This window comes from Acromyrmex echinatior, chromosome 11 (assembly GCF_024713525.1).
Source record: "Acromyrmex echinatior isolate Ae372 chromosome 11, ASM2471352v2, whole genome shotgun sequence".
Classification (NCBI taxonomy): domain Eukaryota; kingdom Metazoa; phylum Arthropoda; class Insecta; order Hymenoptera; family Formicidae; genus Acromyrmex; species Acromyrmex echinatior.
In genome coordinates, this window is record NC_141862.1 from 4,157,823 (window position 1) to 4,229,911 (window position 72,089).

The 72,089-nt window shown below is 38.7% G+C and overlaps 5 protein-coding genes and 1 long non-coding RNA gene across 6 annotated transcripts; 4 read left to right on the plus strand and 2 right to left on the minus strand.

Annotated features, from left to right (window-relative positions):
• The first annotated feature begins 4,745 nt into the window (after nt 1-4,745).
• On the plus strand, nt 4,746-7,190 carry LOC147908072 (uncharacterized). The gene is made up of 2 exons (XM_087411532.1): nt 4,746-5,022; nt 6,628-7,190. The coding sequence occupies exons 1-2, from the start codon at nt 4,746-4,748 to the stop codon at nt 7,188-7,190; spliced, it is 840 nt and encodes a 279-aa protein (XP_087267658.1).
• Nucleotides 7,191-16,133: 8,943 nt separating this feature from the next.
• On the minus strand, nt 16,134-17,037 carry LOC147908073 (uncharacterized). The gene is made up of 3 exons (XM_087411533.1): nt 16,516-17,037; nt 16,409-16,421; nt 16,134-16,319 (listed from the first exon to the last, which is right to left on the minus strand). The coding sequence occupies exons 1-3, from the start codon at nt 16,749-16,751 to the stop codon at nt 16,134-16,136; spliced, it is 435 nt and encodes a 144-aa protein (XP_087267659.1). The 5' UTR covers nt 16,752-17,037.
• Nucleotides 17,038-27,321: 10,284 nt separating this feature from the next.
• Nucleotides 27,322-28,342, plus strand: LOC105143755 (mariner Mos1 transposase). Its single transcript, XM_011052231.2, has 3 exons — nt 27,322-27,571; nt 27,703-27,898; nt 28,135-28,342. The coding sequence occupies exons 1-3, from the start codon at nt 27,322-27,324 to the stop codon at nt 28,340-28,342; spliced, it is 654 nt and encodes a 217-aa protein (XP_011050533.2).
• Nucleotides 28,343-32,621: 4,279 nt separating this feature from the next.
• Nucleotides 32,622-38,805, minus strand: LOC147908074 (uncharacterized). Its single transcript, XR_015546761.1, has 2 exons — nt 36,853-38,805; nt 32,622-36,783 (listed from the first exon to the last, which is right to left on the minus strand). It is a non-coding gene; the product is annotated as an uncharacterized LOC147908074 (long non-coding RNA).
• A 7,519-nt stretch (nt 38,806-46,324) lies between these two features.
• Nucleotides 46,325-48,106, plus strand: LOC147908075 (uncharacterized). Its single transcript, XM_087411534.1, has 3 exons — nt 46,325-46,648; nt 46,897-47,356; nt 47,427-48,106. The coding sequence occupies exons 1-3, from the start codon at nt 46,325-46,327 to the stop codon at nt 48,104-48,106; spliced, it is 1,464 nt and encodes a 487-aa protein (XP_087267660.1).
• A 45-nt stretch (nt 48,107-48,151) lies between these two features.
• Nucleotides 48,152-49,090, plus strand: LOC147908076 (uncharacterized). The gene has a single exon (XM_087411535.1). The coding sequence runs from the start codon at nt 48,152-48,154 to the stop codon at nt 49,088-49,090; it is 939 nt and encodes a 312-aa protein (XP_087267661.1).
• The last annotated feature ends 22,999 nt before the right edge of the window (nt 49,091-72,089 follow it).

Here is a 72,089-nt window from a genome sequence, read left to right on the forward strand (position 1 = left end):
ATCCTCGATTCGTGTGAATGAGTATCGGCTCGGCATAGTCGATGCTGGTTCTGAGGAATGGACGCAGGGATGATGCGTCCTTGAGGAAGATTACCCATTGGCGGTTGTGGCATGACTCCTCTCCACGTGACATACCGATGCAACCAGTATTTTGTCATAGCTCGAGGGATCCAATATCGTAGTCGCAACAGGCCCAGAATCAACTGCACTCCTCCATGAAGTGTTCGGTGATGACATGACGATATCAAGAGGCATGTGAGGTGTGAATGCGGCGGAATGATCGGATGCCGCTTGTCCGGAGAGAGAACTGCGTGCTTCAGGCGACCTCCGACTCTCAGCACTCCTTGTTCGTCGATGAATGGATTCAAGGTCCGTAACTGGCTGCGAGGTGGCATCGGGCACTGATCCTTTGCGGCAGTGACCTCGTGCGCATAGTGCAATGCCTGGTCTGCTCGGATCCATCGTCCAGTGCGACGTCGAGCTCGTCGGATGTCAATGTCGACTCCAGACTTCCTTCCGTCGTTGGTATCTCTCTTGAGCGCAGCCAACGTAGACACCACGTTGTGACCTTCAGGAGCCGATGAAGTGAGGAGAATCGAAGGAGGAGCTCCGGTTCCATGATAATCTTTGACGTGATAGTGCGAGAGTGAACACGTTGCTCGAGCAATTCCTCTAGTGGAGCTTCAGGTTGTGCACTAGGCCAGGTGGAGTTATCATTGAGTAATCAAGAGAAGCCTGACCACCAGAGTGGATGATCAATAAGCTCGCCTGATGTTATCCCCCGAGAGGCGCAGTCGGCCGGGTTGTCCCTTCCGGGAACATGACGCCATTGTTCTTCTGGAAGCGCCTCTTGTATCATGGATACGCGATTGGCCACATAAGTCTTCCATCGTGAGATGTGATCCTGAATCCAGTATAGAATGGCCTTGAAGTCGGATCAGAGACTGGAGCTGTGGATAGGCTTAGAATAGTGTGCGTGTGTGCGACTAATTTTGTTAGCAAGGCGGCGGCGCACAATTCTAATCGCGGCAAGGACACTGGCTTGATTGGAGCGACCTTGCTCTTTGCCGCTAACAAGAGAACGTTGACACTGTTAGCGCTGCTAGCGCACGAAGATACACCACGGCTGCGTACCCTCGTTCGGACGCGTCGGCGAATCCGTGCAGCTCTACTCTCGCGTCCTCGGCGCCCGTGTTTAATCAGTGGTTGATTCGAAGCTGTTTAAGCTTTGGGAGTTCCTTTAGGAAGCGATTCCAATGGCAGGCGTTTGCTTGAGGGAGCGGGGCGTCCCAGTCCAGCTTTTGCAACCACGCTGACTGAAGCAGGATTTTAGCGCAGATCACTACCGATGTCAATCATCCGAGCGGATTATTAAACACGCGATTTCCGAGAGAACCTTCCTTTTGGTGAAATTTTCAACGGTGCGGTTTCGAATTAAGAATGTGAAAATGTCATTGATCGGGTGCCACTGCAAGCCGAGCGTTTGTCTCGTATCTCCACGACCATGAATCCGCGAGACAGTGACCCGCAGGAGTACTGAAGAAAATTTCAGGATGGTTGGCGGCCCATTTTTTCAGCGGGAACTCTCCCACCACAGCTGACAGAGTTCGGATTGTATCGCGATTGCCTCGTCTTTAGTGTATGCTCCGGTCACGATGTCGTCGACGTAGCAGTCGTGTCTTAATACGGCGGAACCTCGCGGAAATCTTGCGTTTTCGTCGGCGAGCTGATAAAGTGTGCGGATGGCGAGAAATGGCGCGCACGACAGACCGTATGTCACTGTATTTAACCGATACTCGCGAACCGGATCGCTGATTGAGTGACGCCAGAAAATACGTTGATAATCTCTATCCTCAGGCGCCACAAGAATTTGACGATACATTTTTTCGATGTCCGTCACGATTGCGAATCGGTGCCACCGCCATCGGATCAACGGCAAACGATGACAACAGCTTAGCGCCGACTAATGGCTGAGTGTTCAGTGACTTACTGGACCTTGTACTCTGAGATCCATTGAATACTACCCTGAGTTTGGTCGACATGCTTGATTCTAGGAGCACTCCGTGGTGAGGTATTCAGCATCTAGCTTGTGACTCCGATGATCTTAGCACTAATTCCATGTGATCCAACTCTTCGTACTCTTTTAGAAAGGCGTGGTACAGACGTCCGAACCGAACGTTACATTCACACCGTCGCTTCATGACAGTAAGCAATCGTTCGGCTGATTGGCAGGTGTCACCGAGTACTGTTGGTGACGCGGCAAATAGCAGTCGCACAATGTACAATACTTTCCTATAGCTGTGAATTCGAGCAAAGATCTTCTCGCATCGTTGTTCGTCTGGCGTGATGGACACTGAAGCGGAAGATTCCTTTTCTTGCTCCCAAAAACGTTGCACGAGCGTGGTCAGCTCGTGGTCGGCAGTGCACTGGAAGGAGCGATGTGAAGTCACTCAGAGATTCTCGCCGCAGCCTCCCGAGAAAATTCATTCGAGTAGAGTGCACTGAGCGACGAGAGTGTGCGGATCGAAGGCCCTCTTGTAATATGATATAGCACACTTCCGCGCCGAGTAACAACTCGATGGGATAGGCGGCCGTGAATTGCGGATCAGCCAGCTGGAAACCTTCAATGTGAGGCCATGTAGTCGTGCATGTCGTAGCTGTGCCTTGATATAGCTAAAGTCGTGGTAGGATGAAAGCAACAGCGATAACTCGAGCTCCATTGATCCTGGATGTGAGACTGAGAGACACTTTCCCGTAACAGGAATCCGAGGGTGAGTCGCCGATTCCGAAAATTGAGATTGCCGCGCGAGATCGCGGCAGGCGTAAGCGCTGGACTAACGCCTCGGAGATCAAGGATACTTCCGATCCTTGATCAATTAAGACTCTAAACCGGGTATGGATCTCCGTGGCGATCAGCGACAGTAATTCTCGCAGTAGCGAGCAGAATGGCTTTGCATTCTTCTTGGCCTACAGCGGCCAACGCGTTTACGTCGGCGAGCTTCGGAGTGACGTACGCTTCATGAAGGAGCGTGTGATGTCTCGCCTTACACATAAAGCACGTCTTTGTTGACTAGCACTTTGTGATTGGATGCAAACCGAGACAGTTGTGTATACAACTGATGTGTTCCTGCGACGGACTTTTGTTCGGATGCGGATTTCGCCTTGAATTGTTCGCACATCATTACATTATACCTACCCTTGCACAGAACAGTCGGGAGCATCGGCTGCACGTTTAGCAACGTGCGATTTCGCGATTCGCGGTGGATCTCCGAAGACCTTGGTAGCCTTTGGTTTTGCGATCTTGAGAATCAGAGTTCGCTTGATAATAAAGTCCATCAAGATATCATGATCTGGCAAGTTCGTGGAATCGCTCGTGTGAGATTCCCACTCGAGACGAGTCTTCGGATCGAAGAACTCGATGATGAAGTGATTAAAGAAGTCGAAGCCATGCGAATTAATTGGTCTTCCTATGCTTTCTTGACCGTTCACGGCACTGATCGCGATAATGTAAATGCGGCTAAGCTTCTCGGCGGTATTACTTTTCATCTTCTGCACTGCGGTAAACGTGCAAAAATTGGAGCGCGACAACTCTTTTTTGTTCTCGTAATGCTTGCACAACAGCGCCCACGCACGAGAATAATTATCTCCGGTTACTGCTAATAGTATTAATGCTTCAGCGGACTCTTCCGAGCAATGCTTAAAGTGATGGAACTTCTCTACGTTTGAGATTATTACCGACAATGGACAAGAATATGTCTCTAAACGATGGCCAGTCTTCAAACGCGCCCGAAAATGATCAGATTTCAGACGCGGCAACGCCGATTTAGTGGAAAAATCGTTTCCCGATTCATTCGGAGATGCTGTATTTGACTTCTCAGAAAAACTCCTTCTCCTTAAACTTTGTCAGGTAATCATTCAACAGACTACGCTGATGCACGTAAGTAATTTCAGCGGAATTGGCGAATTGAGACATACTGTACTCACTTTCATCGAAGGCTTCCTTATAATGTGCTCGTATAAACTCATGCTGTCTTTCGAACTTCGTCCACAGTTGATCATTGAAGCGTTAAGCGGGTTTCGACGACGTAGAGAGTGATGTTGGTCATCCCCATCTTTTTTAAATTTACCACTGATCTGGCCATGCGACCGTGGATGTCACTTTGAGCGGTCAGCAATGTATTTATTTCCTCACTCATGATTTGCTCACTTACATTCTCTCTTTGTTCTTTTAGATATTACGCGCACTGAACGCGACGACGGCACTCCCGAACGAGCAATAATCGGCGAAGACGAATCCAGCTCGAAGAATCGATAATGTTCGAGAGCGAGACAAAGCGAGAGCGATATAGAGAGAGTTTGAGCGAGAAGGCGATTTTGAGCGAAAGTTCGATCTACGCGAATCTTCACGTAACTAATCACAAGTGGAACGCAGCGGTTTTCTTGCGGCGGAATGTCTCAAAGGCGATTGTACTGAATTGCGACTGTGACTGGAAAATCTAAGAAGAAGGATCACTGCTCGATTCGGCCTTTTATCTATTTTGTAGAATAAAGGCTTCTTTTTCAATCGCCTATAAGATTCTCGAAAAATTATAAAATTTGAGGTGACCCCATGATTCGGACAACGATTGGCAATTTTCGATTACGATGGCCAAGCGGTACGCTATTGCCACTTAAGCATTTGGCTGAGCAACACGCTCATCAGTTCACTCGCGGTTTAACATGCGTTCTTCGGGATTTTTATGTCGATGACATGGGCGGATATAGTCGACGAATTAAAACTAATTTGCGATGAAATTATTCAACTGTTAAAATTAGGAGCATTCGAGTTAAGCAAATGGGTCTCGAACTGCCCTGAACTATTGGAAATAGACAATCGTGATTGTGTGCTAGTCATTATCAGAGATAATACTGCGGATTCGTGGATTGTGGGCATGCAGTGGAATCAGTATCAGGATTCCAATTTCTCTGCAAATTTGAAACAGAAGCCCACGTTGTGTGTCAAAACGAATCATACTTTCCGAGGTCGCTAAATTATTCGATCCTCTGGGCCTTCTGGATCCGGTCATTGTGATTGCAAAATTCATCTTGCAAGATTTGTGGCAATTGGCCATCCAATGGGACGAGTCTGTTCTTCAGAACATCCACACTCGCTGGATTGCTTTCAGATCTGAATCAACTAAAAATCAATGCGTTAAATTCAATTGCCCACCAATTAATCATGGAAGTGCACGGATTTTGTGACGCCAGCCAGCGCGCGTTCGGAGCTTGCATATATTTTCGCACCTCTGTCTCAACGACCATCACTCTGAGTTACTATGCTCAACATCTCGCGTCGCGCCGCTCAAGACCGTCTCGTTACCGTGATTAGAGCTATCAGCCGCCTTGTTGCTGGCGCGCTTAATCAACAAGGTCAGAGAGTCATTGGAACTTTCGAAATGCCCGACTTATCTTTGGTCGAACTCGACGATCGCGTTAAACTGGATAACCTCCCCCTCGCGGCAGTAGTCAGTTTTTATGGCAAGTAGGGCGACATTTAGCGCTTAACAGAAATCAAACACTGGCGTTATGTCACATCTTCCGATAACCCTGCCGATATATTGTCGCGAGGGTTAAATCCGTGCGACGTGATCAATGCTGAGAGGTGGTAGAATGGTCCCGAATTTCTAAAATGGGATGAAAAACACTGGCCGCCCAGTGTCTTCACGCGTTTGGACAACGATCTTCCCGAACAAAAGAAAATCCGCGTAGCCGTTTCCATTTCCCATCCTTGTATCATCGATGACTTGCTAAATATGTATTCCAATTTAAATAAAATATGTCGCATCATAGCGTATTGTTTGCGATTATCCAAGGCGCATCGGGAACACGCAGTATCTGATTTCGTGTCCCCCGTTAAAACATCTATCGCTTTAAATTGTATATATTTGCAGAACGGTATAACAGCGAGCGTTCTATTGCGAATATCAAGTGCTAGTCAAAAACGAAATTGTAAACGCTTCTAGTGATATCTTATCGCTATCTCCTTTCTTAGATGAAAGCGGACTAATGCGAATTGGCGGGAGATTGAAAAATTCAAATCTCGCGTTCAATGCGTGCCATCCAATTCTCCTGCCATGCAAACTCATATTAACTCAGCATTATAGAGCGCGAACACATATGAAACTTGCACGCGGGTCTGCAAGCCACGATGGCTTTCGTGCGCCAGCGCTTTTGGCCGTTATCATTGCGCTCTACCGTGCGTGGAATAATACAAAAATGTATTACCTGTTTTAGGGCTAAATCTAATCAATCAGAAGCCTTAATGGGCTCATTATCAGCCAGTCGAGTTAGCGTCTCTAGACTTTTCTCTCGCTGCGGTGTAGACAATGCCGGGTCGCTCTTGTTACGTGAGGGAAAGCATCGAAACGCGCGGAGTCACAAGTCATATGTTTCGCTTTTTTGTGCTTCGCCACGAAGGCGGTCCATCTGGATTTAGTAAGTGACCTTACGTCTGAAGCATTTATTGCCTCCTTTAAGCGATTCATTTCTCGTAGGGGTAGACCCACGCACATGTATTTGGATAACGGGACCACCTTCGCGCTCATAAGCAAATTCAAGTATTATACTATATATATAATGATCAACAAGTCCAATTCGAGATTAAGGATTTTCTGCGCGAGTTGGAGATTTCATGGAGCTTCATCCCGCCTAATGCATCTCATTTCGGAGGTTTGTGGGAAGCAGCCGTGAAATCTGCCAAATACCATATGACTCGGATCGTTGGCAAGGCTCATTTGACCTTTGAGGAAATGCAAACGACCCTCTGTGAAATAGAGGCGATCTTCAATTCGCATCCCCTCTTACCGTTAAGCGCCGACCCTAACGACCTAGCGTACCTAAGTCCGGGATATTTCTTGGTTGGCACGACTTTAAATAGTCTTCCTTGCGTTGACTTGAGCGACGTCAACGAAAATAGGCTGTTGCAGTGGCAACGCGTAGAGCAAACCCGGCAGCATTTTTGGCGCAGATGGAGTAATGAGTATCTTCACTCTCTACAAGCACGAACCAAATGGATGGCTAACAAGGGAATTCAGTTGTCAACTAATCAACTTGTGCTCATAAAGCAGTCGAATTTAGCTCCACTTCAGTGGGCAATGGGGTTCAGGAGGTTCATCTCGGTCCCGACGGCATCGCGCGCACCACAACTGTGAAGACTGTCAAGGGTTCCTACGTGAGGCCACTGTCTAAGCTATCAATATTATCAATCGAAACTAGTCTATACGTTATTAAGCATTTAGATTTAAGTGCTTCAACTGTTAGCTTCTAACTATATCAAGCTTCGCCCAAGCTTCTCTTTATCGTTGAATAAGAATAATTTATTATATTGTTTTCAGTTTGTATATTTAGACGTCAAGTTTTGTTGAGTTTCAGTGCAATGACTAGATGCGATTTTGTTGAGTCGCAATTGTTGAGTCGGAGCAATTCGTATTTTATGTTACGTTAAAGAGTTCATGCTTGTATGTCACATTGAAAGTTAACCCTTTCAAGGCGGGCGGCGTGTTCGATACCCTTATCGTTTATGGCGTCTAATCACATCGCTCAATAAAGAATCGATCAATCCTCGAGATATCGATTGTTAAGCGAGGCATGCGTCGCGCATAATCGATCCGGTACACTCAGATCATAATGGCCGCTCTGATTGTCTCGTCGACAGCACGTGTCTCGCCTCGTGCTGAATAGCTTTTTATTGCGCTACCGCATCGTTGAGATCCTTTCCACATCTATTGTGAAACACGTTCGCCTGTATTTGAGGTCTGTTTAAATAAAGTTTGGAAAGCAGAGAAAATCTCATTTTTCTCGACCAAGTGCCCTCGAAGCAATTATACCGCGGGAAAGCTTGGAACGGTGATCGCATGGCCGTGCCACCACAAATTTATCCTGCATGCAGCAAGATCGCCAACATTTCTTTGGTTCTTCGAGCCGATACTATCAAGTATTTGGCCTCAGTGAAATGGCGAGCAGCAATTTAGCAGTCAGCTAAGGTTATCTCATCGAGACGAGACAAGCGTCGCACCAACAGCAGCATGCAACTCAACAAAAACAGCCGCAAGGCCCGCATCTAAGCATCAGAGACCCAGCCCGGCTAATATTACGTCATATCCTGATGAGTATCAACGTTTCGCGAGCGGAATCCTGTCGATAGTGGAAAACGAGGCCTGATCCGGACGACGTGCAACGGAAGCCATCCCTCAATGGCGCAACGTCTGCGAGAGGAACGTTTCCGTCCAACAACTCGACTGGAAGGCATCCAGCATCCGTCGCATTCTTTTTTAGCATTAATTGCGTGCGTAACAAGGTGAGGAAGACCATTGTCTCCATTACCGACCAAGTTCCCTTCGCCGCGTTCGTTGCGTACGCGCGTTCGTAGTTGCATTCAAGACGGTCGACCATCAGAAGCGACGACACTTAAGCGACAGCGCGCGATCATAAAGGCATCATGTACGCGTATCAGGACTTATGTAGAGTCAATAGTCGCCATTAATCCGTCAATAGTGGCTCATCTCGAAGAGCGGAAGGCGAAACTCGAGCACTATTGTGCGGAGTATAACGAGGTGCAATCGCGTCTAGAATTATTAGACGAGTCCGAAGGCTGCGATCGAGACGGTTTCGAGGAAGTGTTCTATGCGTTATCTGCCAAGATCCGCGAGCTCATTTCCCCTTCGTCGACATTGCGAACGTCCATCTTTTCTGTCCTCTTCAAGTGTTCGTGATTCAGATCGTAGTACGCATATTCGGTTGCCTAAATTAAATTTACCAACATTTTCCGGCAAATATGATGAATGGTTCCCGTTTTTCGATACATTCAACTCGGTTATCCATTCCAATACCTCGCTCTCAAATATGCAAAGATTTCAGTACCTACAGGCGTCACTCACGGCGATGCAAACGCTGTAATCAGTTCATTAGAATTGTCGGACGCTAATTGTCGGACGTCAATTGACGTGGTCAATTCTCAGGGACCAATATGATAACAAGCGCGTGATTGTTCAAACTCACATCAAGGCTATAATAGATTTGCCGGCTATGGCAAAGGAAAATTCAATCGATCTCAGAAGGCGATAAGGGTATCGAACAATTGTAAATAATTTTGGTTTTCAACAACTTCTATACAGACTTAAACCTGATTATAAAATACACAGTGACATCTATTTTAGAACTACTATTTTGCTAGCAACATATGAATTTCTTCGAAATAAGCTGATAAATTGCCTTGAATCAATTCAGTTTGTTCCTCTAACAATGGATATTTGAACAAGTCAGTCTAAGGATGCATACTTGACTGTAATATGCCATTTTGTATACGAACATGATTGAGGACTGCGTCGTTAAATACAGAATTATTAAAAGGTAGTCATACCGGCGAAGCAATAAAAAAACCGTTAAAAAAATATAAAAATCGTTGAAATATAACGAACAAAGTGGCAATAGTTACAGACAATGCAAGTGCAATAATAAGAGCTTATAATTTATTTGACAAGAAACATGTTCCATGTTTTGCTCACACGTTACAGTTAGTTATTACTGATTCGCTCAAAAAAATGCGGAGCTATCAACTATAATTCGAAAATGTAAAAAAATTGTTGAACATTTTCATCGTAATGCTTTGGCGACATCCACTCTAGAAAATGAATTTAAAAATGCTGGGATACCATATATCAAGTTGAAGCAAGAGCGCCCACGTCGTGGTGAGGGGGCTCCCACGAATCGCTTTGCGGCTCGTGGGGGTCTAAGAGCAACCTGTACGAACTCCTCCGCGACAGGAGGCACCTGGGTCCGGCATCCCAAGGGAGTCTCTCTCTCTCTTCATGGGAGGAACTCCTGGAGGTCTCATCCTCTCGGGACGGGTCCCCAATGTGCCGGTAGGGGTTGAAGGCCCTGACTTCAATCGCCCGGTGGCAGGGCACCGTTAGAGGGAATTTCTATTCCCTGCCCGTGCGAGTGTGGGCATCGACGCCCACCGCTCCCATGGGGCCCTCCCTTCCCCTCCTGGGGGGGGGTGGTTCCTTCAAGGCCGCGGAACGCGTCGAGCGGGTGCTCCCTCAAGGCGGATCGGCCCATGCCGCTGGGGAAAGAAGGGATCTCCGAGAGCTTCGGCTCATTGCACTGGGGGCCTCTCCCGCCTCGGGAGGTGCGGACTTTGTCCGTAGGGGAGGACGGGGCCGCGCGGACTTCTCAGTCCGTCGCGGAACCCCTGTCTCTCTCCGAGTAGAGGGGTCGCGCGGCCGCTCGGACATATTCCGAGGCAGGGGCCGGGGGAGGCGCCGAGTAGTTGTAGCCCGATATTTCCGCGACGGCGTCCCTTCCGAAGCGGGGCACCGGGCGACGGAACTTATCGCTGCCGCGGTGATTAGGGTCCGGAAGGAGCGCCACTTCCGTGACCCGACCCGTCCGCGGGGCCTCCCGGGTGACGCAACCCGCAGCGATGTCCTCGTAGTCGGAGGCGAAGGACTCCCGAAACTTGTGAGTGGACTTGCACCACATCCGCTCATGGGGAGTAAGGGGCTGGAAGTCAGTGTCCCCGATGATATATTCCGGGGATCCAAGCCATATGTCAGCTCCCTAGGGGAACTTGAGGCCTCTTCTACTGGACAGGTTCCGGGGGAAGGATAAGGATACACCCTGGCTGACGGAGCCACTGCAGGGAGTGGAATAATCTTAAATGGATATGAACAACACACAAACTAACAACAGGGACGGTAGACACCCATCCAAACAGGGCGATGAGACGAGCCGACCGGGAGAGCCGCGTCGGCAACACCTAGGCCCGGCATGCAGTAAGGCTGGGATGAGCGCCAGCTCCGCCAGTGCGATCTTTGGCGCCGGTGTCGAGACGGCGATCTCCAGGGTGGGATCGACTGTCTCAATGGATTCGGTCACCATCAGCGATAGGAGAGAGGGAAGGATGGCCTCCGCGCTACTGTCCTCCTCCTCTAGAACGAGCGAGAGCGAAAAGAGGCCGCGGGGTAGACCAGCTCTAAACTCTGAGAACGTCGGCAAATTTACCGCTGAAGCTAGGGAGAGGAGGGCAGAAAAAGTCGTCCAGCTAAAGAGAGATTACAAGATCATTTGCGACCCCACGGCAAAAGCATCGTCGAACTCCGCCAGGAAGGCCAACCTGAGGATCCAGGAACTGGCGGAGGAATGTGACGAGCAGTCAGTTGGAGCGGTCGCGACGGTAGCCACCCGCGAATTGGATGTTCTCGCGAAATCGATGTAGCGGTCAAAAAACATCCGCGGGGACATTGTCCGCGATTTATGGACGGCCTGCAGTAAAATTATTGGGACACTGGAGTCGATCGTCCATAGAGCGGACCAAAATTGCGACGGAGTAACAGTCGCCCCCCCCCCGATCGACTAAAGAGAGGGAGAGGTGGGAGGAGGAAAGAAATAGGCTGAACCGGGAGATAGCCTACCTCTGATCCCGCAATGCCCAACTTGAGGGAGGGCTAGAGAAGGAGAACGCGCGCTCCCGTGGAACCGCGACTACCGCGGACGGAGACGCGATCCCTTTCCTCAGCTGGGACGGCGCGATAGAGTGGTCTGGCAGAGAAATCCAGGCACACAAGCCTACCGCCAGCCAGGCCACACGCAGCAAGAAGGCACGCCTTGAAGTTGTACCGCGGGGGGACGTAGATGATGGGGAAGAGACCCAGGTTCCCGTCGTCATCACGGAGGAGGACATGAGGCTCCCTACTTCAGGAGACTGCTAAATGGAGAGGCTCCTCGAGGAAAAAATCGAGGGCATCCTGGTCAGGCTCCTGCCTCCTTTGCTGAAGGGCATGGGCCTTGCTGCTGTGACGCAGCAGGCGCCTACCAAGAGACCAAGGCAGATGGAGAGGAGTCAGCCCCCGATCGAGGGAGCGAAAGGCAATACGACGGACAACGCGGCGACTGCTGCTCCTAAAGTAAAGGCCCGCTTCCGGGACTCGACGGACGCCAGCCGCCGCTGCCAGTGGTCCTCCTCCTGCGGACAACAGGGAAACGGGTACGAGCGCCGCCAGCAACGATCTTATGTGGGTTACGCAGGTCGTCTCAAAGGCGGCAAAAAGGGCGGCCAACAAAGTTGCCCGTGGGCGCGCAGCCAATACACAGGCCGGCCCGAGTCGGCCCCTTCTGAAAAAGAAGGGGGGCACCAGGCAGCCGTCGCAGCAACAACAGCAGCAGCGAAGGCGTAAGGGAACGGAGCCCGGCCACGAGCATCCCTCTTCTGTCAACTCGAGGGTCCCTGGGACGCAGCTGTCTAAGATTAGACAGCTGTCCACCGCGATCACGCTTACCTGCGCCGACTCTCAGGCGTACGCGGAGGTGGTAGGTCTCCCGAGGACCAAAATCAGCTTGCGGGACCTCGGGGTGGATGACCTAAGATCCAGAAGGGCCATAACAGGGGCCCTCATATGGGAAATACACGACCAGGGCAATCGCGAAAAGGCGGACGCCTGGCCGATAAGTTGCGGGAAATATACCGCGACAGAGATGACGTCAGAGTCATCAGGCCCGTGAAATCAGTAAAAATACAAATAACAGGCCTGGACGACTCCGTAACATCCAAGGACGTGAAAGAACTTGTGAGGAAGTGCGAGAGGTCGCCCACCGATTTCAAGGTGAGCGACGTGAGGAGGATGCTCAGCGGACTGGGGTCCTACAGGGCCAGATGCCCCGTGGACTCTGGGAAGAGGTTGATGGCGGTACGGCGGATCACTATGGTGGTCCAGCTGCAAGGTGGCGTTGCTGCCCGCGCGTGGCCTTCAGTGCTACAAATGCTTGGAGGCCGGCCACGTGCAGTCGAAATGCACGAGCTTGATGGACCGCTCCGGTTGCTGCTACCGATGCGAAGCGGTAGGCCACCAGGCCAAAGAGTGCGGCAACGCCAGGCTGGACTGCTTCGCGTGTGGGACCCTCGGCCGGCCGTCCAACCATCGTATCGGCGGACCGGAGTGCACGGAAGTGCGCCGGGAAGAAGATACGTAAAAAGGGGGCCAAGCCCAGCGGCCCCCCGCTAAAGCCGCCAACCGGCCGACGACGGAAGCGGCTGGAGAAGAAAAAACGGAGCCGTCGCCGTCGCGCTGCCGGAACAGCCACGGCAGCAACAACAACAGCAGCAGCTGATGACGGAGAGGTCGCTCGAGGCGATGGAGGTGGAGACGGTCGCGGGGGGGGGGGGAGGCACTGGCGCCGCTAATTGATGGTGGCCGGTCTCCTCCAGATCAATCTCAACCACTCGACCGGGGCACAAAGCATGCTCATGCAATGCCTCGCCGAGTGGGGGGGAGGGCTGGCCATCGCCGCTGATCCACACCGCATCCCGGAGAGTCATTCCAACTGGACAAGGGATTCTCTGGGTCGGGTGGCGGTGGTCTGCCAACACGCGCGCGATATCCCGCCGATGATCCCCATATTGGCAGGGGAGGGGTTCACTTGTGGAGTAGGGGCCCATCGACGTTGCAGGGTGCTACTTTTACTACACGATGGAGGAGAGGGCCGAGTGGCTCAGGAGCTTTATGTCGCGCGCGTGCGACGCATCGATGCTCCGCTGCCGCCCGATGGCGAGGAGGGCAGCCTATTGATGGTCCGAGGAACTATCTGTGCTACGTCGGGCCGCCGTGGCTGCCAGAAGATCGTACACTCGCCGCAGGCAGCGGGGCACCGACGAAGAGAGGGAAGCGGCCGCCGGGTCGCTCCGAGACGCAAGGAGCGCCCTCAGGGCGGCCATAAGAAAGGCGAAGGCCTTTGGCTGCGCGGGGGGGCCTGGCGGGAGCTCGTCTCCTCCCTGGACAGAGACCCGTAGGGGAGGCCCTACAAGATAGTGACGAAGAAGCTTCGTCCGTGGCGGAAATCCTGGATGCTCGGTTTCTCGAAAACGTGATGGGCGCCCTCTTTCCCACCAAGGAAAGAGACATTCCAAAGAGGGCTGGCCCCCCGTCGGGATGGACGGAGGAGCTGAGCGTCATCGGGGAGGAGATGAGGAAGACCTTCGCCCGGCTGAGGAGTAGGTCGCGGGCGCCGGGACCCAACGGCGTCCACGGAAGAGTGGCTCACCGCGGCCCCCTTCATCGGAGAACACTTGAGGCAGCTCTACACGAGCTGCCTCAGAGAGGGAAGCTTTCCCAGGTGGAAGAGGGCCCGGCTTGTCCTTCTGCGTAAGGAGGACAAGTCGGCGGAGAGTCTCTCCGCGTACAGGCCAATTTGCCTGCTGGACGATGCGGGCAAACTGCTAGAGCGTATCTCTGTCCGCATCGTCCGGCACCTGTCCCGCGATGGTCCTGACTTGTCCCGCGGTCAATACGACTTCCGAGAGGGGCTATTCACGGTAGATTAGGTAGGTCCGTACCCTCTCGGAGCAGGTCCGCGGGCGGGGGGGTGGCGGTGTCACTTGACATCGCCAACGCCTTCCACAGTGTGCCGTGGAGCCAGGTGTGCAGTGGAGACGATGAGAGAACATCACTTCCTGCCCCCCTACCTGGTGGCCATTGTAAAGGACTATTTCCGACACAAGCAGCTGGAGTTCCATAACAAACAGGGACTCCAGCAGCGGAGGAACACATCGTGCGGCGTTCCGCAAGGGTCCGTGCTGGGTCTCTTACTCTGGAATGTCGCATACGACTCAGTTCTCCGCGCAGTCCTCTCCCTCCCCCTGTTGCCACGTCGTCTGCTATGCAGATGATACATTGGTGGTAGCCGGGGGTACGACTTGGAAAAGAGCCGTATGCATGGCGAACGTCGCAGTGGCGTGCGTGGTCGGCTCCATAAGGTAGTTGGGCCTGAGGGTAGCCCCCGCAAAAACGGAGGCGATTTTTTTCCATGACGGGAGGAGTGGGGTGCCCCCTCAGGAACACATCGTGGTAGATGCGCGTCCCGGTGGGGCCCATCATCAAGTATCTGAGCTTCATCTTGGATGGTCGCTGAGGCTTTGTCGAGCATTTCGACAAGCTAGCCCCGCGATTGGGTGGCCGGGCGGATGTTCTGCTCGGCCTCATGCCCAATCTTCGCGGTCCGAATGCGTTGGTCAGGCGGGCGTATATGCACGCCGTCCTGTCCGGGACCTATTATGAGGCTCCGGTATGGAGCGGGCAAGCCCTGGCCAGTTACCGTATCCAAGACAGATTGCACAGCGTTCAACTGGCTTTAAGAATCTATAGGGCCTAGAGGACGGTGTCTTATACGCGGTCCTCGCGAGGATCCCTCCTGCCGAGTACGTGGCTGACGCCTTGGCGGAAACGCCAGGATGAAGGCCATCCGGCTGCGCGAGGAGGGGGGGTCGTTACCCCAGGAATTGTTGTCGGGATCGGTCCGGGGACCGACTGAGCGGGAAGGCCCGTCGGCGAGTGTTTCGAAAGTGGCGCGCCGCTCTCGAGAGCAACCCGCCGACAATGAGCGTTCGGACCGTGAAGGCCATCCTCCCCTGCCTAGAGGAATGGGTTGGCAGGGAATGGGGCGGACTCTCATACCACATGACGCAGGTGCTCACCGGACACGGCTGTTTCGGGGAGTACCTGCGTCGAATAGGAAAGGAGCCGAATAGGAAACCGCGTGCTGTTTCCACTGCGACGGGGACACCGCGCAACATACGCTAGAGGCTTGCCTGATCTGGGCAAGCGAGCGCGGTGTCCTGGTCCGTGAAATAAGGGGCGATTTCTTCCTGCAGGCCGTCGTTAGAGTGATAGTCGGCGGGGAGAGCGCCTGGACGGCATTCTCCTCCTTCTGCGAACAAGTCATGTCGCAGAAGGAGAAGGTCGAGAAAGAGAGAGAGAGAGAGAGAGAGAGAGAGAGAGAGAGAGAGAGAGAGAGCGGGCTCTGGGTGGCCGTGGCCCTCCTCCGCTGCCGGGTGGCGGCAGCGGCGACGTAGGTGGCGGAGGGGAGGGAGATTGGCGGAGCTGGGGAGGCACACGGGCGCTGGCCACAACCGGGTCGCTCGTGCCCCGGGCCCCCTTCCACGCGCTCACGCCGCCGGGATCATCCCACTGCAAGATAAATGTAATATAAATGGTCAAGCGCGCTTTCTTATCTACTAACTTGGAGTTGAAAAAAAAAATAATAGAATGAAACGGTAGGAATGAATCATTTTGAAGACTGAGTAATATGTTTAATACATACATTTATTTTTCATGTAACGCAGCATATACAATATTATCTAACGCATAAGCTATTAGTTCACATTCTATAATAGAATTTTTATCAAAAATTTTGTGTAAAGTATTTGTAGCATCGCATTGATTAGTAATACAATTTTGGTGTAAAAAAGTCACAAAATATTTGAATTTCTCATTAACACCGTGAGTATACTGACACAGTTCAAAGTATACATGTTCGATACAAAGTCCGAGTTCAAACATGAAAAGAATAGTTTTTGGATTTATGTACAAACACATACCATGCAATGATATCTTTATATTCATTACCAATTTTAACAAGTTTCATTTAAATCTTGAATCGTTAGAAAGGAGAAAACAGTTGACTGCTCAACGTCTCTCAATGAACGCTTTCCATGTCGTATGAGACAAGATTATGCGATTGTCTCGATTATCATCAATCATAATTTTTACATAGGACATAAGTCCCACGCTGATTCCAATGTTCAGATATTTATAAGCTGTAGGTGTCAATGCGAATTTCCTTCTCAAAATATAAGGTGTATGACAAAATGTCGGAGGTGTATAAGAAGATGTGCTGTTAAAGAAAGAAGAATACAGGTAAGTAGAAAAAAGGTATAACATATACCAAAAAGCGTGTAAACAAAATTTTATATAATTGAACACAACTTACTGTCCCTCGCATGTTTCACTTTCCGTTTGAATTGGAACATAGTTCACCTTTTTGCTGTATATTTTCAAGAACTTTTTACTATTCTTCAAGAGCTATTTACTAAGAGTTATTCGATTTCTTTTGAGATTGATGCGATAATGTTAGCTCTTCTTAAACAGTGTTCCCTTCTACTTTTTTTTACATATCCCAAAAATGGAGGGGATTTTTTTCATTTTCAATCCTACGTCAAATTATGCAGTGATACATGACATAAGAATGCACTTTGACCATATCGAACCTTTTTTATCTATGGAATCGGCTCCGACAACACAATAAAATCTGTCTGTTCCCGTTCTCTTTTCAAAAATGCATTTTGGATAGTGTATCCAATGTGGAATTTCACTTATCTTCATGAATATGCGAGTTATTTTTTTCTTTTTAAATGTAACTGCCATTAAGCATACTTTGAACTGTGCAATGACATATATCATAAGAATGCACTTTAACCATATCAAACCTTTTTTACTTATGAGATCGGCGTCAACAATAACAATAAAGTCTGTCTGTTCCCATTCTTTTTTTCAAAAATATTTTAACTTATCGATTTACGACCGCAATAAAATCGCCCCTTCGGAAATATGTTCAAACACAGCAGCATACCAAAGAAATGATTCATCTCCATAAGGTATAAAACGAAAAGATTTTTTTTTTTGAGGACATATTTTGTCAGCAATCAAACGACAGTTCAGAATGACAATATGGATCAAACGGAGCGTGATTTGGTGGCATGAGCCGCTCAATTGAATACGCGAGAAGAGTACATCGCGTGAGAACAGCGTTGCGATAATTTCATCGAATCACTGGAGGAACAGAGTCGTGTTAAAAGTCCATGATTATTAATTGAGATCAAACAATCATTGATCGCTCGTATCGCGCGACTAGAAAGTTTAAAGAATTCGGTGCGTGGATGTTTCGTGCAAGTAGGTGTCAGGTACAGCGCGGGAGTTCAATGGCGTGAAATCGAAACAGCGTTTGAAAGCCGTACTAACCGGTGGAGTGATAAATGCTAGGCACATCGAACCTCGCCAGTTGCGAGAGATATAGTGCTCGAACATGTGCAGAGTGTAATGCAAAGACATGATAACATTAAAATAAACACTGCTTTTAATGGCGAATTCATAGCAAGTGATAAACGCGCGAATAAAAATGTCAGTATGAGAAACTATGAACTCTTCCATTCCTCTAATTTAGAAGAGTGGTACGCGTTGCGCGTCATTGAGCCTATCCTGATATCACTGGAGGAATTTCAGAAGCGCGATAGCGGATGGACGCTGTCGCGTATCCTGAATTTAACCGTAAACATAAACAATTACAATCGTTGCACGCGGGATGCTATATCGAATTACCGCGAGAAATTAAGATAAAGAAAGCAGTAATCAACGTGCAATCCATAGGCAACGCGTGCTTCGCGTGGTCAATAGTAGCCGCTCTACATCCGGCTAAAAGTCATACAAATCGGGAATTCTCATATCCGCATTATACTGTGTTGAATCTTCAAAGCATTCAGTTTCCGATGACACTGACCAAATAATAAAATGCGAAAATCTCAACATCTCAATCAACGTGTACAGCATCGAGAAGCAAAAAGAAATTCTTCCATTACGACTCACCAACTGCAAGAAGAACAAGCATCTTAATTTGCTGTATTTGCAGGATTTGTAGGACGATAATTTGCGGGGCATTTTGTCTTGATTAAAGACCTATTCCGCCTCGTGAGCTCGCAACTCAAGAAAAAAAAAGAGCAAGACATACTTTTGTGATAGGTATGTACATACATTTAATAATACAAAAAAATTATAAACATTTTCAGCAACATTTTTTTGTATAAATAATAATAATAATAATTTTTATGTATTTTTCCAGATGCCTGCATTATTTTGGATTTTAACGCAAAGCTGGAGATCCATACTGAGGATTATGGAAAATTGAATGACTGCGCGATTAGGCTGCCCAGTGAGGACAACAAGTGATTGAGCTTCAGCAATCACTGCAGGAAGGAGCGCGTCCTGTGGTCTACGCTGACTTGGAGTGCACATTGAAAAAGATGGAGAGAGATCCGAATAAGTCTACGCACACGTATCAGCAACACAAAGTATTTAGTATCGGATACTACGCGCATTGTTCGTATGATGATTCGCTGTCGAAACATCATTTTCACTGCGGTAACGATTGTATTGCGTGGTTTTCGAGGAACTCTAAAATCTAGCGCATAAAGTAAATACTATCTTATCTACTAATGTTCCCATGGCAGATTTCACGCGAGACGATTAGCAAAAATTTGACAGTATCACGCACTGCCATGTGTGCAAAAAATCATTCGCGCCTGACGACACACGGGTACGCGATCATTACTACTTGACCGGGTGATTTAGGCCCCGCGCCTCTCGAATTGTAACTTGAATTACAAAGATTCACACTGCATACTGCATACACTCGTAGTTTTCCATAATTTATCGAGATACGACTCGCATTTTATCATCAAAGAAATAGCGTACGAAGGACGTGTAGACATACTTCCTATAACTAAAGAAAAATATATTTCCTTTACAAAAACAACACAGTTTTGACAGTAGGGAAGATCGGGGCTAATAGACTCATTTTTCAGTTTCGAATTTTTACAGACAAAATTAAAAGACTTATCGAAAAAATGAATTCACAAGTTACATACATTTGACTACCTAATAATATTTTAATAATAAGGGGAAACTGATAACTATAATAATATGAAAAAAAAAATGCATTTTTCTGATGCATTCCATCTGATTCAATTAGCCATGGGACCGGGATAATTCGATTAAGATTATTAAAATAAAGATTAATGTATTTTAAGCTACATCTTTGGCTACATATTAATAAAACTTTTATAAAAATATATTTTAAACACAAACATTCGTTTCGTAGGGCAAACAATATTTCTTTTTGCAAAATTTGTTCATTTCATGCAAAAACGTCGAATAAGCCTAGTTTTCGAGATTGGACATGAGGGAACTAAACTTATAACATTTATCACTGAGGAAAATCTCTTTAAAGGAATAAAATTTTGAGTAAATATTATAAGAGTCGTCACTAAATGAATCATACATGTATTAAATGAGTACATACAGTTCCATGCTGTGGTCAGTCTACTATTCCCATCCGTTCATTTTTTAAAAACATTAACAATATACGATAACAAAGACACATAAATAAAAAAAAATCTGTTGGACTTTATTAAGTAAGAACTATACTTACTATAAGTAGAAATCAAATATCTCAGACAACCATATACGATAATAAACCAAAAACTTTAAGAATAAAAATATTTACTTAGGTGTGCGATTTTTTTAAATTGTGGCATAACTGCTATCATAAATGTGTTTGCAACAAGATATTACAGCAGACTTAGCGGCAGCCGCTGCTGCGTGCTCAGACACGTTTACGCGTGTCTCGCGTGTTCTGTTTTTTAATGTAGCCTCGATTATTCTACTTACCTCTATATTCAACTGATCCCGGTCTCCCCTACTTTCTAATAATAAAACAACATCTGAAAATCTTTTAGCAAAATTTTTCCAAATTCTAAATCCGTAAACATCTAGTGGTTGTATTTTTCCTGTAGTGCCTTCGGTACAAGGGCAAGTCAATAAATTTTTAGAAAAACATAGTAAAATACATTTTTTTTGATCGATTCTTTTGATCGATTTTTATTTCTCAACATAGTCTCCTTTCAGCTCAATACACTTGATCCAATGATTCTCTAACTTTTTCAAGTCATCCGAATAATATGATTTGTTCAACCCTTCAAAATAAGCCTCTGTTTCAGCGATGAGCTGCTCTCTGGTGGTGAATCTCTTTTCTCTGAACCATTTCTTCAGGTTTGAAAACAGGTAATAGTGCAGGGGGCGAATATGCTGGATGAGGAAGCAATTCGTAGCGGAATTCGTTGAATTTGACCATCGATACCGGGCACGTGTAAATCCATGCATTGTCTTGATGGAAGAGTACTTTCTTCTTCGCCAATGAGGACGTTTTTTCTTTAAAATGTTGTTGAAACGGTCCAATAAGGCTGCGTAGTAATCGCCATTGATCGTTTGCTTCAACGAAAGGTAATCGATATGAATTATATCGCGTGCATCCCAAAAAACTGTGGCCATCACTTTCCCGGCCGACTTCACGGTCTTCGCCTTCTTCGGAGCTAGTACTCAATGAAATCCATTGTTTTGACTGTTCCTTCGTCTCGGGTATGAAGTAATGGATCCATGTTTCGTCCACAGTAATGAATCGACGCAGAAATTCATCTGGATTACGTTGAAACATCTTCAAATATTGTTTTGAAATCGTCACATGGTCGCGCTTATGGTCCACAGTCCGCGCAAACGCGGCATCCATCTTGCCAGTAGCTTTTTCATACCCAATTGTTCGTGCAAAATTGAAACCACTGTACCATGTGATATGCCTGTGACCTCAACAAGTTCACTTTCACTCGATCAGTCAAAACAATATCGTGTACTTTATCGATGATTTCTGGCGTAGCAGCCACAATTGGACGTATCCCGCATCACAAATGAATGTACGACTACGTTTAAATTCATTCACCCAATTGTATACAGTCGCAAACGCTGGTGCAGGTGTGCTATGAACATTATTCAACTCGGCTTTGATTTCTTTCGGCGTTAAACCTTTTATATGAAGATGTTTGATTACTGCACGAAACTTATTTTTTTCTATTTTGCAAAAAATACAAAGGTTGTTCGCTTTAATCATCTACAGAAATGAAACGACGCGATGAATTCCTCTTAAAATTTGACAGTAATCAGCTGAAAGATGCTACTTGTCAAAAAGTAATGTGACACTGCGAGTGCTCTCTGACAGATTTTTCTAAGAACTTATTGACTTGCCCTCGTATAATCATAATAATACGTGATAGTAGTAGCGCTTCGTATTTAAAGTAAATAAAATTATTTTTAATTTTTATTTATAGAAGAAATTAATAAGTCAATTCTAAGATTAAGCAGAATCGTAAGACTCGTATCTTATTCTCGTAAAACTCATAAAAACTTATAACCAGTACTCTCTAATTTTATGCATACGTATCATAAGACGTAAGATTATTCGTATTTACGTATTTAAATATTTACGATTTCTTGTAAATCTTATGACTAATAAAAAGCTGTCTATAAAAATATTGTATAAAGCTATGAACACTTCAAAATTCTTATAAATCTTACGAGAATATGTTATGAACCTTACAATTTTGTTTATAATTTAGACATAATAAATGTCAAAGAAATAATAACAAGGTTAATATGTACATATATTTAAAAAATGTTATATATTTAGAAAATCTAAATACATATATGTACACATATATATATATATATATATATATATATATATTGTATATAAAATTTAAATACATATATAATAAAGCATATAGAAAACTATACAAATTTTACTTAAAATCTTCATCTTTTCAAGTTTTTATATTGGGAGTACAAATTAGTTCGGTCCGTTTTTTTGTGTTCAAAATATCAAAACAAATGAATGAACATATTAATTATTATTGTCCACCGCTGGCTACTACTTTTTCCCATCTCTCAGCCAATTTTCGAATTCCATCTCGAAAAAATGACTCGTCTTTGGAGGCGATCCAATTTTGGAGCCAATTTTCGATTTCTGCGAAAGAAGTGAACCGGTACCAAATCCTTCGGAACAACTAATAATTAGAAGGAGCAATGTCCGCAAAATACGGCGGGTGCGGTAAAACATCCCATTTGAGCCATTGCGTTTCCAAATATTTTTTTACGATTTTTGCGACATGAGGCCGAGCGTTATCATGAAGAAAAATAACTTTATCATGTCTTTGCTCATATTCCGGCCGTTTTTCTCGCAATGCTCAAACGAATCAATTGTAACCGATACCAATATCGCCTGTAATGGAATCGCCAAGTTTCAGTAGCTCATAGTAAACAACCCTTTTAATCCCATCAGATACAGAGCATGATCTTCGAATCATGAATGTTCAGCTTTGGTGTTGAAGTTGAGGTCGATGGCAACGATTGACCGGGCTTAGCGTAGTATTTTTTCTTCTTGGGGTTGTCGTAGAATATCCACTTCTTATCTCTAGTCACAATCCGATGCAAAAAACCTTTTCTTTGTTGTCTTTGAATTAGCTGTTCGCAAGTGAAAAATCGCCTTTCAACGTCTCTCGGTTTCAGTTCATAAGGCACCCAATTTCCTTGTTTTTGAATTATTCCCATGGCTCTCAATCGTGCAGAAATGGCTTGTTGAGTTGCTCCCAATGATTCTGCAAGCTCCTCTTGCATTTGACTCTGATCTTCTTCGAGTAATGCCTCTAATTTTTTGTCTTCGAATTTTTTTGGCTGTCCAGAGCGAGGTTGTCTTCAACGCTGAAATCTCCATCCTTCAAACGTCGAAATCATTCCCTACATGATTTATCAGTTGGAGCAGTGTTACCATAAACTTCGACAAGCATTCGATGGGCTTCAGCTGCACTTTTCTTCCAATTAAAGCAGAAAATTAGAACCTCCCGCAAATGCTGCTTGGTTAACACAAAATTTGACATTTCAAATACAATAAAAATCAAGGTTTTTGTATGAAATTCAAAGATATAAACTGAATATTATTAGCAGATATCTAATCTCTCTGAAAACGCCAAAATCAGCTGTCACTATGAATCATTCACAACAGCCGGAGCCATCTTTTGGAAAACTGAACTAATTTGTACTCCCAATATATTGTACTTTACCGACGACAATTACTTATGCATATTAGCATGGATTACGTATACACGGAAGCGTTAATAATTAATTCTCGAAAATGATATGTTGTAATACAACTTTATTACACATGATTGAATTCGTAAAAAAATATTAGGTGTACAAAAAAGTTCTGAGCTTTTTTTTGTAAAATTCAATCTTTATTCAAAAACAAACGAAAAAATATTAATCAGCGAAATATTCTCCGTTTGCATCAACGACCTTTTGCCATATTTCGGGGAGCTTGCGAATTCCTTGACGATAGAAACTCACCGGCTTCGAAGCGATAAAGTCATCAATGCATTTTCGTATCTCTTCTAATCTCACGAAATGTGTATCAGCCAAATGATGCTGCAGCGACCGGAATAGGTAGTAATCGGAAGGCGCCATGTCTGGACTATACGCCGCGTGCGGAAGAAGTTCCCAGCCTAACGCAAAGATATGGTCCTGAGTCGCTTTCGCAACATGAGGTCGAGCATTGTCATGAAGCAAGATCATTTTACAACGTCCTTAGCCAGTAAATGGCCTCTTTTCTTCTAATGCATCGCTCAAATTGGTCAATTGTTGTTGGGAGCGGTCTGCCGTGACTGTTTCACCCGGTTGTAACAACTCGTAATACAACACACCCTTCCAATCCCACCAGATACAGAGCAAAACCTTCTTGGCGTGGATATTGGGCTTTGGCGTCGATGTCGAAGGTTGACCCAGGATCAACCCATGATTTTCTACGTTTAAGGTTATCATAAAGAATCCACTTTTCATCGCCTGTAATGATTTTGTGCAGAAAATCTTTTTTCCGGAACTTTGAAAATAAAGTGAGTGCAGTGTCACGCCGTCGATTTTTGTTGTCTTCGGACAATTCATGCGGAACCCATCTGCCTTCCTTCTGAACCTTTCCCATCGTATGTAATCGTACGGAAATGGCTTGCTGCATAACGCCAAACTGTTCTGCAAGCTCCTTTTCAGTTTGCGCAGAGTTTATATCCAGCAGTGCTTGCAATTCGTCCGTTTCAATCTTTTCAGGGCGTCCAGCACGCGATTCATCTTTAAGACTGAAATCTCCTTGGCGAAACTTTTGATACCGTCTTTTACATGTAGCATGACTTACAGCATTCTCTCCATATGCAGCACAAATCATTGCAGTGGCTTCAGCAGCATTTTTCTTCAGATGAAACGCGAAGTGGATGGAAAATCGAATATGCTCTTTTGTTATTGCCATCGTGAACACTACTAATTTTTGAGGTTATGTGCATCAAACGCCAAACCGTATGGCATTTTAGAAGGCCAAATGTTAACGCTTTAAAACCGCAAAAGGGCGGAAAGATATATAAAATTTAAATTGTTATTTCGGTTGTATCAAATCTAAAGCTCAGAACTTTTTTGTACACCTAATAATCTATAATTTGGTAAAAAAATTTGAAAATTTAAAAAATTATGGGGATATTTTGTTAAACAAAAAAATAAACAAAATTTTTTTTATCCATAACTTTAAAGTATTCTTGAAACTGTATAACTTTTGTTAAAAAAATTTTGTTCTATCTTTTATACTTCCAACGATATTCGCCTTGAATGAAAATACCGTTTTTTTTAAGAGTTTCGCTTCTTAAACATAAGTTAGCGCACATATAAAAAAATACATATCTTTTAGGTTTTCATATTTCACAACATATCTCATGAAAAATCGGTTGCGGACAGTTGTGAACTTTCCCTTGTTAGTTCTCATCAGCAAAATGCATAAATACCCAAATATCTAATTATATTAATATATTATGAGGATCATCTCATGTTCGATAATAGATAATATAACAGATTTCTAAGAATTATCTCACCTTCGTGTTACAAAGGATATTGCAACCATATCATACGTAGTCAAACTTGATAATTAATAAACGATGCAATGAAGAGTCATGATTCCAAATCAATTCATCGGTTAATAGCGAGAAAGGGCAGTCAGTATAAATAAATGAATAAATTCTAGTCATATTAATAATGTAGTTTGATGTCAGATCATATAAATAGTTGTACATACGTCCTTAATACAATAATATTGATAGATAACTAAACATTATAAATTATCGTCGAAATTGAAACTATAAAAAAATTAACAGTTTGTAATTTAAAAACTATTTTTAACAATTAAAAATACATGGTAAACCGATAATAAATTATAATTTTATGTACGTGTATATATATAAATTTTTTCAATTGAACAAAAGCACGACGCGAAGTATAAATAATGACGCTTTAATAATTTAATTAACAAAATTGAATAATTATCAAGGAATAAAGAATAAAGATTATGCAACACTTACATTAATATGAAGACAAATATAAATTATATGTAATGGTAAGTTAGCAGCAGTCTATTAAAAATGTAAGATAGAATTTAGAATCGGTTATATTCACTAATGCCCAACCAATCTTAACTGTAAGAGAGTATAAACGCAAATGTTACCATACATATGTTAAAAAGTCAAAAGACAAAAGAACTAAGCGCTGTCGTTTTTGTTATTATTAAAAATTAACAGATAATAATAATAATTTAACAGATAAACATATATGTCTTCTAGAGATTCGGTGTCTTTTTTTAAATTTATACCATTTAACTGTTTTTTTATATGTAGTGTTTCCGAAATGAGTCTTTTATTATAATTTGGTTCCGTATCCATTATTCTGACATTCTTCCAATCAAAATTATGATTGTATTATATGTTCTGTTATAATCGAATGTCTAGATGAGTCAAACTTTATATTTTTAATATGCTCATTTATTCTGGTATTGAGTTTCCTCTTCGTCTGTCCCATATAAGATACGTCACAATTGTTACATTGGATCTTATAAATTACATTATTATTCTCAGAAATTACTTTTTGTCTTTATGCGCTTTTATGAATTTGTTCAATTTGTTAATACATTTGTAACCTATACTATATACTTTTACATACATATGGTATCATTTGCGTTTATCTCTCTCATAGTCAAGATCAGTCGGGCATTAGTGAATATAACTGATTCTAAATTCAACATTTTTAATAGACTGTTGCTAACTTATAATTTGCCTTCATATTAATGTAAATGTTGTAACCTTTCTTCTTTATTCCTTGATGATTATTTAATTTTGTTAATTGACATTATAAATTTAAAGCGTCGTTATTTGTATTTCGCGTTGTGCTTTTGTTCAATTGAAAAAAATTTGTATATATTCACGTACATAAAATTATAATTTATTATCGGTTTATCATATATTTTTAATTGTTAAAGATAGTTTTTAAATTACAAACTGTTAATTTCTTTATAGTTTCAATTTCGACGATAATTTATTCTGTTTAGTTTATCTACCAATATTATTGTATTAAGGACGTACATATAATTATTTATATGATCTGATATCAAACTACAGCATTAATATGACTGGAATTTATTCATTTATTCATACTGCCCTTTCTCGCTATTAACCGATGAATTGATTCAGAATCATGACTCTTCACTACATCGTTTATTAATTATCAAGTTTGACTACATATGATATGATTACGATATAAAAGGTGTAGTAAAAAGAAATCCATTATTTTTCCAATAGATGACTTTAGTAATCTGTATCTCGCGTTGTATAAGTGCGATCGGGTTACGCTAGATGGCGTTAGAAAGATAAGATTTCGTACTAAAAAAACTTCTGAGACAGTTTTGTGATTGTTTGACTCAGTATTGTTTGAGCGCGCGTCAAAAATGGACACCAGCAAAAAGAAAATACGACATATTTTACAGTTTTTCTTCGATAAAGGCGAAAACGCAAGCCAGGCGGCTGAAAATGTGAATAGTGTTTATGGTCCTGATACTGTAACAACCAATCACGCGCAATTTTGGTTTCGTCGATTCCGTTCCGGTAATTTTGATGTCAAAGATGCACTACGCTCTGGAAGCCCAATTGTCGAAAATGTCGATAAAATAAATGGAAATCGTCGAGTCCGACCGTCATGTAAGCACTGTTTCGATTTCCCAGGAGCTAAACATTGCACAAAAAACCGTTTGGAACCACTTGAATAAGGCTGGATATAAAAAGAAGCTCGATGTATGGGTGCCACGAGTTAACGCAAAAAAACCTCATAGACCGAATTTCCATCTGCGAATTGCTGCTGAATCGTAACAAAATCAACCCATTTCTGAAGCGGATGGTGACTGATGATGAAAAGTGGGTCACTTATGACAACATTAAGCGAAAAAAGTCGTGGTCGAATCGCGGTGAGCCGGCGCAAATGGTGGCCAAGCCAGGATTGACGGTCAGGAAGGTTTTGCTGTGTGTTCAGTGAGATTGGCAGGGAATCATCTACTATGAGCTGCTCCCCTACGGCCAAACTGTTAATTCGGATCTGTACTGTCAACAATTGGACCGAAAGAAGTAATCGCCCAGAAGCGGCCAGCGTTGGCCAATAGGAGAGGAATTGTGTTCCATCAGGACAACGCCAGGCCACACACATCAATAGTGACTCGCCAGAAGCTCCGGGAGCTTGGTTAGGAGGTTCTTATGCATCCACCTTATAGTGCGAACCTGGCTCCAAGTGATTACCACCTGTTCCTGTCTATGGCGAATGATTTTGCTAGTGAAAAATTCGCCTCAAGAGAAGCTTGTGAAAATCGACTGTCCCAGTTTTTTGCTAATAGGGACGAGGGTTTCTATGAGAGAGGCATAATGGAATTACCTTTAAAATGGCAACAAGTTATCGAACAAAACGGTGCATATTTGACCTAAATCGGATCATTCTAATTATACTAAATAAAGCCTTCAATTTCATGCAAAAATAATGGATATCTTGTTACTACACCTTATACTATTCTTTGTAACACGAAGGTGAGATGATTCTTAGAAATCTGTTATATTATCTATTGTAACTCGAACGTGAGATGATCCTCACAATATGTTAATATAATTAGATATTTGGTATTTTGCGATTGATGAGGACTAAGTATAATCTAAACGTACCGTTGAAACCTATCATCGAAAAATTTGTGATTAATAAATATTATTTAGTACACCTAACTATAGCTCGTTTAATGTATTGACCTGGGTTTTACTATTTATTAACTTGTTAAAAAATGCATTTATTTTTATCATAAGATACATGATTCTGGGGCAGTTTCACCATTTAATAACATTAATTTAAAAAATAAAACATTTTTTTAATAAAATGTCATGCACTTTTAATTGGCAATCTTATGACGATACGATGGATTTTTTCAATCATTTCTGTAGTGATTTCAACTGGATGTCCGGGGCCTTCATCTTTGGTTGATATCCCCGTGAACTCTATTCAACTCGGCTTTGATCTGCGCAGCCGTCCACTTCTTTAAATAAAAATATTTAATTACTGCATGGAGTTCATATTTCTCTATTTTTACGACAACTGCTGCCATACTCACTTCCAACGTCTGCCACACGTAAACTAAGCGTCGCTTTTCGCTGAAACTTGATATGAGGCAATTTGAATAGTGTTACTTCCTGGCTATATACTACATAGTTCATTATGGCGCCATCTCGTAAAAATTTACCTGTCTTATGACGTACTTTAAAACGCCTTATATTTGGCGATAATGTATGAGACTATTGCCAACGAATCATGATAATATCTAAGGTAAATGTACCAGTTAGTGGACATGATTTAATTATCGGATGAAGTCAGAGGCGGACCAGGCGAACGAGTAAGTACCTGGTGAGACCTTAAGAAAAGGGCAAGAACAAAAATTGTAAACGCTTTTTTTTGAAGCCCATCACATATGAGTGATTTTGTTAAAAGAAATTTTTGATTAGTTTTGGTTAATTTTATTAACACTATTGAATTTTAATTGTTGAAGATGTGTCGTAATGTTTGTATTCTTTAAAAAAAGCTGCTATTTTTAATTATTTATGTAAGTAGCAATACTGTAAAGATTTTGGATTAAAAAACTATAGGCGCGTAGGGCGCGGGCGCGGAGAGTATTCGTAGGCGCGGGTACTCGTGGACATGGGTATGTCACGGGGGAAGGGAGGTGACAGCGCAGAAAAGGCCTCTTGTCGAAGACATTGACTGTTTACATAAACATCAAATATTAATGATATGTGCCGCGAACTCTCTCCCCAAAAATGCATCGCGGACAAAATATTTTAAACAAAATATATAATAAAAATTCTTACTTTCTCCGCGTCCTCCTTCCCCTTCTCCTCTTCCCCCTCTCCATCTTCCTCTTCGCTTTAATGGTCATCCTCCTCTTCCTCTTCCTGCTCAATCAGGGCACTAAGAAGATAAACTCCTAAGTTGAGTTCATTTATTGTATCAAATAATTGCGATATTTCTTCCGCAGGGTATTTCAGGGAAGGAGGAGAATTCTCCACTTCTCTGGTGGAGATCTTGGACTCCCGGTGGACACTCTCTTTTTCTTCTTCTTCTTCCTCTTCCTCCTCTTCATCTTCTTCTTCCTCCTCTTCCTCTTCAGCTTCAGTCACGTGAAAGTTCAAGAGTTCAAATTCGCTCGATAGATAGAGGCTCATCATGAAATCCGCAAATTCTTGAGGACTTATGTTGTTAAAATTTATAGGCAGGTCACCCATGTATAATTCTTCTTCCTCTTGGTCTTTCTCTTCTTTCTCTTCAATCTTTTCTTCTTCCATTCTTTTCTTCTTCCTCATCCTCTTGCTCTTCCTCCTCTTCTTCCACTACCTCATCAACCTCCACAATCTCGCCAATCTTGAGAAGGTGATGGAATAACTCAATTTCGCCGACATGTAACTGAGTGATATCAATTGCAATAGTCTTATTATTCAGTCGGACGAAGGGACCTGAGGAAGAAGAAGCAGTCGCCACAACTTTTTGTTGTTGTTTATCATTCATTGTTTACAGATAATAAAACTACACTGTAAAAATCACTTTTACTTAATTACGTACACGTGCAAAAATAATCTACCATTATGGATAAATGATGGAATATTCTTGCACGTTTTATAAAAAATCACTCGTATAAAGAAAAATGAACTTCGCGCAAACGAAGTTTGACAAAGCTGATGCTGAGAATCATCCTTCGCTGCGGCGAAGCTACCGGGATATTAGTTATGAGCGACCGTTGTATATTAAACGCTTTAAATTATAAGTATAGCTGGCTGTAGAATTCTAGAAACGTTAAGAGAAACGCTGACAGGTGTTTATATAAACTAAATGCGACGGCGCATCGAGGTATAGGATATGATGAATGGATGGGAAGTAAAGACAGTACATATATATAGTAACGTGAACGAAAAAAATTTTTAATCATATTATTGATTTCGTACGTATTAAAAACTAAAATTAATAACTCAATCGACAAGCTGATGCTTGTCGAATATATTGCTGTCGCGTTCTTGTATACGCGATATTGGAGAATCGCATATACTTATATATATTGATCATATCTAGTCTAGGTAATCGTTCAAATGTTACATTGATACATCCGTCAAACTTGGAGAACGTTCTTGGAGACGCGATATTGGAGAATAGCATATACTTATATATATTGACCATATCTAGTCTAGCTAATCATTCAAATATTACATTGATATATCGGTCAAACTCAAACAACGTCACAGCGTTGTTTCAATCATAATCATGTTTACGGATGAAGAACCGAAACGTATGAGCATAGCATCGCTCAGCATGCAAACTCTAGCGGCCCAACGCTTATAATTGTCTTTGTATTCGTTTCAAATCTTGTAAATATTCCGCTGCTCGTAGAGGCCCTTCCATGTTTTGAGAGAGAGTTTTTGTCCGTAATGATCTCCCAAAGCGATCTCCACATAACTCGGTGGACCAATATTGATTCCAATTTCTAAAAACTTGTAGCCTATAGCCGTCAAGTCTAATAATAACATTTACTAAGTAAACGCACCGCGCGATGCTCCATACATGCTGTATACATACATAATATTTGAAAACATGTTTTTTTATTTTTGATGTAGCATTGAAACTTACATGTTACTATAGTTCTTCTTCGTACGATGCGCTGCTCTCTTTAGCGAAGTACATTCTGAACCGTTCGTAAAAGCAGATATCGCAAAATTGATTGTACCGCATAAATTGTGACGTATGGTAATACTTCTATAATAGAATCGAAGAACTCCCTCCCCCTCTTTCCAAGAATTCCAAACGTACCGCAATACATTTTATCGCAACTTTTTACGTTTTTTTGTTCGCGAGTATATCAATGTTATATATATACAAGTATATATATATATATATATATATATATATATATATATATGTATATATATATATATACACACACACACACACACACAAAAAGCTAGATACTGAGAATGCCTTGGGGAAAAAACATCAAAGTTGTCAACGTGTTTATCATCATCAAAATATAAGACATAAAGTATATATACAATATATATATATATATATATATATATATATATATATATATATATATATACTTTATGTCTTATATTTTGATGATGATAAACACGTTGACGACTTTGATGTTTTTTCCCCAAAGCATTCCCAGTATCTAGTTTTTTCCTTCGATAGGGGACTTGGTGGACCTGATGGCACGAGACAGTACCTCTTTTGCTCGACTTTCGACGGTGTATGTATTCTTTTACTCGGTCCATGCTTAACGCACGTAACTGAAGCTTACGATTGAATAAAAAAAAGTCTTATATACTGCTTATACACTGTCAGATCGGTGAGTATATCGCGACGCGCGTAAGAGAAGCATTGATGTTTTTCAGACATATATGTACATACATGTACATACATAAGTACATATGTATATACATGTACATACATACGTACATACATACATTCACACATGCTTACATACATACATACATATATATTAGGTGTTGGAATTAATTCGTAGCGTTTTACAAGTGATGGGAAGTACTTTCATTAATGTATTTTTTAATGCTCATGTGAAATAAATAACATTCTTTCATTAAAAACGCTACGAATTAATTCCAACACCTAATACATATACGTATTACAAAGAAAGGGAAAAGAAATACATAATAAATAACGTATTTTTAACGTAACGTTAACGTATTTTTATTTAAAAAATTTTTTTGCAACCATCAGTTACATATTTTCAATACTTTGTAACGTGCAATTCTTAACATGTCCACATCGCACAGTATTAGTAACATCCATATTAGTTAAAGATTCTATATCTTCGTAAACTGCATCTAAAGTCTCGATGTATATACATTCTCGCTCATCATCCAGAAACAAGATAGCATCATCTTCAAAGATAGCCATCATGATCAAGTGTTTTGTCTCGCTGTATAGGATCCTTCCGTCCTCCCATCGCAATACAAGATGATAAGCAATCAATCAAGAAATGCAAGATCTGTCGGATCTTGTCAAAAATTTCCATGACACGGGATTCGTAAAAATGTAAAGCGTGAGACCGGTCCTCTATTTCAGCATTGCCTTCCTTCACGATAAATTTTTTGTTACTAATGAATCCCCCCCCCTTGAAGATCCACGAATATTAGTAGGGACATATTGTCGAAAAGAAGAAGAAGAAGACTGCGATCGATTGCGACGTATCGCAGATTTTATATCGTGTCGAATGCACTTAGATACTTTTGCGCCCAACGTTGATAAACGAATTATACTGATCTACGCGATCGTATACGATGAGACAATAGGCTGTCGTATTTACAGGCACGTTCTGTTTATATTCAAAGTCCACGGTGCCAATCTTGACTAATTCGTTCGAGAGCAATTGATGCACGAACCATTACGTAGAAAAGTCGTAAAGGTGTATCTCGAGATACTCGTATCCGTAGTAGCCCTTGCAGAAAATTTTTATCAAAATCCAGATTCAAGTCATCATACGGATAACATTCCTAGTTCAGGTAGAGTTTTGCATTGGTTAATTTGCAGTCGAATCAACTTAGATCCTCGGACATGATGTTTTTTCAGCTTGTATGTATAGCGAAGATGATATAGCATAGCTTCTCGAGCTGAATAGCCGTCTTGATGATCCACAAATGCTTGGTTGTGCTTTGCAAAAGTGGAAACTCGTACAGATCCCACGAGCGAAAAGCCATGCTCAGATATTGTCCGCTTTCCAAAGCGCGCAGCATCGACAGCTTATTTACCTCGCTCAATAACACGTACAGCGGCATTCGCCACTGTACTTTGAATAATTCAAGCGTTGGCTCTATCGGATTTCACGTCCGATAATTATTAACGTTGCGGTCGTATCAAAATCAACTTGTGACGAGCGTTGATCACCACACGTTTGTAATCCTCGCAAAATATGGCCCCATATGGCGAAGAAAAAAGTTCTGTACCATCACGATAACGCACCGTCACATATGTCCTTGAAAGCGATGGTCAAATACGATTCAAATTGGTTGCTCACCCACCGTATTCTCCAGACTTGGCCCCGACTATTATCTGTTCTCAAACCTCAAGCGGTGGCTCCAGGGAAAGAGATTCACATCGAATGAGGAAGTCATCGCGGAAACCGAGGCGTATTTCGAAGGCTTGGACGTTTCGTACTACAGAAAGGGCATCGAAATGTTGGAAAATCGCTATACCAAGTGTATCGCCCTCGAAGGGCAACTATGTTGAGGAATAAATATAACTTTGCACAAAAAACGCTTGTTTTCATGAAAAATCCCGGGACTTTTCAGCCCATGTAGTATATTACAAAGATATCCTCATGGTAACGTCTCTGTCGAGTCTGGTACAACGTATCGTTTGTCGTCATATGGATTCAGAGCGATTTTTGATTCGAATATCGTGTACACCTCGTGTAATTTAAATCGTATACACAATTGACAAGTCAACAAGTTTCAATCTCTTCAAACATCGCGTATAATCGTCGAATGTTATCGTTCGCGTTACGACGTCTTTACGTCTTTCATCTCTTTAATGTCCTTCTTGTCATCTATCCTCACCGCGTACATCTTCGCTCTGAGTCCCACGAATTCATTATCGTACAATTATTCATTCTTCATCAGGTCGGGTACTTATTCGCGAGAGGCATACCGTACACGTTGTCCATCGGATAATCGCTCGTGTTAAATCTAGCGATATCGCCTTTCATCATCTCGTAAATGTTCTTGCACTCGACGCGGTATATAAGACTGTCCGATATACATGATCTTGCATTTGTCGCGATACATCGGTGACATGTACTCGTGGTGAAATTCGTATAAGCAGACTTTCGATATGTCGAGTATACACATACCCACGTAAATCGGCTTGTTGAACTTCATCTCAAGTTTGTGCTGTTCGACGGCGATTAAATTTTCCGCAAAGACGCTACGGCTGTGAAAATTCGGTTTTGCGATCATTGCCTCCGTACCGTACCATCCGTCCCATTTTGTCAATAATTTTACGTCGATGTTGCGCACATTCTCCATGGTTTTGCCGAAAATCGTGTTGTTCATTAATTTATACAAATTTTTTTCGAAATCGTTTTTCGCGCGAGTTCTGAAATTTGTATTGAGTTGGATATAGGATTACTCGCGAATCCATGGAGATTGCACGAATTGTAGCACCCGATGGATCTTTGTTATTCGAGAACCGTGACATTGCTGCAGATTATAGTAATGGATGATGTAACGCTGTTTATCGTATAGCATCGCTAGAAGTTTATTTCGCGCTTGCCAGGCGGTTTATCGCACGTTGGGCAGAAAGGTAGATCAGTGTGTCGGTCATGCAGATATTATAGATATTCGAAATCAACCTCGAGAATATAACCTGTGAGTGAATTCGGAGTGATCGCGCTTGCGTTCAAAATTCGCAGCGTCTTTGATCTATCGAAATTTGGCATGTGGCAGCGATTGACACGTCGCCCATTCGTACAGATTATTCATGTCATAATACATAAGGTACGATGATGGTTTCGGCGAATCATATGAAAGTTATTTACTTGTTATTAGCCTGCGCGTATCTATCTGAATATGACTGAGGCCACCGCGTATACCGTGCTCGAATAGAACCATATCGATGTCGGTGAGCAACTCAAATCTTATGCGCGTATGTTTCAACATGGTGTCCCACGTGAAATCCGGCAAGATGTAGTAATGCACGGGATCGAGACTGTAACTCGCGACAATTTTCGCGAAAATTTTCGAAAATATCGGCTAATAACAAGAAATCGGTTTTCAAGTAAAGACCGCTGTACTCGCCGAGCGTTTGAATAGAGAATCGCTGTTAAATGTTCGCGACGTGAGCGTAATCGCTCTCGGATACAGTGTTAACGAACTGAAAAATGATTTACGCGATAAATGTGTAAATGTGGTAAATGCGTGTCTTCTAATTTTTCGACGCAATTAACGTACTCGTATTCGTAGGAAAGACGCCTTTACGTGTGAGAAAATCAAATTCCTCGGCGCTGAGTTTGCAAAATTCTGATTGTGTAATTTTTAGTTTTTCTTTATCGAGATACGACACCAATCAAAGCTCGTATTTAGAAAGAAACAATGAACCTCATTTTTATACAATTTTTCTGAAAATTATTTTCATCTTTGGTGCTGTCGACATGTTTAGTGAATGAAATGTATTTTTCCTTCGTTATGGGAAAGAGATCTACATATCCATCGTATGCGGTTGCAATTTCTTTAATTATAAAATGTGCGTCATAGCCCGATAAATTATGAAATACGACCGGAATATATAGTGAATTTTTACAATTTAGATTGTAGTTTGCATACTGGATCGCGATATCTACTGGTGAGATAACAATGATCGCGTACCCGCGTGTCGTCTGGCGCAAACGATTTCTCGCAGATGTGACAAGGCGTCGCACTATGGTATATCTTCCATTGTTCTTTCGACAACGCTACCATGGGCACGTTAGTGAATACGATTTTTCAATACGCTAAGTCTTGGAGTTATCGTGCGAACCACGCTAGACAGTCTTTATCGCGACGGAAATGATATGATGATAACGCATCATCATATGAACATCGCATGTAATATCCTATATTGAATATCTCATGCTGTTGACATGCGTCTTCCTTGTTGAGTTCCATTTTACGTAGAACGCACTCCAGATCGGCATAGACGATGAACGGCACTTGTTCTTTATTGCAGTGGTTTGATTTATTGCAAACTCGAACCATTTGTCGTCCTCGCTCGGCAGTCGGATAGCGCAGTCGTTCATTTTGCCACGTGTGACTGTAATTTTTCATTCGTACTGAAGTAATGAAGACATCTGAAAAACAGAAATTATTACTATTATTATTATTTCGAGAAAATTATATTTTTTTCATGTGTACTTAACGATTACAGAAAAATTTCTTTTTCTTGTCTCTAGTAATTTGCGATCTCACAAGACGGGATTCTTGATTCACATAAAGAGAGCGACACCATCTTGCAAATACAGCATGTTGATGTGCTTCTCCTTCTTGTCACAAGTGAGGCAAGAGGAAGGACTTGTTTATTCTCGATGTCGTACACCATGTTCAAACGTTCGAATTTTGGAATGACTTGTAAAGTCATTGGAAACTCGATGCCGCAAGATTTAACACTATAACAGTATAATGTGGATACGATGAATTACGAGTCACATTTTTTTCTGCGAGATATAGAAACGACTACCGACCACGCGAAGCATTGTCCATGGATTTCACATTAATTACCGCTTTCTTCAGCATAATTTCTCGCAACACTTCGATGTGGCATCCTGCATGCATGGGATTTAGTTTGTTCACGTTGACAATCAAGTTGACAATCAATTCGCTATCGCGTTCCTGAAACTTTTCGAGTGATGTCAACGTAGGCAACACTCTGTTCGTATCATTTGCGCAAATCGATGCATCGATATATCTCATTGTTCTTTATGTTTATGTTCTTGATGGCACATTCGTTCGCCGCAAACTCATTGTTGAACGCGGTATTCACTTTCACACTATTATGTATTTCTACAGCGTCTCACACTCGTTCGAGCATTGCCCGCGTCTTCCAAAAACTCGAGATGTAGTTGATTACAACACCAGTCAGAATACGGTTCTCGAATACAGCGTTGATCTCTTGCCAGACGAGAGATCTTTCGTCGCCACTCGCGTACTCGCCACCAATGTGCACGAATGTTCCAATTTCACCCGCGAGTCGCGTGATCTTCGCCACCACGGATTGTCTATGTCTAACGGCGAGGCGCGGAAGCTTGGCACAACAAAGTTCTTCGAGCCGTTCGATGCATTCGTCGCATCGTTGCAACCATGTGAAACATTCCATTAGAGTAGCGACCTGGCCGCTCTGCTCCAATAGTTCGCGTTTCACTTGCTCGATTTTTCATGTCTTTTTTTCACAGTCTTTAGATCACGTCGCACTCTTCCACGGAGCACTTGCGCGTGACTCGTTCACAGTCCGCATTCTCTTTGCACTGGCCGCACTACTTTATATCTATAATTTTATAATAATTTAGCATCGTGCTATTATGATTCATAAAGACGGAGTGACAGTTCACATTCATAGCATTCATCATCACACATGTCATGAAAATATTTTTTTTTTACAGCAGGATCCTTCTCGCGATAGTAACTCAGCGTATGTGCTTCGCCAACAGTTCAATTATTTTGCCATACCATTCTTATTTATAACCGAAAATATCCTATTAGGTAATGACTTATACAAATTATCAATATAATTAAGTGGTATAGTTTTTCATTCTGCTTCAATAACATTTATAAGTTCTTTTTGCGACGAGAATTGGCGATTATTTAGGTATACTCATCTAGATAAATATCCTCAAACATTCTCGATTACATTTAAATCCGGAGACTACGCTGGCCAATTTGAACAAGTTATTTTCTCTTTATGCCAAGCTTTAATTAATTTTGTTGTATGTATTATGGCATTGTCATGCTGAAATATCCATTGATCACTTCACATAATCTCAAAAATATTAATTTTTGCGGATTTTAATATTTCCAGACAGTTGATAATTAATATTTTCGAAGATATTTTGCGTCCTTCTTGCCGACCTTCCATGATTTTTAAATCTACGACTCCATTCGAGCTTAATAAATCTCTCCAAACCGATCTTCCTTTTTGTTATGTGCATGTTGAATCGATTGCATATCTTTTATGTATTATACCGTGTACAACTTAAACTTTATACTCTATAAAAATATCGATTTCTTTAATTAGTTAATACACAAGAAAGAATGATTGAAGTATCTGAAAATTTATTATAATTAAATACAGATCTAAAAATAAATTGTTAAACTATCAGAATAATTAAGACATGCCACAGCAAAATACTTTAAGTACCATTTCTTAATTTTTTTAAAAGAAAGAAAAAATCTTTAAAAACTATCACTTCAAAAATGCTACGAAAAATTACTCTAATAAAGATATAAGCAATCAATCTTTATAAAAAATTTTAATTAAATAATCCTAATTTAAAAAATAGTGTTAAAGTTTAAAATTGAAAAACATTGCAAGTCTAAATAAAAATGTTGTTTGCATAAATAGACTTACAACATTTTGAGTTTGTCATCCATTTTTCTCCGCTTGAAGTAGCACACCAAATTATATGATAGAATTATATTAGTATATGATAGAATTACTCATTCATATAATAAAACGGGATATAATTACTCATTCATACAATAAAATGTATTTTTATAATTTTGATACTTACCAAGCAAACCTCAATTATACAGAACGCTCAAACTAGTTTCTAAAATGTCAAAACTATTTGCAGGCTTTACTTGTTATAAATTTTCTACATAATTATTTTAATTTTCAACAAAATTATTTTTAGATGTCAATCTAAATTTTTATATTTGGTTGAGAAACAAGAAAAGTTTGTAGCGCTACGAACTTCAAAATTGAGACAGCTACAACTTCGTTAAAACAAAATTTAAATTTAAAAAAGAGTTTTAAATCTCTATTAAAGCTAAAAACCTCTACTTTCGAAAGACCACAGTATGTTTTTAAGTTCTGTGAGTTCGTAATTTTTACATAGAAAATTACGAGCTAGATAAAATGGAAAACTTTCTTTTCACTTTGTGGGCCTGTCACGCCTAAAAAAAACTTGTGAAAATTTTCGATTTTCGAACGTAAAAGTTAAAGTTTTTCCTACAATTGTTTTTTAAAATTATTCATAAAATTTTGTTATTAAGTTGTAGCGAATTAAATGAAAAGGGCATTTTGATTTTGATTATTATTCATTTCGTTAAAAATTATCATAATTAAAAAACAGATTCTTAAAGTTGAACGTTGCTGTATCAAATTAAACAAAATTTTTTGTTTTAATATGATATGATACAGATAAAGTATAGCGCTATAAATTTTTTATTCCAATCCTTCATTAAAATCGCATTGTTTTCGTGTAAGCAATATATTATAACACTTTTTATTATAAGCAATTAGTATTAATTAGTATCATTTCAACAAGCTATCTCATGTAGAGAATGTCATATATCGCAAGAAAAAGATGGAAGAATTGTTAGATAACAAATATTAATAATTGATGAGAAACTTTTTCTAGAAAAAACGGATATAAAGTTTTGAATACGTATGATTTAATTTTTCAGTCATAAAATCGCGAGAATATCGCAATAATAGTTAGTGTAAACACGACTAAATTTATACGTTCGTATTGGCAATAGAGTCAAAGTTTTCATTTCGCTTACACCGCAAAAAGTTATTCGCGAATAGAAAAAAGGGACGCGTGCTCTCTGATGATCTTCTTCCGAACGTTACGAGCATTATAAAAGTTCTCAAATAAAATTAATGCTCCGTGATTGTCGACTAAATTGGAAACCGTGAACTTGACGCGTAAATTCTCTCCGTCGAAGGGATGAAAATGAAAATTCCGAAGTGACTTGATAAATCGAGCATATTATTGATATTTTAAATAGAAAGATAAACGAATTCAATAATGTGAGACCTACTTCAATTTTCAATTTAATGAAGTACAAATATTTGACGAAAAAAGTATATTCGCCTTAGCTTTTTCAAAGTTTCAATTGAAGTTTAATTGTTGAAATATTTGAATATCGATAAGTCGTAACAAATGACGGATTTCAATTGCTGTAATATTTCTTAATTTTTATTTCGAAGGGAAAAGGAAGATTAGTTCTATTCCAACATTTTTCTCGTTCCGTACTCTCTCGTAACCTTTACGAGTGTGTTTTACGCAGGCTGTTGTATATGTTTAAGAGTAATTCCGGATAACTTTCTGTTTCGAGAAAACCCACGCCCGTTCTATAAAAGCTCACTGAGTGCTAGGCGTTATATTATGTTAGGTTTGTAGCCCGAGGTACCCCAATAACGTTTCAGTTTGTACGAGGCCGAGTCACGTGATTCTTTCTAACTCCGATTTCTCGTTTACAGGTTTTCACGGTATGTATTTGCTTGGGAATTCAATTTCCGGAATCATGTTATCGAGCGAGGTAATGTTCTTCACGCGTGCATTTCAAAGAATGAGAAATATTGCAAGTCGATTATGCAAAAATACGAAATATCCAATGAATTGTTAGGTACATGAAAAATATTGTATCAATTTTGAAAAATGTTATTTATCGCTTGATCGTTATTTTTCTGAAACACACGGAAAGGATGGTTTTGAATGGTTTAGAAGTGTTTAAAATTTTTACTTATGGTTAGATACAGATCAGAAAATTATTTTGTTGGACTATCAAAGTAAGTATTATATAAGACGTTTAAACTGATTGTTAAAAAAAATTTATTTACAATATTTTAAGCACTCGTCATGCTTGAGTTTCTTAAATAATTATTTTGATAGTCCAACAAAATTATTTTTAGATCTGTATTTTTAAATTTTCAAATTATTTTTCAATCCTTAATTTTTTAGATAAAACCGTTCTTTTCATCTAGTAAAAAATGTTTTGTAATGTGATTAATAAATGCCGAATTTTTATGCAAATTCTTGTTATTAAAAAAAGCAATTAATAAATAACATTTTGATTAATTACCTTATATATTTATACTGTAATATATATAGTATTAATATACATTTTCTTTGGAAGGTAAATGAAACTATGTGTTATAAAACATTGTTCTTTATATTAATAATGTTTAATTACATTATTAATATTAAGCTAGAAATGATTTAATTCGATTTTTTTTACATTTGCGAATAAACCAAATAAACATCTTAGTATAATACATACACTATTTATTTTTTTATATGGTCGTTGAATAGTTATGAACAATTTTTTGTTTAAAAAATCTAAACTTTAAATAAAAATTCTTAAAAAATTTTATAAGCTTAATTGGATCAAAATGAACATTTTTTGTCTCTTAGACTTTTTTGATAAAGTCAATAGTTTTTAAGATAAAAAAATGTCTAAATTTAAAAAATAACTATGATTTTTTTCTCACAAATTAATCACGTAAGTATGCAGAACAAAACCTTTTTCGAATCCTTGTTATGACTCAAATAGTGATAATAAATCGAGGGAAATCGAAAAACAATAAATTTTTCGGCTGCAATATTGATAATAATCTTTGACTCAAATAGTAATAATAAATCAGGGGAAGTCGAAAAATATATGGTCTACTTATTTTTTTTAATTGTTTATTCTACCTTATCTCTTAGGGGCGCATGACTTCCATTCGAATTTCTTCGCGTAGAAGTCGTGCGCTCCCAAGCAGGGGGGGGGGGGAGAGATGGAATGGAAGTCGCTTCGCGTGGAAAGTCATGCGTCTCTATCAGACTTCTGTCATAACACTAGACTGCTGGCTCCCCACTTTTCCTTATATAAAAGTGTTGCCTGCGAGTAGTGAATGCGCAATAGAAAACCATCATGTATAGAAAAGAGATGCCAATAGGTCACGTGATCAGCCTCTCTGTGATTAGTTCTTATAAGTATATAAGAATGTCATTGGCGATCTAACTTTTAATTTTCACGAACTGTTACAAATCACGTGCACCACTATTTATTTCAGATCCTTTCATTTCATGCAAAAACACATTGACTAAGCCTAATTTCGTTCATTCTGTGTGTGTATATATAATTATACTCTTCGAATATATGAAAATATATAAACATGTTTTGCGCATGCGCGATTTTACAATGCGCATGTGCCACGAGTAATACATATTATCTGACAACAGGAAAAGTAGGAAATTAGCTGTCTAGTATTATAATAGAAGTGGTCTCTATGTGCTACTATATGTAACATTTCCAATGAAAATTTTTTTTGTTTTTCGACTTCTCTTGACTTATTATTACTATTTGAATCATAACAAAGATTATTACCAACATTGCAGCCAAAAAATATCGAAATTTGAAAATGTCCTATTTTGCATAATTACCATTAATCATCTATTAATTAATAGGAATAACAAACGAAAAATTCGGCCAATCTTAATCTATAATCTATAACGAGAATTTTATTTTTTTTATTTGCACTATTAATAACAGTGAAAACTTCATTATAATGAAGCTCTGAAAGCGCATCTGCGACGCATGAGTGGTCTCAACGCCGAATCTGAACTGGTATCACAGCTGAGCACAGCACTTGTTTTTAAATTGAAATATATCTATATTAGGATATAAACATTAATAAAATACGAATTTTTAATATTTTTATTGCATATGTTGGAAACGCGCCCCAGTACTGTTGACATAGAGGGCGAGACGCGTGTTACCGGCCGAGGAGTGACTTTGAGGAAGATGCCGGAAGTAGCTGCGTGTGAACGGAAGAAGATGAGATCGGATCGCGAGCAGAGGGAGTGCCCGCCATTATATATTTCCCGCCATTATAGCCGTTCGCCTCTTTTTACTGTCATTGTTACTACGTTAAATCCGAGTATGCTCTCACTGTTTTATAATAAAGTAGCGTGTTCGTGTAAAAATAAGAAGAAGTGTCTAATATTATTGAGAACCTTACGATCTCGAAACCGCGGCTGCAACATTCTGGCGACCGTGACAGAACTGAGAAATTTCGTTGTAGCCGTTTCATAGCAAGCAGAGATCGTAAGAAAGTAATCCATAGACATGGAACAAGTAAAGTTAACGCTAAAAATAACACGATCCGCCTTTACGAGAGTGTACTTCCTTCCGGACTGAGCAGTCGAAGGAATTGCCGGACATAACCTCATTGCAAGTCAGCTTCGCGTTGCTACGAGACAAAACGAGTGAGCTTAATGAGCTAAATCAAAAGCTGCAGACCTTGATGATCGAAACTGGAGACTCTGAAGAAACCATTGGAAGAGAGGCACAACACGCAGATGAGTATGCCACGAAATCAACCAGCAAGCCAACCATCAAGCAAAGGTCGGGCTAACCTGTCTTTTAGAGCGGAAGAATGAACTCGAAACACCGACACCGACTCCGCAACGGACTACCACGACAACACAGGAAAGTATACGCGCATTGAAATTGCCGAAAATTGAATTGAGAAAGTTTGGCAGTGATATCAAAGATTGGCTTCCGTTTTGGAGTACTTTTAAAAAAATTCATGAAGACGCGACGCTGTCGAGGAAAGATAAATTCCAATATTTGGTACAGTCTATGGTAAAAGATTCGCGCGCGTTTGAAGTAGTGAATAGTTTTCCACTAACGGCCGGTAATTATGAGAAAGCCATACACAGCCTCGAGTCTCGATTCGGCAAAAAAGACTTATTGATTGTGTTTGAGATCGGTAATTCGAAAAGAAAAGCAAGAATTCTTTCAGTCGACCGACAGTAATTGTCATTGAACGCACGCATAAAGTGAGCTCATGATTTCATCTCGAGCATGATCTATTATAAATCCTCGATAAAAAATCAGCGATTTGGCGTTCTTTGTTCTTTTTAAAAACAAGTCATTACACGCAAACAAGTTGTCGTTACCGGCAACGGACAATCGAAAGTTCTAGAACGATTCAATTCGCGCACGCGAGCGCCGCGCTCCGACGAATACGTCACGCGCTGTCACCAATCCCACGCACGGATTTTCTGTCGCGCATGACTGTTACGTTGAACGTCGTTAGAGAAGAATCCAAAGCGCCAATCAATTTTGTACACCTAATGCCACGTAATAATTACGATTGTGGCAAAATTTTATTGGATTTTTTCCAAGAAGAAAGCCCAGGCCGAAAACAATAAATGCTTTGATCTCGCCGGCCTCCTTCTTAGAGTCTAAAAGTTCTTAGAGTTTTTAGAGTCATAATCTCGCTACTATATCGCTTCGTAAAATCGCCGTGCTAACCGCTTAGTGAAAACCGCTATAAAACGAATCTTTCGAGAAGTGCCGAGAAAATCGCCGAGATTTTCCATTACCGCGATTCCAAAATATCATTTGGAAAAGGTGACCGCATTTAATATTCTGTTAATCTAATATTTAATTAATTATATTTTTTGACTTTGTAACTGAGCATATTAAAGAAAATTTTTTTGTTAAATTACAAAGAAACGGAGTTCTCTTTACTGTCGCTTATCATATCAACCTTGTGCCGTTTTATCACTCGAATTTTTCCGCGCGGTGCGCTCTCGCACAATTGAATATTATGTACGCGAACTTTTAAAGTTAGTCTTAAGTAAGAATAAAAACATGTCACTCGCAATCACTTATGATAAATTAGAGACACATATACGAGCACTTGAAACTTTAGGCGTGACAACAGAAATGTGCGCAGCAATGTTGCTTCCTTTAGTAGAATCCTCACTGCCTGAAGAGACTTTACGTACATGGCAACGAACAAGGATTCAATTAATTCCTCATTCTGACGCGTCTGTTACTGTTGTAATTATTACTGCAAAAGATCGTCTTACTAGTCTAATGACTTTTCTAGGAAGAGAAGTCGAGAGCGAGGAACGTATTCAAATGCATGCTTCGAGAGCAACGATTTCCAGATGACAAAGGACAAAAATAAAAGGAAATCAAAGAGTGAACGAGATCCAGAGATAGCGACAGCGTCTAGCTTATTATCGGCGAAAGAAGCAAAGCCACAGCAATGTATATTTTGTGGAGCTAATCATGACAGCTTGAGTTGTGAAACGGCCAGAAGTATGGACTTAGAAAAGAGAATCCAAGCTGTAAAAGACAAGCAGGGCTGTTTCAATTGTCTAAAAGTAGAGCACAACTATAAAAGATGCACCGTAACAAAATAAAATGCCCTTGGTGCAGCAAAGGACATTGCCTGCTGATGTGTAGAAACCTGTCGAGCAAGGATGAGACCAAGCAAGCGGATGAAAAGAAACCGAAAGAACCAGCTTTTCACGAGGGAAACAGTTGTCTCGCTAATGTCTCTTCGAATACAAAAATGTTTCTGCCTACACTAAAAGTCAAGATGCGAGGTCCAAAAGGCTTGGTGAATGTTCGTGCCGTCATAGATACTGGCTCGCATAGATCTTATGTTTTGGAAAAAGTAGCCAGAGAGCTTGGATACGAGACTGAGAGCGAACAGACGATGATACACTTGTTGTTTGAAGGAACTAAAACCAAACCTCAGAGACACAAAACTTATCGGATCTACATCGGCAACTTAGATGGAACATATAAATGCGACTTCGTAGCTTTGCAACAAAACATTATCTGCCAGGACGCCCCTTGTAATATCGATGATACTTGGATGGATATACTTGAGAAAAAAAACATACGCTTGAGCGACACCGGTGAACGTCAAGAATCCATTTCACTATTGATTGGAGCTGATGTTGCTGGCAAAATATTCACAGGGAAAGTCCTACAGATAAATCAAGGAATAACAGCTTTAGAAACTAAGCTGGATGGACAATCTTGGGTAGGAACATAGACGATGACAGTGGCACCGATACTACGTTGACGATTATGTCGATGTTCACTCAAGAAGCCAACATATCAGATTTATGGAGACTCGATGTCTTGGGCATCACGGATCCTATTGAGAGTGTTACTAAAGAGGCACGTCAAGCTGAAATAAAGACCTCATTTCAAGAGACAACGAAAATCGACAACGAAGGTCGATACGAAGTTCTTCTGCCGTGGAAAGAGAATCATCCATCTCTACGAGATAATCGAGACGTAGCCGAAAAGAGACTAAAAGGCGTTACAAAGAGGTTGCGACAAGAAGATTTATTCGACGACTACCAGGCTGTCTTTGATAATTGGCTCGAAGAAGCGATTATTGAAAGGGTACCTGTACTTGAAGTCGACTAAGAGAGCTACTATCTTCCACACAGACCTGTAGTCAAGAAAGAAGGAATTACGAAGATACGCCCTGTTTTCGATGCGTCAGCAAAAGTCAAGGAATCGCCTTCGCTTAACCAATGCTTGGAGACTGGACCCAATCTTATAGAGTTTATTCCAACATTGCTACATCGATTTCGAGAGAGAAAGATAGGAGTAACAGCTGATATCGCGAAAGCCTTCTTACAAATCAGCGTCTCTCCGTCGGTAGAGATGTTTTGAGATTCCTGTGGTGGAACGTTAACGGAGAAATAGAGATTTATCGACATCGTCGAGTTGTTTTCGGATTGACAAGCAGCCCATTCCTTTTAGGGGCGGCGATTGAATTGCATATTAATAGAGCCTTAAACCCTACCATTTTGCCATATAACAAAGCAGTTTATGAGAAACTGGCAAAATCCTTTTATGTCGATGACTGTGTTACTAGTGTCAATTCTTATTCTGATTTTGAAGTTTTCAGGAGAGAAGCCTGTTCCCTTTTGACTCAAGCCAAATTTGATTTAAGAGATTGGAAATACACTGGCAAGGACTCTGAGAGTCAATCAACGGTGCTTGGACTTATATGGGACACCAAGAGGGATATTTTAATGTTACCGGAATTTCCTGCACCGACGATCACGGAGAAAATACACGAAGAGAGTCATTTTGTCACAAGTACAGAAAGTTTATGACCCTCTCGGATTCGTCTGTCCCGTATTGTTAAAACCAAAATTACTATTGCAAGATCTGTGGAATAAAAACGTGGATTGGGACACGGAAATAAACGACGACATTAAACATGAATTTCTTAAATGGGTTCAACAACTGGGTCTTCTACGCATATTGAAGTTTCCACGATGGATTTTTGGAGAGGAGAGGGGTCCCGACTCACTGTCCTTTCATGTTTTTGTCGACGCCAGTAAAGACGCATACGCGGCGGCAATCTTCGTACGAGTTGAGTCAAGCACAGGAGTCGAGATACATCTCGTAGAAGCGAAATCTAGAGTAGCACCCAAAGAGAAGAAGATCATACCTCGCCTTGAATTACTAGCAGCCTCCATTGGAGCTAGGATGATGCGATCTTTCATAAAGGATATGGATTATCAAGATATCAAGACCTATTTCTGGAGCGACTCGATGACCATTCTAACATGGATTCGACAAACAAGACAATGGGCAGTCTTTGTATGGAATCGTGTTCTGGAAATAAGGAGCCTTACGGATATTAAATCTTGGAGATATGTCCCCGGAGTGATGAACCCAGCAGATTTACCCTCACGAGGTTGTGATGCTAAGAAATTCCTTGAACTGAAATGGTGGGAGGGACCGGAGTGGTTGAAACTACCTCCCGAAGAGTGGCCCAAGGAGGAGGGAGAAATTGACGAGAACATAGTTAACTTAGAGTTACGCAAGACTCCCGGATGATGCAAAGAGAGAATATTCCCTGAGACTACTATTGAAGAAATCGCTATGCTAACCTCTGTAGAACAAGCGAGTGAAGAGACAGTCCCCTGGTATTTGCAGAGATTTTCGATGTATTCCAAAATTCTGTGTACTATCGCGTGGATATTAAGATTTGTGAATAATTGTCGAAGAATTCAAGTAAACAAAACTCAAGAGTTAACTGCCAAAGAAATTACTAAAGCAGAATTGCGTCTCTGTAGACTGGCACAGAAAGAATCATTCCTGGGAAGTAACGATTCACGATTACGAAGCTTAAATGTTTTCGAGGAGAATGGACTAATACGCACAAAGACAATGATCTCCAATCGTCAAGACACTTTTTCTTTCAGATGTCCCGTGGTGTTGGACTCAGCTCATTTATTGACGTTGAAGATCATCTTTCATATTCATCTGAAACTTAATCATGCTGGTATTGACATTGTGATGAATAGTTTACGCGAAAAGTTTGGGGTCCTGCAATGTCGTCGTACGGTACGCTCAGTTATAAGAAAATGCGTCGTTTGTCGTCGGTATGCATCGAAGACAATGAAAGCACCACCTGGATTGTTACCTGAAGACAGAGTGAGAGATGCCGCAGCGTTTGAAGTGATAGGTATCGATTACGCTGGACCACTCTTTTTGAGCGGTGGACAAAAGGCATATATCTGTTTGTTTACTTGTGCAGTCTACCGTGCAGTCCACTTGGAGTTGATTACATCTCTATCAACAGAGGAATTTCTGGAGGCCTTCAGAAGATTTATTGCACGTCGAGGAAGACCTACTGTAGTATATAGCGACAATGGGAAAAATTTTGTAGGGGCCAGGAATCTACTACAGAAGATTAATTGGCGGAAAGTTTCCCAATATTGTGCACTCAATGAGATAACATGCATTTTAATCCACCTTCAACTGCCTGGTGGGGAGGATGGTGGGAGCGACTTATCCGCATCCTTAAGGATCTATTGAAGAGGACATTAAAAAAAACTTCGTTGAGCTACGAAGAAATGAACACAATTTTATGCGATTGCGAGGCTACTATGAATTCAAGACCCCTTACCTACTTGACAGAGGAAAATACTGAAATCACAGCGCTGACTCCAGCAATGTTCATCAGTGACATTCGAGAAAATGGCGTTCCTGACTTGGATCAAGTTTACAAGTCCCACTTTGCAAAGAGGATACGCTATCGTCAAAGATTAAAAGAAGAGTTCAGAAAACGTTTCCGTATACAGTACTTGGGCCAGTTATCTAGACGAACTAAACCCAGCAATAGTTCCGCGTCCGTGGCTGTCGGGGACGTCGTGCTTATTGAAAACAATTTACAAAAGCGATTAGACTGGCCGCTCGCCGTTATTAGAGAAGTCTATCCCGGAAAAGATGGTTACGTGCGGGTGATAAAACTGAAAACGAGCAAAGGTGAACTGGTTCGACCCATTCAAAAACTAATTCCCTTGGAAGTTGAACACTCCAGTCCTGAAGCTGATAACTTTATCGAGTCTACCACTACGACGTCAGAGACTACTAAGGGAAAAGCAGCTAATACCCTCGAAGAGTCTGTAGCTGTCCCTAAAGAGGAACCGAAATCGTTGGAAGAAACTAGCTTAAAGACCCGAAGGGGTCGTATCATCAAGAAACCGGATCGGTTCAAATATTAGAAAATGTTTGTCATTTTATTTTCGTTTTCATTTTTTTTTTAGATAGGTTGAGTTGCTCCTACCAAGAAGTCACAACTCAAGGTGGGAGAGATGTTGGAAACGCGCCCTCAGTACCGTTGACATAGAGGGCGAGACGCGTGTTACCGGCCGAGGAGTGACTTTGAGGAAGATGCCGGAAGTAGCCGCGTGTGAACGGAAGAAGATGAGATCGGATCGCGAGCAGAGAGAGTGCCCGCCATTATATATTTCCCGCCATTATAGCCGTTCGCCTCTTTTTACTGCCATTGTTACTACGTTTAATCCGAGTCGTATGCTCTCACTGTTTTATAATAAAGTAGCGTGTTCGTGTAAAAATAAGAAGAAGTGTCTAATATTATTGAGAACCTTACGATCCCGAAACCGCGGCTGCAACAGCATATATGTATTGCATATATGTATATGAGATCACTTTTATTATCATTTTCATTTATGCATTTATTAGAATCTACAAATCAAACATTTCAATTTCGAAACCAAACAAGAACATATTATAGAGCAACGAGACTTCTACCATAGAAAGGCGTGCCGCGAACACACCTTCAGAGCCTTCATTATAATAAAATTTTTACTGTCAATAACACTATATTGATCAAAATAAAATAAAATTCTCGTATAGTATAAGATATTTTCGTTTTTTATTTATGCTGATTGGATTAGTTCGTGAGAAAATGATTATAAAGATAGTCGTTTTTCAAATTTAGACATTTTTTATCTTAAAAGCTATTGATTATCAAAAAAGTCTAAGAGACAAAAAATGTTTATTTTGATTCAATTAAGCTTACAAAATTTTTTCGGAATTTTTATTTGTAGTTTTGATTCTTTAAATAAAAAATTGTTCATAACTATTCAATAACCCTATAAAAAAGAAATGTATATAGATGTTTTTTTGCAGAATAATATGAGAAATCGAATTAAATCATTTCTAACCACTAGAACGTTGACTGATCAATTAGTAAATTGAAAATAGAGGTAAATCGCTTGTATATGTTAAAGTAACTCCGGCAAATATGCCGCGCTGGAATTTAGGGCGCAGAAGTCAGAAAAAATAAAAGGAGTGGGAATAATTTTTAGGCAACTACTTTGTTACATGCTTTTATGTTATATTAGTATTGTTATATTAGTGTTATGATTTCAATTTCTTACTGTTAATATTAATTAAATTATTGTAAGTTGAATCGATTTGTCATTGTGTTGAGTAGCGCCATCATAAATTATAATCTACATAAAATGATTACTGTAGGACGTGCAAAAGATTTAGTAGTTATTTCGTGATACATACGAGTGTAGAGGAATAGTAAAGCTAGTAAATATTGTATAACAAAATACAAGTACTTTGCTCTTATATTCTTTGTTGTCTTGTATATCCCATCTGTTTGGAATATACAGCATTTTTAGCAGGCGAAATTTATGTCCGAAGTATACAAAGTGGACAAATTGAATTCAGTGCACTAAATGCAATAAACACATTACATGAAATATATACCTTGTATCATAACACTTGTAACACATGTAATACATGTGGGAAGATTGTAATTATTATTTATTATATATATATTTATATATATATTTATTATTTTCTTATTCCTTAATAAAACTTTATAAATGCATTTTATAAGTTATTGTATCATTTTATGACTTATTTATATGCATTATTTGTAAATGTTTTGTGAGCCATACATATCCCTCTTCCCTCTATAAGTAGCCATATATCCCACCTCTATGGAATATATAGCAAAAATATAAGAGTTTAAAAAAGTTCATTGTTTAATACAAAATATAAATATTTCGGATTTCCAATATTTTTTCATAATAGTAGACAATATAAAGTTTTTACTGATATATAATAATTCATTTACTTTAAACATAATAAATAATACTTAATAAATTAAATTTTTGATAAGTGCGGCATATATACCGGATTTACTCTATTTATCTCTGAAACTGAATAAATGTATTTTTAGGAATTTTTCAAGGCCTATAACTAAAGAGGTACTTAATGAAAAAAATATTTTATTATACTGTTGAAAAACTCTCGAGATAAGCTACAAAAATATATGAATGAAGAATAAAGGTTTCCAGTTAAAAAAATCAATGTGACCTTTACTTTGGCGATGCCACTAAAGTCAAACTGATAATATCATTAAATAGATTTTTTATATCTTTTGTTTGAAATATTTTTCTAAAAAATGCATACTTTCCGAAATATCCATTTCGAAACTTTTGCTCTTCTGTATATGTAATTTTATATGTTTTGGATACGATAATAGGACTTTTATTCATTTAAACCCATGGGGAAATGATCTAATATTATATTAAAAGAGTTATTTTTAATACATAGTAATTCGGTTATGTGACAATTTTGTTTCAGTTATTTGTATTATAGTTTTACTTTTTTCATTGAAAATTAAAGAAATACTTGAAAATAAAATATTTCAGAAATTCTAGATCTAACAAGTATCTACCACTGTCAGCCACTGCCACTGTGCGGTCGATAAAAACGACTTGTTTAACGCAAATTTTGATCGCTTTCCAATTTAAGTTTAGATGGATAAAAGCACATTTAGAAATTCCAAAAGCGTAAGATTACATATATAACTTTTGTTGCATGTTTTATGCCAAAAATCCATCTAATGAATGGCCCATTTCCATCTAATGAACGGTTTTTACGTTTATTTGAGAAAATAATCTTGTATACAGAAAATTTTACGTCAAAAGAACATTTTATGTCAAAAGCAGCAAATGTGTCTTATGCAGCAAATGTGTCCAATGTCGAATATACTGATAATAAAGAAACATTGTTTACAATATAAAATATATAAAATTGTTTGAAATATATGAAAATATACCAAAAAATATAAATACACACAAAATATGCAAATATGCGCAATATGTACAGGGTCCGGCAAAATGATCTCCCACATTTTAATCTTTAATAAAAACGCCATTGTAAATGCTATTTAGATTTTATTTTTATTAACTGAAAATTTATGCTATGCCATTTGTTTTTATTGAGTTTTGAAAATTACAGAGTCCAAGTGGCGACCATTTTTTTCGATATACGGCTAGGAGATCGTTCAACTGCTTCTCTTACAGCTGCAACATTTTCAGGTGTCCGAACACTTCTGGGTCTACCAGTTGATTTTCTTTTTAAAGCTGAACCTGTAGCTCTAAAATTTGAAACCCACAACAGTATTGTTTTGCGATCTGGAACTGGAGCATGTCTACCAAGCGCGAAGTGAGTACGAAAAGTTCTTTGCGTCGTAATCACAGATTCGTTACTTTTCATAAATGTTTCGATAACGAAGGCACGATGCTCGCCCGTCCAATTCACGACGACAACTGAAATGGCAAGGCGCGAGCTACCAACCGACTACGCTAAACTCCCCCTCTCTTCAGTGGTTCGGGGACAGTAGCGGTGCAAAATGTGGGAGATCATTTTGCTGGACCCTGTATAACGAGTGTTTCACAAAATTTTGACATTCTTAGTAAGATTCAGCTTCCTGTGTGTATGTACTTATTTTCATGGTCTAACAAAATTATTTTCAAATTGGAATATTATATCTATAAATTTTTAAATATTTCAGTAAAATCATTTTTTCTGTATACGTTTAAAAATGTTATTTGTATGAGAACTCGAAACAATTATGAGATTCTTTATCTCAAGTTCAAGTTATTCAAAGATCGATTCTTTTGTTGTTAATATTGGAAGGACAGCTTTAATACTAGAGACAAATTGTCGGTATTGAGTCGCTGTTAGTCGAGAGCTTTGAAGAGTAGAAAACGAATGAAGTATAGGTCTCGGCTGATTGGATGCACAAAGTGAATATATACAGAATTAGTCGATTCTAGTTAAAATGCTTCATTCATTTCTTGTCAAGTACGAATATATTAAAGCGAGAAATTATATATTTTCGAGGGCAACCCTTAGCTTCCAGTTCATTACAGCAATATTTAAACTATTCGATTTCTGTTTGTTAATTTCACTATTAAATATTTTTATTTACAAAACATTAGCGGAAATAGCGTAGAATCAGAAGCTTTTACTCGCACATCTAAACAGTTCCTAAAAAAGTAAATATTACAAAAAAATTAATGAATGTTGTTAATTCAAGTAAATAATTTGCGTTAGTAAATAACACACTTGCTTTGACGCAATTAATAATTAAAACATTTAATTTTCAATTTCACGAATGTATTTACTAGTCGTTATTGTTATTGCTGCAAACTGAATGAACGCGCGTCTTCGGAAAATTGAAATAAGTAGAGAAAGAAAACGTCACTTTCAGGCGGAAATGATGTAAAACGCGTAAACACGTTCGCGACGCTTGTGTATTTTTCATTCGTCGAATATGTACATAACAATCGGAACTTGTACTCCCGGATACGCGTCGATTTTCCTCACGCCGAAATAACTAAATAACGGTTCGTTATGTCGCGTGAAAGAAGCGAGGGCGTAAACAGAAGTACAGCAACGGTAACGCTTAACGTTTTAAAAGTTAAATCGGGGGCCATGCAAGCTTTGCTTCGTTTCGCTCTCGTTCTTGTACCGCGCCGCGTCACACTGCGGCGATCCGATGGCATCTCGACACGGCGCGACGCGGCCAAACGACCGCATAGAATTCAATATCTGGTTGGGCCAAACACGCAGCTCGAATTGAACAAACGCTGCACCGTCGTTTTTCGATGCATTGCAAATGTGGCCATGAATCTGTTAAACTATTGGTAGACGCGGACAACCGCGGGTATAAACGCGGCCGGTGTGTTCATCGAAGCGTCCCGGGGGTAAATGCGTGTAGACCGGAAAAAAAAGGGGCGACGTTATTCCCCAGTCGTTTCTCCTCCCTGCCGATCGACCTGATGGTCGTTTTGTCGTCGCCGCTCAGTTATATGCCATCCAATAAATAAACAGACTCAAGCGAGCACCGATTAAAACCATATACCGTAGGGCGAACGCTTCATGTTAGCCCCGCAGAATTGATGTAAATTGTTAGTAATGCTGGAAATTGCTCAGCAAGCAAAGTGTCGGATCTCTGACGAGGGCAAACGAGAAGGCAAAAGAGAGAAGAAAAAAATAGCGATGCTCTCTTCGCGCCACGATGTCATTTACGCGTTTATCGACCGAGGAAGGAAGTCTCTTAATTTTTGAATACTGGAAATTTTCCATTACATACTGCAGACAAAATATATTCTCGCGTCAAAGATAAAAACGTTTATCTCCCTTTTCTCTTGTAAGTTCTACATACCTTTCTTTTTTCTTCGCCACTAAAAAATTACACTATTTTATTTTTAAACTTTCCTTCGTCCCGTTCTCTCTTAATATCTCTTTAACTTCATCCCCACATCCGCGATGGAGGAACATATAGGAGGGGGAACATCATGAAGACATGGAAAGGCTATTTTTATGGTATGAAATTCCGGTGTATCTCCACGAATGTTTCTCGCACATTCGCGAAATACGGGATGCGCACTTAAGGGCGGCACAGACCAAGTATCGCATTTTTATGGGCGCGCCCGGGCCTAATCGAGCCATGTTAATTGCTTTTGAAATTATGGAGCGTTTCAATGGTTGGGCTATATAATTGTTTAAAGTTTGCACCCTGATCTTGCCCGGGATACACGAGCCTGTATGACGCACAGTCGAGTCTCGCGTGCGAATTATGCGGTGAATTTATATTCGCATTTGATGATAATCATTTAGAAAAATCATTCGCACAATTTTAATTGCCGGCACTATTTGCGCAACTTGCGTAAATTGCAATTATGTTTTTGTTTACATTTATAAGCACACTGAAATAAAAAAATGTAACATGCGTGCGTGCGTGCGTGCGTGCGCGTATGTGTGTGTCTGATACCTCTTTTAACACAACAAAGCGCATTGCATCGGTAATTCAGGACAGATATCGGCAGACTGCTTTTCCAATGTCGATTTCTTACGTGCTCTCACGCATCTGCAAAAAAAAAGCGAGAAAAGTTTTTTTCTCTCCCGGTGGTGACAGATTGACAGCTAATCCTGGGTAAGAGTACGCCATTGGATAAAACTACCGCGCCCGTACAGAAAAGAGGAAGTAGGAAGAATCGTGGAGACCCTTGGAAAATGATTGGGGAGAATGGCGGAAAGAAAGGGTCGGCGCTGTGGGTTAGAATGTAAAAAAGTTAACTGGCGATGAGATTGCATTTTAATGCCAGCCGCGCGCATATCGGAAACAGATTTCCGTTTTTATCCGTCTCTTTGCTTATCATAGACCACATTCCCCCATTCCGTATCCCCGCCGTCGCCGAAATACCATATCAATGGCTTTTCCACGGCCAGGTGTAGCTATAAGCTCTCGCGCCTTCAATAGAATGCTCGATTCCGATATTCAATTCCCGCGTTTTGTGGATTTTGTGGTAGAAAAAGAGAAAAATAGAGAGAAAATGAGAGAGAGAGAGAGAGAGAGAGAGAGAAAAATGAGCTCTCTTACATAACGATGCGTGCCACCGCTGCATCGCATGCATCCCGCCATCATGTCGTTCGACGAAATGCAAGGAAAACCAAGCGACGAAAATAAAACTTTCCAAAAGCCTAAGGAAAACAAGTTTAGAAGTCCTACAATATACGTGGTCGAACTATAACATACCCAGGACTTTTTTTGAAGGGAAAGAGAGGAAAGTTTAATCTGGGATTTTATTATCACAATTTTTGTGTTAATGAATTGTTTCTAAAAGAATATTTTAGAACTTAGAATATCTTCTTCTCGTTCGTGATTTTAAGTGAAAAAAGTATTAATTAATTATAACTTTTATTTTCCTAAAGAAAGTATAGACAAAATTTAATTATTAAAAACGGTATGTCTTGTGAAAATGGAGTACTCATTAATATCTCAGCGCGTATTTTATTTTTCTGTCGATTGACAAAAATTTTCTTTATGCATCGAACATTTTATGAGAATGCTCTACAAATTAAAAAAAAATATATAATTGCAAGATTCCAAAATAATTTAAGAATCGTTCAAATTATTTGCGGATAGACCAACCACTAAACTTCCTGATAATAAGGGGCGAAGAGGAGACACAAAGAGAGAAAGAGAAAAAGATCTTTCTGGCCATTCTCATTTTCACGCGCGTTATCTTTCCTTTTTTTTCTCCTGAGAACCTCGCACGAGGCGTTATATTGCAGCGATATGCGCGACGAGCTCTCGTTTAGTTTGCGCTTTCTTGGTTTTCTCTCACTTGTGCTTCTCATTGTGAAGTGGCCAGGTTATAACCCCAAAGACAAAACTGAAAAAAAGAACGAAGTGGAATTCAAAGTGAAAAATTCGTCGTATGCCATATTCCGTGCCCGGCGAATAGAGTTTGCACTCCCGCTCGCTCGCAAATGTTTGCAATACCAGAATAGTACTGCTCAGCTCAGTTTGCATTATCTCGCACGATATAAAGCATGCAAGTAAATCTCATAATACGTTACGGCCGTTCGCGGCTTGATGGCAGTCACGATGGCTTGACTCTCACAGTATTATCTAATTGGATCGCTGTCAGCTATTCGCTATATTCATTCGTTATATGTATCCGCAAATATTTCTTTGTTTTTTTTGACAACACATTGTCTTTGTAGTGTCATTGTCTGCGTAGTTGTCTTTCAGATTTCTTATATAATTTGCTAAACAATCATTTAACTCGAGAATTTTTGTTAGCTATTCAATTAATCAAAATTAATTTTTAATTTTAGACTTTATAAAATCAATTTTTTATTTCATCCAAATATCTTGATGTGTAGTGGATATGATTGTCAAACCTTTATAATGGTAACACTCTTATTAATAAAATTTCATGTAACCACGTTTGTTTCTTTGTTTCTCCGAACATCATTGCGCCTTTAAACTATGTAATTGTCTCTTAGATTTCATGTACAACTTGCAAAATGATGCTCAACAACTACTTAACTTGAGGTTTTTTGCTGGTCATTCCATTTATAAAAATTTTATGGACTTTATTCATGAAGTTAATTTTTTTATTTCATTCAAATGTCATCATAGTATGTAGCAGCACGCTTGTGAAACCTGTATAAAACTAAGTAACATTTCTATTATAAAAAAATGATATACAAAATTAAGTACTTCTTACTAAAATTTTATATTTCTCTGATTCTTGATTTATGTACTTAAATGAGTGCAGAAAATCGCAATTAAAAATGGGAGTGCTAATTTGACGTACAGTCTATTCTTATTTATTTAATAACAATTTCTTCCTAACCTCTTCTAAAATCCTCCTCACAAAATTCGAAAATAAAGCACAAAATTAACATATAAAAAGCACTTAGTTCTGATATAAGATGGATTTTACATGGCCAAGAAAAAAATATTTCTTATATAATTATATAAAATTATATATAATTTTATAAATACTAAGTAAAAATGTTCAAGCCTTTAATAGGTCGAAGCTAGATCTTTAATGCTTAAATAATTCAATGTGTTTTATATATATATATATATATATATATATATATATATACTATATATATATACTATATATATATATATATATATATATATATATGTATATACCGTACATGCATATATACCATATTCGTAGCTATTCAAACTGCGCGCTGAATTGGTTTTCGGGACTTACAAAACTAATTAAACTACTGGAATGATATCACAAAATAAATCAACAAGCAAATTTTAATAATAATTTTGATGTTCATTCCGGTATCATATTAGAAAGATGTTAATGTGCTGAAAAATTTTAAATAAATTTATTGCGAAAAATATTACCTGTGCCGGGATTTGAACCCAGATCTCTTGTATTCCGTACAAGTGTCCTAAAACCATAAGACCACCGAAATCTTAATAATATTCTTCGCAATAATCGATATATGTAGGAACAATAATGCTTCTTTCAGGCAGCATGTATAAACAATAATAAATGATTTTATTAAAACTGTAAAGTAATAAATATTTCTCCTTACCTAATGATTTCCTTCTTACCTAAAAGATCTTTTCATATTAACTTTTCATATTTCAATCTGATCGTAATGACACTGCTCAAAATATTGCTTTAAGGTTTTTAGAAATTTTATAATTTATAAATTATATTGTGACAGACTTTAATTTATAAATCATATTGTGCGCATCAATAAGGTAAATGCTTTCTATATATTTTCACACATTGTATTACCTACCCTTACTTTTACTTAGATGCTGATTATTTATTCGAAAAATAACAGATTCATTATCACATCGATTTTATCTATTGTGATTACTTAAAAAAACTGATTGTAATGGCGACATTAACGACAAATCGCACCTACTGTTTGCACACTACGATATTTTTCAAGCATAAATGATTTTTTTGGATCTAGTCAACGCTACTTTTATCTGGAGAATTATTGCCATCATTTTTTCATAGAATTGAAGCCTGTATTTTTCTTTTTTTATTGGTTTTTAATTTATACCGTTTTAATATTCTGATTTATAGTTATTAGTTTTATATGTTTAACATTGAAAATGACCCAATCGGAGTCAAAACGCCGTCGACAACTTTCATATAGCGCTACTTTAAATTTATTATCTTTTGTTAGTGTACATTGAATAAATTAAATCTATTATTTTTGACTCGTAACGCTTCTCAATATATTTCATTTAATTTTGTATTAGTTGGGTTGTATTATATCAATTACTTTTTCATATATTTTTTGTTTTTAAAATAGAGAATTTGTTTTTAAAGCAGAAAGAATGCCCATAGTATAGGGGAGGAGGGGGAGGTTTCTGCCCAAAAGATGGAACCTCTGAAACCGATAAATTTATTTAGTGTATGAAATCTATCGTCCAATATCAAGTTCCATTTCCTTATCGGCAAGGAAAATTGAAAAAAATCATTTGAAATTTTATGTCCGACCAATCTTATTATTATTAATGACTTATCAATGTTAAAGTCTATTAGAGTATTCAAACATAAGGAATCAAAGCGAGAGTACACGTTGAAAGAATACATAAGCCTATGATGGAAGCAAGATCTTCTTTTTACATATTTGTTATATTTATTATTCGCACAATACCTTCAGATAATCTAATGTACTATTAAAATATATGGAACTGATTTTTGAATAATATTGATGTTATATTAGGAATACAAATTAGTTCGGTCCAAAAGATGGCTCCAGCTATTGTGAATAGTTCATAGTGACAGCTGATTTTGGCGTTTTCAGAGAGGTTAGACATCTGCTAATAATATTCAGTTTATATCGCTTTGAGTTTCATATAAAAACCTTGATTTTTACTGTGTTTGAAATGTCGAATTTTGTGTTAACCAAGCAGCATTTGCGGGAGGTTCTAATTTTCTACTATAATTGGAAGAAAAGTGCAGCTGAAGCCCATCGAATGTTTGTCGAAGTTTATGGTGATACTGCTCTAACTAATAAATCATGTAAGGAATGGTTTCGACGTTTCAAGGATGGAGATTTCAACATTGAAGACAAGCCTCGCTCTAGACAGCCAAAAAAATTCGAAGACAAAGAATTAGAGGCATTACTCCAAGAAGATCAGAGTCAAACGCAAGAGGAGCTTGCAGAATCATTGGGAGTTACTCAACAAACCATTTCTGCATGATTGAGAGCCATGGGAATAATTCAAAAACAAGGAAATTGGGCCTTATGAAACCGAGAAACGTTGAAAGGCAATTTTTCACTTGCGAACAGCTGATTCAAAGACAACAAAGAAAAGGTTTTTCGCATCGGATTATGACTGGAGATGAGAAGTGGATATTCTACGACAACTCCAAGAAGAAAAAATACTACGCTAAGCGGTCAATCGTTGCCATCGACCTCAACATCAACACCAAAGCCGAACATTCATGATTCGAAGATCATGCTCTGTATCTAGTGGGATCAAAAGGGTGTTGTTTACTATGAGCTGCTGAAACCTGGCGATTCCATTACGGGCAATCGGTATCGGCTACAATTGATTCGTTTGAGCCGTGCATTGCGAGAAAAACGGCTGGAATATGAGCAAAGACATGATAAAGTTATTTTTCTTCATGACAACGCTCATGTCGCAAAAGTCGTAAAAAAATATTTGGAAACGCTCAAATGGGATGTTTTACTGCAGTCGCCGTATTCTCCGGACATTGCTCCTTCTGATTATTGGTTGTTCCGAAGGATGCAGCACGATTTGGCAAGTCACCTGTTCACTTCTCCAAAATTGGATCGCTTCCAAAGAGTCATTTTTTCGAGATGGAATTCGAAAATTGCCTGAGAGATGGGAAAAAGTAGTAGCCATGGACAATACTTTAATTAATTTGTTCATTCATTTTGTTTTGAAATAAATGCATTTTTGAACATAAAAAAACGAACCGAACTAATTTGTACTCCCAATAAATTTTGGTATGTAAGTGGAACGGATATTTTTCAAAGTTACGTTTTAATATAACTTATTTTTTTCTATTTGTTTCGAAATATTAGCACTTGCTAATATATTAGCAATTCCTTTACGTGAGAGATTCATTTGCTTTTCCAAGAATTTTGTCCAATTTTTCGTGCATACTAATCGAGCGAGGCAGAGAGCGAGATAGTGAGAATGGAGGAAGAAAGCCGCTGGCGTGCCCAGGCTCGAGCAGTAAATAATAGTCAAGATTGGTCGTACATAAAACTTCAAACATGATTTCAACACGCAAACGACAATATTTCACGGAAATCAACAAAAAGAATCGCTCAAAATCACAGTAGTACAGATACTTCAGAGTCGGAACGTAGGACGTAAATGTCACTTCGGTCAAGTTATCTTGTGACGGTGAAAAAGTTACGTCACAAATCTTTTGCCGATATTATTTGATTAATATTATTTAATTAATAACTTTTGTTAAGTTGAAAATCAGTTTTTCCGATTTTCGGGGAAATTTAATTTTTTAAATCGTGAACTTTTGAAATAAGAGAGCAAAACTGTGATACATTCTTTGTTATTGATATGTAACTGATTACAGAATGATGAAACTAAAAATCTCAAGTAAGATCTCGTACAGAGGACTAATATATTACATATTTGAAGAGTAACAAGAGAGGATATGGCTAAATTGGAAATACTTCTTCAAAACTCTCTCAACTCATAACACCGGCACGAAGGTCGTTATCGTGCAGAACGGAAAGGTTTGAAGCGGATAGACGACTGTTGGATGCCAGGTGACTGTACGACTCTCGTGGGATACACAGTTTCCGCCTTCTTGCTTCTTGTCGAGACTTGCCTGTCTCATCGTGTGTACCGACAACTTTGACAGTCACGTGTATACCGGAACGAAATTAAGTTGTATCTTACGTTTGATATATTTTAAAAGCCGCGCGTTGATGTATTTCGACGGAGACTGACCGGCGAAAATGGCACGATATCATTGTATAAATTCACGAATGTAATTGCGATTTCATCGCGAGTTAATTGAATCGATACGACGACATCTGCAAACATCTCGCGAAATATTATATCCCACACATATTTATTGTTTAGTATTTAGCGAGATAGGAAATGATATTTGATGTTTGCATTATTTTATTATATTAATATAATTTTCATAATGAGATTAATTATTTAAAAATGACAGCCTTACAGTTAACCTTTATGTTATGTATAAACATGTTAAACAAAAATTTTTTATGTTACATTTTATATTTAATAAATTATTCGATAGATTATTAGATTATTCGATGTTATTATAAAAAAGTGTTAACAAAGGCAAAAAAGATATATCAAGTATACAAATGCGTTCAAAAGTATTCAATGGAAATTAAAAAGAAAACTTATATTTATTCAAAAGTTAATAATTAAAAAATGAATATGAGATCATTATACGATCAATCAAGTATGCCATTACCAAAAAAATCGAACTTATAAAAACCTATTAAATAATTATTTGAAAAATGGATATGTTTATTCATACTATTACTTAACAATTATTTGCAATAAATGTTTAACGCCAAAAGAACTTGCAGTAACGATTGAATGTATTTAAAATCACATACAGCTAAATTTAATGTCAGTGGTTCATTCGATCTTTTCTTTGCTTGAATCGTTTCATCTTTGTTTAACAAACAACAAGGATGTAATGATTTACTATGTTACACTGTCTAACTATGTCCTTGCTGGAAAGCATTCTTTACGTATAGGTACTTGGTATCGCGCTGCTATGCATCGCTTAACGTCAAAATAAAAATAGTATTATAAAATTTGAAAAATAATAAATTTAAATACACAATTTATTGTGAGTAATGATTAGCCTTATTGGTCTGAACTGGATTTTAGTGCTTAAATAATACATATTTTGATATGAATTCATATATATATCCAATTCAGCAATCCACGCACTGAAATAATTTTTTAAAGCGCCACTATTCACCAATCTGGAGTAGTAATAAATTAAATTGACAACCAATTTAATAAATCAACATTAATGTTGATAAGCGTCAATATTATTAGACACCTATAAATAATTTAATGCTAATAGCATCTTAAAAAGTTATAAATGATTTATTGAGATAATTATTACCTCATAAATAAAATTAATAAATTTAAAGCTCAAAATGGATAAAAACATATCGGATAACAAAGTTATCTGTAAATTTTAAGATATCTATCAATAAAGTTATCTGTCAATTTTAAGATATTTGCATGTAGTATCAAGACGTATGTTTAGGGTCATCACATACAAAATGATCACACATAAGTTGCATAACCACAGCATTCAGCATAAAGCCGCTGGATCAATGAGCATTCGATATAAAAACGCCATATCGATTTACATAAGATTCTCATTGGTTCAACAGCTTTAGTATGATTATGCAGCTTATGTCATTTTGTGTGTGATAGTCCTAAATCTGAGACCGTATGATGTTAATGCGAAAATATACAAATAGCGCGTTGGGACAAAGTCTCTCATTTGCACGCTAATTCGGTTGCTGAAGAGTGTGATTGTAAACAATTTCTTCTTATCTTATCTACACATCTAACCGAAACATCTGTTTGACTAAGTCGAGCCACTCACTCGAGAGATGTTGGTGAGAGCTACTTATCTCCCAGCTCTGGCTTTGCAGTGGTATCTTTTTAACGGCAGACATGACAGCGACTGTAATGATGTCGCTTATCGTGCTTACGATTTAAACTCACGTTAATCGTATTTTATTTCTTTCAAAATATTAATCTACTTTAATTACGATAACAAGTTATAAATTGAAATTAAGACAATTTAAAATTAATGGAAAAATCAAATTTAACTAATCTACAAACCCATTAAGAAAAAAATAGTTGCAATTATAATAATTTAATTATAATAATTTTATGTCAATTTTATGTCCATTTTCGATGTCAACTATATAGCTTTTTGATACAAAGTTATCAATACATCCATAGTCATAAGTATAAAGTATAAAATATATCATAAGTATAATAAAGTATAAAGTACAAATTCGCGTTTTACATCTAATAACAAATAAATTAAGATCAGTTTTATTGAAAAATAATATTTATTATTATAAAAATTTTAATATTTTATTAGCTTTCTTTAGCTTTTAATTGGGAATCTTTTCAAATGCTTGTGATTTAAAAATTTTCGACTTTTGACCCTTTCATTCATCTTGCTTTTAGTATTATTCCCATGACGACTATCTGTATACTACGCAAGTTAGTATCAGTATCTTAACTTTCGCACGTTGAATCATGTACAACATCAGCACGATTTTAATTTGGAATGAAAATATTCTAGTGCCAATCAGACCGTCGCGATGTCATTTGCTACACACTCTTCATATATTTTGAACAGTGTATGTTGTGTTTCGTAATACGTCTCCATTAATAATACGTTTACGATGGTATGGTAGAACAGGGAATGAATGACGCGGGCCGATGAGGCGTTCATGATAGTTGAGAAGTGTTGATAGTGTCCTACAATCCTCTTAGTTGCTCCTAACCACCTTTCCCACGACATGTCTCTATTCGATACCGAGGTGGAGGTAGCACGCGTCGTATCGTCGGAAATTACGAGACTTTAACGGATATGGGCCGGCGTTTACACGTCACGTTGCACGTGTGCATGAGCTTGCACTCGTTTATGCTAAAAATCGGGATTATCAGTTGCAAATTGACAATTCGTATGTCGGGTGAACTCATCAAGTCGAATAAACCCATTTGCCGCGACCACAGTCATCACAACTAAAGATTTTAATCAGAGTCTGGTTATAATAATGGATCCGACATTTATCATCAAAGTTATACGAGAGAAAGAAAGGTATGTATTGGGTCATCTAAAAACCGCGGATACTTTTTAGATGACCCAATACTATCTCCGCAATGGTATTAAACCATGATTAGTGCTATAAGTGTCGAGTATTTTTACATATGTATAAAAATTGTCAGAGAAAAATCATTTGAATAGTAATAACATTAATTTTTAGAAAACAGTAGTCTATTTTTTAAATCTTATAGCTTTATCTTGAGTAAGATTTGTTATAAGATGACTCCGGTATTTATGCCGCAGAAGTCAGAACAAATAAGAGTGGGGATAATGTGCACATAATCATTCCGTGTGAGTATTTGCGTGCGTGCGTGCGTGCGTGCGTGCGTGTGTGTGTGCGTGTGTGTGTGCGTGTGTGTGTGCGTGTGTGTGTGCGTGTGTGTGTGTGTGTGTGTGTGTGTGTGTGTGTGTTATATATACCTTTATATTATATTATATTATATTAGTATTGTTATGATTTCTATTTGTTACTGTTATAAAATTACTGTCATTTAACTCGATTTATCAATGTAGTGAAAAACGCAATTATATATCATAATTCACATAAAATGATTATTGTAGAGATTTCAAAGGGTTTAATAAGTAAATTATTTATGAGCTAATTATTTGGTGATACATAAGTGTAAAGGGATAGTAAAGAATAAAGTACATATATATATACATATATATATATATATATATATATATATATATATATATATATAAATAATAGCTAGTTCTTATATTCAGCTTGATGTCTTGTATATCCCACTTGTTTGGATATACGGTATTTTTAGCGGACAGGATTTGGACAAATAAAACATACAAATGAAAGTGTGCAGATTGAATTCAGCAAATACAAGAAGTATTAAATACAAGAAATGCATTACACGAAATATGTACCTGTCATGTCATAATATTTGTAGTATATATAAAAGATTGTAATTATTATCTATATAATCTATATTACTTCATAGACATATTAATATTCTTATTCCTCATATACATATTTACTATTCTTATTTCTTAAAACTTTGTAAATACATTTTAAAAGTTATTGTGTTATTTTATTGTCTAATTTATAAGCATTGTTTATTTTTCATGACTTATACATTCCCTCTTTTTAAGCCGTATATATTCCAACCCTATAACAAAAATGGGATAAACCTATAACAAAAATGTAAAGTTTTCAAAAAATTATTTTTAATAATACGAAAAATAAGTATTTTAGATTTGTAATATTTTTTTCATAGTAGTAGCTAGTACAAAATTTTTTGCTGATGTAATTCATGTATCTTGAATACAATAAATAATTACTTAATAAATATCGAGTTTTTTTAGATGTGGCATATATACCGGAGTTACTCTAATTTGTTATTTCATTTCACTCTCTTTGCCTCAAAATATGTTATTGTTTTGCCAATATAATCTATAGAACCTTTTTCGTCTTGTAAAAGTTAATATAAATTGAATATAAATTAAATTTTAACAAATTCTTTGAAATGCTAATTAATTCATTATGTTTAACGGAAATTTAAATTTCAGAAAATTATATATAATACGAATTGAAAAATATTGAACCAATCATAGGTTGTTATTTTAAATTCAGATTGATTAAAGAATCTCTAGTTACAACGGTTAGCTGCTCTATTATCGAAGCGCGGAGACTCATGGGTTACTAATTAACGATCCAGAGATGATACATATTTCGGCACGGAGCGAAAATTAGAAAATTATGCGTGAAATATGCGCGGAGAAAGAGGTCCATATGTAATCGAAGATGTTATGAAAGAAAAGTAAACATATGTTCTAAAGCATTAGATTCAATTATGATAATAAGCCACAAATCTCCGCTATTGGCAATCGATCGACGTTCGGCATCCCGCCTGAAATAATATGCTCTATCTCGCAGGATATTAATAATTAACCGGCGGAAATAACAACGACAAGTGCATTGTACGCAAAATTATTTAATATCTAGGAATAGTCTGTTAGGTTCATATTCCAGTTGCACAGCAATAAACTAATGCGTTCGCGCAGCGTATTGCAAGTCGCTATTTGTGCGCAAACATATAAAGATATTATCAAATTAATTAGTCAACTACATTAATTATGGCGTGTAATTGTATATTCAATCAATTAAATAATTCGATTATCATAGACGAGGCAACAGTCCGCGTAATGTTTAAACGCACTAATGATCATACCGGCATGTATTTCGCACATATAGATTAGCTCGTTAAATAGAGAAATTAACGTGAACATTAATAATTCATCGGGTAGAGATACGAATATGCGTAATGTTTCTGCAATAGGACAATTCCCAAGAAACATATCTACTTTACGCGATAAGTTCCAAACGGTTTTTTTATTCCAGAGCCATTCGATAATTTATCGAATAATTGAAGCGGATTAAATAAGTGTTATTTTATAACCTCATACGTGCATAATAGAGTGCTATAAAATCTGCGATTATTTTAACGGAAATTCTGCGATAGATTCAGAAAGAGCCAATTTTTTCTACTCATGAAAGAAACATTCGCCGTTCATTAAGCAATTATTCAAAGCAACGACTATTAATGCATTCATACAACGTTTTGAGAAAAGTGGACTTTAACTACGGTAAAGGACAAAAGTGGATGATCTTCACATTCTGTATAGAATAAATCGGTCTGATTAAATCGATCGATTGCGAAATCGCCGTTAGTCGATAAAATTGAACGACTAACCAATGTGAATTTTGGACCAAAGGCAGGAGGATAAGCGCGATAGCGAGAGATCGTGCGATCGTGTCGGAAGTCGGGACAGGGGAGGAGAGAGAGGGTGTGAAGTGTCGAGGTCGGGGTTTGGGGCTTGGGTTCGACGGGGTGGAAGAGGTGACTATAAACCACGGAAGACAATAGCTGCTTCGGTAATAGAATAACGCGAGACCACGGCACGTCCGATAGCGATTCAATTAATGCCGTTATCCAGGGGGATCCTGCATGCGCGGCTTTTGATCGCGGGTGCCCTTTCCCCCTCCCCGCGCACACTCCCTAGCCCTCATGACCGCCCTCTTGCGACTATTGAGCCCGGGCTTGTTGGATATTCGATCGGATAGATTGCTGCTGTTGTTCAATATCGTAGGCACCTAGCGACAATAAAGGTTGTATTCGCTCTGCCTGTTCATCTTCCTCTCTGACCCCCGTCATCTCCCCGTTACCTCATCCCCTTTCATTTCCCGTATCTCTTCCTCCCCTCGAGATTCAATCATTATCCCGTTGCGCATCCACGCGTGCAAATCTGGATCGAGGCAATAAGTTTCCGGTTCGCGCATCAGTGACGGTCCGTGAGGAAGTCAATTGACCAAACGATTTAAATTCACGAAGTGACAGCCATTCAATGCTCTTTTGAAATGTATAGAGATTTATTTAGGCTACTCGTTGAATGTTTTGAATTAAAACTCAACCATTATGGTTAATGTGAGACTTTAATTTATATCACAGCTAACACACAAAATGAAAATCAAATATATGTAAATTTGCATTGTAAATAAATGGAAGATAAAACATATATATACTTATCATATTATTTTTATGCTCATTTATTGAAGAGATTAAATTGACTCTAAAGCTTCAGAAATTGTGAAAAAATAGCGATAATGATAGAAATAACACAATTTTAAGCTATCAGAAACTATATATTCCGATTACTATCCAGATTCTTTTTTATCTTGAAATATTATCTCCTCTATTGGATTCTTAATTTCCATTTTAAGCCTATCTATTCTCTTATTTATTATTTGAGAAGCAATATCTAAAAAACGACTCATTATTAATATATTCTTCCTTAACTCCTCCCTAGAATGACTAAACAAATTTCCATCTTTAAATCACAATTTTTCTGAAATTCCTTCAATTTAAAAAAATTTTATTATATAATTTTTTAAACCTTTTCTTCTATCCTCCTTTCTCCTTATTTTTTAAATTATTTTCCCAATCAAAAATAAAAATCTAATTTTTATATATTTTATTTTATTAATTATTTATCCCCCTTCTAGATCTACTTAAATATTTTCAATTCTTATTTAATATGGCAGACCCAAGTACATTGGATTTAAACTTCAATTATTCCGATGTATCCGATTTTTTTATAGGTTGAAATCATATTATTTCTGTTGCTTTACTATTCCCTCGCATTGCGTTTGGAGCTTAACTTTCACTATTTATATAACATTATTAACATGAATAAAAGAAATAATTCCCACAATTTTATAAACATTAAAGAAGCGTAATTAAAAACAAACAATTTCATAAAATGTGCCAACAAGATAGTCAAAAAGAAGCAAAATCTTGATAGTTTATATTTCGTAGAAAAAGTTTTAATTTTGATCCGACAGTTTTCACAACGTCATTCTTAATCAGCGTTTTGATATATTCAAAACGTCCAGTTTTTAAATTATAACAAACATCTTCGATTTCGGTTCATTTGGCCGATTTCCAATTACAATTGAACTGATTAGTAGTGGTGGAACGAGCGAAAGTGGGAGAAAGGGCGAACTAGCAAAAAGCGTTCGCAATATCCCGAGAGCTCGCAGCTCGCTCCGCGGAACCGCGAATCGCCGAAGCGATTGCGGAATGTGGCCGCGCGTAAATGTGTAATGTACTTTATTATCGTGAACATCGGTGATGTACGATGCGTGTGAATTTCCACAATTTTCACAATGTCCCCGCGGCAGCAACTAATTCCGGCCGGTCCGCCGATTAACCGTGTTTCGGCTCGATTTCGCTCCGATCGATTAAAGTGTTTCGCGATACGGTTATATCTCGGGAATCTATATCAAGCGCGTAATAAAATTGAATTGACTATTAACAAAGCAATATATCACATAAAAAGCGATAAATATATGAGGAAATGTAACCATATGAGGAAATGTAACCATAATGTAGTTTTTGTACGCGGGAATAACCCGATTCTCCTTTCCTTTTCGCGCGAAGGTTCTATTTGACAGCAACTAATTGGTATAGGGGCGAACCTCTCTTCGCTGAGTTCAATTTTTATTTTCTAGAAATGGAAAATAAAATAAAAATCTCTCAACTAGAGCGCGGAAAATAGAATGAGAGCTGCGGATATATCGCGACGGATTTCTACAGTAGATTTTACAATATTTGTCAAGCAAACATTAATTTAAAATATCTATCAAATTGCATTTCTAAGGTATGCTGCTGTATTCGTACCGTATTCTGTTCGTACCGTTTTCGCTGTATTCTTTTCATATATCTTAATAAAATAATATAATATAATAAATAATTATTTCTTTCTTTAAATTCTTGCATTTCATCAAAGTTGTAACATTGTGATCAATATTAAGTGAAAATAGATCAAGAAATGTTTATTATAAATGAGTGGAAAGAATCAGATTGGGTTAAGGCGAGTTTCATAATATTTTGTGTGAATTTTTTACAATTTTCAATTCAATTAAACTACGCGCTGATTGTTGATCAGTCTTGAAATACACTCTTAAGATTGCAGAAGATAAAGTACATATAATATCATTAATTAAATTGACAAGCAATTTAATAATTTTGATGTTAATAATCATCTTTAAAGTACTAAAAATAATTTATTGCAAAAATATCACCTCAGTCAAGATTCGAACCTGAATCTCTCGAATTCCGTGCAAGAGTTCACAAATTAAATTGACCAAGGAATGTAATATTGTTGATGCTAATAAACTTAAAGATGCTTAATAGAATCAATAATATTAAATTGTGCTTGTCAATTTAATTTGTGTTATTACGTACTGCAATTTCAGTCTCAGATTGTAGACGTTTATTAACTAGGACACAGTATAACAACATCATTTCATCTTTATTTAATGACAAACAAATAATGATTCACTGTGTTGTACCGTTCTGGAAAACGCCATGTGTTTCAAGATCGACAAACAATCAGCAGGATCTGTGAAATTAACATGACATTCTATTAATCTATTAATATAAAAAAGAATAATGACAGTTCCAATAGTACTCTCTCTCTTTTCATAGTTCTATATAAAAATAAAAAAAAGTTTTGCATTTTTTTATATTAAAAAACCAAAAACGGAAATATAATGCTAACTTCGCGAATTTAGCACGGCACTTTTTTCTCTAAAATGCAAGAAAAAACGATAAATATTACCGCTTTTGGCAACAGTTCCAACAGTTCCCGTTAGTTCTATCCAAGTTTTACAATACACGTTTGAAAACGAAGTTCCAACAATTATCAATTTTTATACATCATATTTCAAATAGAAGACAGAACGACACTTGGAGGAAAAAGTCGTACCGGCTATTTTCAGCAATTCTAGCAACAGTTCTTGTCAGTTTTAGCTAAGTTCTAGGTCCTACAATTTTTAAATAGAATTCCGGCCGCTATATATTTTTAATTAATTTTTTAATTTACGGGTCCAATACTTTTTCTCCAAGTGTTGTACTGAACCCGTAAATTAAAAAATTAATTAAAAATATATAGTGGCTGGCCTCTGTTTAAAAATGATTGTAGGGCTTAGAACTTTGATTGACTGATTGATTGATTAAGCATTTTAATTTTAGGGTTAACTCTCTAAGAAATGTAGGTACAACTTGTAGAATCATCCAAGATACGCGATATTATACAATGCAATTTAAAAAACAGCAGTAACAGTAAAAATGGAGATAGTTAAAAATAAAAATAATATTAACAAAGAAATAATAAAAACAGTAAGAAAATTAAAAATAAAATAAAACTAAAAATAATACAAAAAAATAATAGAAATAAAAATAAAAGTAAAAATAATATACCTAATAATTCTAAAGAAAGGAAAAGAAAAGCAATGTGACATTTGCTAAATATCTCAGACATTACAAATGAGAAGAGTCTTATATATAACAATATTATTGATAAAATTATTAAGCACAATAATTACGAAGAAAGGATTAGGTCGACTAGCTCACCCCCCGCAACACCAGATGGCAGAAAAGTGCCAAAAAAAGGAAGCAAACTCAGATTTCCTTATCACTTTGGGTAAAGAGTTCCAAAGCGAGGAG

Excerpts from the sequence above, each read along its gene's own strand:
- LOC147908075 (XM_087411534.1), top strand. The coding sequence starts at position 46,325 with ATGTCGATGTTCACTCAAGAAGCCAACATATCAGATTTATGGAGACTC. Across the intron at positions 46,649-46,896 it reads AAGAAGCGATTATTGAAAGG|CGTCTCTCCGTCGGTAGAGA; the intron begins GTACCTGTACTT and ends CTTACAAATCAG. Across the intron at positions 47,357-47,426 it reads AGAGAGTCATTTTGTCACAA|ATCTGTGGAATAAAAACGTG; the intron begins GTACAGAAAGTT and ends TACTATTGCAAG.
- LOC147908076 (XM_087411535.1), top strand. The coding sequence starts at position 48,152 with ATGCTAACCTCTGTAGAACAAGCGAGTGAAGAGACAGTCCCCTGGTAT.
- LOC147908073 (XM_087411533.1), bottom strand. The coding sequence starts at position 16,751 with ATGTTATACCTTTTTTCTACTTACCTGTATTCTTCTTTCTTTAACAGC.
- LOC147908072 (XM_087411532.1), top strand. The coding sequence starts at position 4,746 with ATGACATGGGCGGATATAGTCGACGAATTAAAACTAATTTGCGATGAA. Across the intron at positions 5,023-6,627 it reads AACGAATCATACTTTCCGAG|TCCAATTCGAGATTAAGGAT; the intron begins GTCGCTAAATTA and ends ATGATCAACAAG.
- LOC105143755 (XM_011052231.2), top strand. The coding sequence starts at position 27,322 with ATGGACACCAGCAAAAAGAAAATACGACATATTTTACAGTTTTTCTTC. Across the intron at positions 27,572-27,702 it reads TCGTCGAGTCCGACCGTCAT|ACCGAATTTCCATCTGCGAA; the intron begins GTAAGCACTGTT and ends AAAACCTCATAG. Across the intron at positions 27,899-28,134 it reads AAGGTTTTGCTGTGTGTTCA|TGCGAACCTGGCTCCAAGTG; the intron begins GTGAGATTGGCA and ends TCCACCTTATAG.